This window comes from Protomyctophum parallelum (assembly GCF_964188405.1).
Source record: "Protomyctophum parallelum genome assembly, chromosome: 9".
NCBI classification, from domain to species: domain Eukaryota; kingdom Metazoa; phylum Chordata; class Actinopteri; order Myctophiformes; family Myctophidae; genus Protomyctophum; species Protomyctophum parallelum.
In genome coordinates, this window is record NC_139706.1 from 2,903,756 (window position 1) to 2,975,844 (window position 72,089).

At 41.8% G+C, this 72,089-nt stretch overlaps 1 protein-coding gene across 1 annotated transcript; it reads right to left on the reverse strand.

The window, feature by feature from the left end:
- Window positions 1-17,775: 17,775 nt before the first annotated feature.
- Window positions 17,776-51,632, reverse strand: LOC310863951 (NACHT and WD repeat domain-containing protein 2-like; the record flags this gene model as incomplete). The annotated part of the gene is made up of 15 exons (XM_083772486.1): window positions 51,506-51,632; window positions 50,747-50,835; window positions 50,454-50,561; window positions 28,520-28,705; window positions 27,312-27,414; window positions 26,508-26,713; window positions 26,060-26,392; window positions 25,513-25,614; window positions 25,074-25,295; window positions 24,544-24,727; window positions 23,045-23,251; window positions 22,128-22,333; window positions 21,684-22,024; window positions 18,810-21,148; window positions 17,776-18,713 (listed from the first exon to the last, which is right to left on the reverse strand). Exons 1-15 carry the CDS (start codon window positions 51,558-51,560, stop codon window positions 17,776-17,778), a joined length of 5,619 nt encoding a protein of 1,872 aa, XP_083628612.1. The 5' UTR covers window positions 51,561-51,632.
- Between the last annotated feature and the right edge of the window lie 20,457 nt (window positions 51,633-72,089).

The following is a 72,089-nucleotide window of genomic DNA, read 5'->3' on the forward strand; positions in this document are numbered from 1 at the left end:
CACATGCAAATTTGTTGGTCAATCCATTCAGCAATAGGGTTACACACCCCAACCCATTATCACCTGTCTGTTAACAATGGGACAGACATCCCCCAAAACATCCCACAACATTCACAACCAGGGTCGTCTAACGCTTTTAATATTTGTATTGGTTTAAATAGCCCATACCACCAGCCATAATGGAATAATTTGTATTATAACTGGTATTGTACAGTAGCACCATGCTTATTGTACAGGTAAGCCACACATCAACCATATCTACACACAACTGACTCAATAGTCCATCATACCAAGAGTAATTGTTCAATCTGAAAAGTCATGTTGCATGTAAAAAGTATAGAATTATAAATGTCATCAACAAATACAATACTCTGTTTAAAAGAGAGAATTTAACATTTACCTCACCTTTTAGTATCCTGATGGTTTTTTGTTTGTTTGTTTGGAAAAGAAAACAGTGTTGTATATTTAATGGATGGCGTGAGGGCATTCCACTAGGGCTGGGTGCAATAACCGCAATACCGCCGGTATGTGACGCATACCGCGGTATCGGGTTCATCATTTATGAAATGAAAAGTGTATCATAATAAACAGTGACGCTCAGTCAGTCTAATCATGCCAGCAACACAACAACACCAGAGGGAGTTCAAAAAACCATGTGCAACCCAGATTCGGCACAAACAAGGATTGATTGATTGATTGATTAAAATATTTATTAACAGTTTGCAGAATTACACTACATTTCAAGCACAACTCAATACAAAGACTGTTAACTGTGAGTGGACACTTGTTTACAAGAGGGTTCACCTAAATTCATTTCACTCCTATGCCACAAAAATGTGGAACGCCCTACCAACTGTCATTAAGATGTAAATCCCTTGACTCCACCCACCCCTTTCCCCCCTCACTGTATACGTTTTCCCCCTTTTTACCTCCTTTATGATGATTTCCTGTTTTTGGCTTTATAGAAGTGCATAGTGTACAAAATGATATGATGAATTGAAAATGGTGGACCCTCTTGTAAACAAGTGTAATGCTTTATGGCAGGGGTATTTAATTAGATTAGGCCTCCTATGTGACACAGACCGAGTAGAAAGAAACGTGCCATTTTATCATGACTATTAGTGAGGACCTATTATATGAAGATAGGTTCAAAAGTGGTCCTTTAATGATTACCGTCATTATGGTAATCTCAGAATTAATATCGCACACACCATACCTGTAACTTTTATTAGCCATACCGGTATGGGGGGCCGGCAATAACCGCGGTAATAAAAATCCCATACCGCCCAGCCCTACATTCCACATTCTTGTGTTCAGAGCATTGTCCCGTGTTTGTTCTAAATTCGGGTGGTATGAGCAGGGGTGGACTGGCCACAGGACGTACCAGGCATAGGCCCGGTGGTCTGGGCCAAATGTTTAATTAGTTGACTGTTGATTGTGTATCATTTATGTTGTACTGTAAACGTGGTGGTGTTTAAGGGCTTGTATTTCAAAGTATTTGTATGGACCTCGACCCAAAAAGTCAGTAGAGTGTTTGCGCGCTGGTTGTGGTGGGCCAGTCTGGGCCAAATTCCAAAAAAATATCGGAAGGAAGCCGAGTGGCGCCACCGAGAGGCGCGCTACGAGCTTGTAGGTCTGCTATTTTAGAAAAGTTGTGAAAATGTGGCCCAAATGTTTGAATATATTCTTTCACAGCGAACATTATAACTCAAATCCTTGCTTCTGAGGGGTTCCTGAAACAACATATTTTCAGATGGGGGTCGGTGGCCAATTACATATAATTTTTTGGGAGTCCTTGACATGAAATTGTTTGAGAAAACTCACTGTCAGGATTTAGAAGATTTGTAGACAGTACAAGATGTCCATACTGGAGGTGAAACACATGTGTAGTGATGAGCTTCTTGTAATGAACACACATAAAGGATCTGCTGTCAAACCTTTATTTGAAAAGGTTACGGACAGTGTTTTTTTACAGGTATGATATAGTAAATATGTTCCGTTACAATGCATTATATGAACACAACATGGTAAATAATACAGATAATCTAAACAAATGATCAAACTTAGTGATTCAAATACATTCAATACTATGATAATATGTTAGTCCAAACAACACACAGAGTTACAATTGCACCACTAGTGCATGAATATTGATGCATAGAAGGAATATGACATTTGACAAATGTGGTCCAACACTGATTATCAAGCAGGTCATTATATATTGTGTCTTCATGTGTGTTTTTAGATTATCAATCTGTCTAAAACCCCTTTCACAAACGTTACAATCAAATATTTTTTTCCCCTGCATGAGTCCTCATGTGTACTTTTAGATTACCATTATGACTACAACCCTTGCCACAAACTGTACATGTAAAGGGCTTTTCCCCTGTATGAGTCCTCATGTGTACGTTTAATTCTCCATTATGAGTGCAGCCCTTGCCACAAACTGTACACATAAAGGGTTTTTCCCCTGTGTGAGTCATCATGTGTAATTTTAGATTACCCTTTCGACTAAAGCCTGTGCCACACACTGTACACGTAAAGTGTTTTTCCCCTGTATGAGTCCTCATGTGTATTTTTAACTCCCCAGTGTGACGGCAGCCCTTGCTACAAACGGTACACGTAAAAGGCTTTTCCCCTGTGTGACTAATCATGTGTAATTTTAGATTATATTTTCGACTAAAGCCTGTGCCACACACTGTGCAAGCAAATGGCTTTTCCCCTGAATGAATTATTGCATGCTTATTCAGATTTCCCTTTAGGTTAAACATTTTGCCACAATCTGCACAGCTAAAACATTTCTTACTTGTGTGACTCCTCATGGAGTGACTTTCTTTTGATGATTTGAGGTCATGGAGCAACTTGTTGCTCAAAAACAAACTATTTCCTCCCATGTGTTGTGTATTGTGTGATTTCAGTGTGTTTAAACCAGACTGGTCATCCGTGGTCTCATCCCACTCATCACTGTCTTCAGTGATGTCAGATTCAGAACAGTGTGAAGAGAGGAGCTGATTATCAATAGTTGGTTGTGATGGTCCACAGTCCCCTAGATCAGCTTGTGTTTCCATGCTTTTAGATGAGGTGCTGGCTACAGGTTCTGTTAGCATGTTTTCATCACCATCTTCGTGTTTCACTGATAGTAATGTCTCTGTTGATCCACCATCCTGAAGTAGCTCATCATGTTCCTCTTTAATCTGTAGAGAAACCAGAGACTCTGGTTCCTCTTTGATCATACTGGAGGTTATCTCCTGCTGTTCATCTTTAATCTGTAGAGACTCTGGATCCTCTTTGATCAGACTGGAGGTTTGCTCCTCCTGTTCGTCTTTAATCTGTGGAGGCTCTGGATCCTCCTGGACCAGACTGGAGGTTCTCTCCTGCTGCTCAGTGAATACCTCCTCTTTACACACAAGGAGGTTTATGGAGTCTAGACAGAAGATAGAGAATAGAAACACATTATTATATTGTTTGAACATGACTTACATTCTGTTTTACGGTGTCTTTGTATTGGTCAAGATTAGATGTGTTCAACCGCTTATGTAGTTGTGGTTGGAGGAAACTTCCACTGTTCCACATCTGTTCTAATGCTGTTTTGATTCCAGTGTGAAGGGTCACACAAATGATTGTTTCTGACCTCAACAATTTCTAAAACAACTCCTTGTTTCTCAAGTATAATTTCTCATTAGCTACAACCTATTGCTTTCAGATAAATCCACAGATAATGTTTTTTAATTCAACCTTGCAAACCTTTGCAAAAACAGTTAACGTAGTAAAGGTTAACATAGTAAACATTTTACCAACCTGTATTGTGTAGTTTGAAGATTGGTTGTAAAACCATTTCCAGTAGTCTGCGTTGGCGGTCAGTTTCTTGCTTGATGTGGAAAGCTTCATCCTCGTACTCTGTTAGAATTCTTCCAACGACCCCAAATATCTCTTCAGCAGCAGCAGATAGTCTCTGGTTAACCAAGGACTTCAATGTTTGTAGTAAAGCCATAACTCAAAACTTGCCCAAATAAACACTTCAGCTAGTGCAGAAAGGAGAAGTTCAGCTCTTAACAACTAGCATAGTTAAAGTGACTCTTTATCTTTATCTGCTGAACAAACTCTTGTTAAATACTATCAGAGGGCCCTGATGCTCCAATCAGATTGAGGGGACACACACACACCAGCAATAGAACAAAACTGGCCAATCACTGCTTCTAACAACAAGGCAACTCAATGTCTTATATCAAACATTATACAATGACGATCAGATTCAGTAAAACATAATAAAGTTAAAGCTGCATTATGTTACGTTCCTATTCTACCCTGAATTTGAACCTTGTTGCCTTAATTGAAAATGTAAATAATAAAATCTCAATGAAAGAAAGAAGCAACAATGCATGTTTTAACTATACATATCTGTGTAAATAACAGTTGTTGCAGAGCTGCACTTTTCAGGGAGTTTGTTTCGGAACTCAATTCTACGTTTTTATTCTAGGGTCATAGTAGTTTCAATAATGTTTCATTAAGCAAATTCATTATAAAAGGACGATCAGATTCAGTAAAACATAATGAAGTTAAAGCTACATTATGTAACTTTCCTATTCTACGCTGAATTTCAACCTTGTTTCCTTAATTAACAATTTAAATCATCACTCAGTGTAATGAAAGGAGGGAGCAAAAATGCATGCATGTTTTTACAATGTGACATGCTGTGAGCGTATGGGTGGGGCTTATTTATTTATTTTTTCCTATGCTGACGGTTGATCCTCTCAAGGCCTATTTGTGTTGTAGATTAGGAAAATAGCCGATCTAGAAGCTGAGAACATATTGTAAATGTTCCAGTTCCACCTGTCATCAAAAACAGGAAGAAAGTGGCTGTCGATGTAGTTTTAACATGGTCTGTAGGCTACATGTAGTTTAACATGTCCTAGTTAAATATATTTCTCTACATGGCAGTACAGAGGAAAATAGGTGTGAGCAGAAAATCTATTCAACCCACGAGTTTAAACATGCATGTGTGAGATGTCTATTTGACCATGAGAGAATGACTTCATACAATGACTGCATATATCGCTGTGTGCAATTGATACCGTGATCTTAAGGATGCTTAATAGGGATGCACCGATCCGATACTCGTATCGAAGAGCGGCGCCGATCCAGGCTAAAATTCTAGATCGGGTATCGGATCGGTGGCCGATCCATTATCCGATCCGAAACGATCCGGTAATTATGTGTAATTACAGTATGAAAACAACTCTACCTCCTCTGTGACACAGCAGTGTAGTATTGACAGTATAACATGTGGAATGCAGCCAGGCTAGCCTGCTCACACATTAACCTGGTCTAATTGTTGCACAGTTATTTAATAAATAATTCAGTGCATTTATATCTGTGTTTGTTACATTTTGTTTTACAAAGTTGGGAAAGTAATGTTTAAGTCAAGCCTTGATGTTGCCTTACACAAAATAATGATTCCAGACTCCACACAGTGAGGCATACAGCTTAATAGGTTATTACGTTTCTTTGTGGGGGGTATCGGATCGGTACTCTGTATCGGCAGATACTGGACCCCCATGTATCGAAATCGGTATCGAATGCCAAAAAGCCGGATCGGTGCATCCCTAATGCTTAACCTTGTAAAGTCCAAATGTAGGGATGACCAGTAGCTCAAGTTGTTGTCACCTTTCAGAAGTTGTCGCAGGAGGCAAAGTATTTTACAGTCTAAATCATTTGAATGCAAATGATTCCCAATCCTATATACATGTTCCACTCCATCCATTCACACTATACTGTATGAGTAGGCTATATGCACTGTACTTATCATACTAAAAGGATCACATGCAAATTGGTTGGTCAATCCATTCAGCAATAGGGTTACACACACCAACCCATTATCACCTGTCTGTTAACAATGGGACAGACATCCCCCAAAACATCCCACAACATTCACAACCAGGGTCGTCTAACGCTTTTAATATTTGTATTGGTTTAAATAGCCTATACCACCAGCCATAATGGAATAATTTGTATTATAACTGGTATTGTACAGTAGCACCATGCTTATTGTACAGGTAAGCCACACATCAACCATATCTACACACAACTGACTCAATAGTCCATCATACCAAGAGTAATTGGTCAATCTGAAAAGTCATGTTGCATGTAAAAAGTATAGAATAATAAATGTCATCAACAAATACAATACTCTGTTTAAAAGAGAGAATTTAACATTTACCTCACCTTTTAGTATCCTGATGGTTTTTTGTTTGTTTGTTTGGAAAAGAAAACAGAAAGAAAACAGTGTTGTATATTTAATGGATGGCGTGAGGGCATTCCACATTCTTGTGTTCAGAGCATTGTCCCGTGTTTGTTCTAAATTCGGGTGGTATGAGCAGGGGTGGACTGGCCACAGGACGTACCAGGCATAGGCCCGGTGGTCTGGGCCAAATGTTTAATTAGTTGACTGTTGATTGTGTATCATTTATGTTGTACTGTAAACGTGGTGGTGTTTAAGGGCTTGTATTTCAAAGTATTTGTGTGGACCTCGACCCAAAAAGTCAGTAGAGTGTTTGCGCGCTGGTTGTGGTGGGCCAGTCTGGGCCAAATTCCAAAAGAATATCGGAAGGAAGCCGAGTGGCGCCACCGAGTGGCGCGCTACGAGCTTGTAGGTCTGCTATTTTAGAAAAGTTGTGAAAATGTGGCCTGAATATATTCTTTCACAGTGAACATTGTAACTCAAATCCTTGCTTCTGAGGGGTTCCTGAAACAACATATTTTAAGATGGGGGTCGGTGGCCAATTACATATAATTTTTTGGGAGTCCTTGACATGAAATTGTTTGAGAAAACTCACTGTCAGGATTTAGAAGATTTGTAGACATTTGTAATGACAGGGCGTGCACACTCTGTCACGGTCAGGCTTTGGAAGGAGGGAACCATACTAACTAGAACATACTAACTGTAAAATGAAGCCGTTCTTGTCACTGTATTGTTCACAGTACAAGATGTCCATACTGGAGGTGAAACACATGTGTAGTGATGAGCTTCTTGTAATGAACACACATAAAGGATCTGCTGTCAAACCTTTATTTGACAGTGTTTTTTTTACAGGTATGATATAGTAAATATGTTCCTTTACAATGCATTATATGAACACAACATGGTAAATAATACAGATAATCTAAACAAATGATCAAACTTAGTGATTCAAATACATTCAATACTATGATAATATGTTAGTCCAAACAACACACAGAGTTACAATTGCACCACTAGTGCATGAATATTGATGCATAGAAGGAATATGACATTTGACAAATGTGGTCCAACACTGATTATCAAGCAGGTCATTATATATTGTGTCTTCATGTGTGTTTTTAGATTATCAATCTGTCTAAAACCCCTTTCACAAACGTTACAATCAAATGTTTTTTTCCCCTGCATGAGTCCTCATGTGTACTTTTAGATTACCATTATGACTACAACCCTTGCCACAAACTGTACATGTAAAGGGCTTTTCCCCTGTATGAGTCCTCATGTGTACGTTTAATTCTCCATTATGAGTGCAGCCCTTGCCACAAACTGTACACATAAAGGGTTTTTCCCCTGTGTGAGTCATGTGTAATTTTAGATTACCCTTTCGACTGTTTTGGAAAGGCCCATTTTGTTTTATTCCTCCACAACCTGGTAAAGAGCATAAAGAAAGATGTTGTGTATGTCCTCCTTATTAGGATTATAAAGATTTGTTAAGTGGTAAATGATGTGACAATGCGACATGCGATTTTATGGAGTAACGCAAAAGTAATGTAACAAGTAATGTAACTAGTTACTTTCTCCAGGGAGTTATAAAGTAATGTAAGGCATTACTTTTTTCAAAAGTAATATGTAATATGTAGTGCCTTACTTTTATGAGTAACGGACCCCAACTCTGGACATGACATCACAGACACTTGATGAACACAAATGTCCCACATAAACCCCCCAGGAAAGATATGGTTGCAAAAGTGGCCCTTTAAAATGTCTATTTGACCATGAGAGAATGACTTCATACAATGACTATTGCTGTGTAATAGCTCAATAGCTCAAATTGCTTTTGTCACTATCAGATGTTGTCACAGGGATGCTAAGTATTTTCCAGTCTAAATGATTCCCAATCCATACATGTTCCACTCCGTTCACACAATACTGTAAGAGTCTACTTATCACACTAAAAGGATCACATGCAAATTGGTTGGTCGATCCATTCAGCAATAGGGTTACACACCCTAACCCATTATCACCTGTCCATTAACAATGGGACAGACATGCTCCTAAACATTCCACAACATTCACAACCGATTTCTTCTAACACATAGATAAAGGTGGAATTCCCGTATCCTACGACTAGATGCACTGGTATTGTACAGTAAAAATAAAATATAAAAAATGTTTCATTCATACCAATTGTCAGATAACATACCAACTCACATCCACAACTACTATTATTTTGTCATAGTTTTAACCATCAGCACAGTATGACTAAGAGATGTGTCACCACCCTTACACACACACATGTTATAACATGAAGAATTTCTTATTATACGCTAGATCTACATGTAGTCACAGGTTAAGTACAATGGACAGTATGCACTCTGTAACATTAGGACTTACTCCTGTCATGTTCAATGTAGAACGTTCAAGTAAAATATGTGTAGACTGTTTAATTTAATTAATACTCCTATCATGTTCCTTATAGTAATAGTTTGGTATGAAGGATATAAAATGAAGCTGTTCTTGTCACTGTATTGTTCACAGTACAAGGCGTCCATACTTAAGGGAGGTGACACACATGTGATGTGATTAGCTTGTAATGAACACAAGGATCTAAGAAATTACAGACAGTTTTCTTACAGGTATGACATAGTACATATTTTCTGTTACAATGCATGGTATCTATTCTAGATTACCAGTCTGAGTAAAGCCCTTTTTGCAAATTTTACACTCAAAGGGTTTTTCCCCTGTATGAGTCCTCATGTGTACTTTTAACTCCCCAGTGTGACGGCAGCCCTTGCCACAAACTGTACACGTAAAGGGTCTTTCCCCTGTGTGAGTCATCATGTGTAATTTTAATGCCCCATTATGAAAACAGTCCTTGCCACAAACTGTACAGGTAAAGGGCTTTTCCCCTGTATGAGTCCTCATGTGTATGTTTAAATCTCCATTATGAAAACAGCCCTTGCCACAAACTGTACACGTAAAGGGTCTTTCCCCTGTATGAGTCATGTGTACTTTTAATACCCCATTAGAACTACAGCCCTTGCCACAAACTGTACAGGTAAAGGGCCTTTCTCCTGTTTGACTCACCATGTGCAATTTTAGATTACCCTTTAGACTAAAGCCTGTGCCACAAACTGTGCATTTAAAGGGCTTTTCCCCTGTGTGGGTCCTCATGTGTCTTTTTAGATCAACCGTTCCAACAAAGCCTGTGCCACAAACTGTACATTTAAAGGGCTTTCCCCTGTATGAGTCCTCATGTGTATGTTTAAATCTCCATTATGAAAACAGCCCTTGCCACAAACTGTACACGTAAAGGGTCTTTCCCCTGTATGAGTCATCATGTGTACTTTTAATACGCCATTAGAACTACAGCCCTTGCCACAAATTGTACAGGTAAAGGGCCTTTCTCCTGTATGAGTCATCATATGTGATTTTAGATTACTCATTTGAATACAGCCCTTGCCACAAACTGTACACGTAAAGGGCCTTTCCCCTGTGTGACTCACCATGTGCAATTTTAGATTACCCTTTAGACTAAAGCATGTGCCACAAACTGTGCATTTAAAGGGCTTTTCCCCTGTGTGGGTCCTCATGTGTCTTTTTAGATCAGCCGTTCCAACAAAGCCTGTGCCACAAACTGTACATTTAAAGGGCTTTTCCCCTGTGTGAGTCATCATGTGTGATTTTAGATTACCCTTTCGACTACAGCCCTTGCCACAAACTGTACACACAAATGGCTTTTCCCCTGAATGAATCATTGTGTGCGTCTTCAGATGTACCTTCTGATTAAACATTTTGCCACAATCTGCACAGCTATAACATTTCTTATCTGTGTGACTCCTCATGGAGTGACTTTGTTTTGGTGAGTTGATGTCATGGAGCAGCATGTTGCTCAAAGACAAACTATTTCCTCCCATGTGTTGTGTATTGTGCGATTTCAGTGTGTTTAAACCAGACTGGTCACCCGTGGTCTCATCCCACTCATCACTGTCTTCAGTGATGTCAGATTCAGAACAGTGTGAAGAGAGGAGCTGATCATCATTAGTTGGTTGTGATGTTCCACAGTCCTCTACATCAGATTGTGTTTCCATGCTTTTAGATGAGGGGCTGGCTACAGGTTCTGTTAGCATGTTTTCATCATCTTCATGTTTCACTAATAGTAATGTCTCTGTTGATCCACCATCCTCCTCTGATCTTTGAAGTAGCTCATCATGTTCTTTAATCTGTGGATACTCAGGTTCGTCTTTGATCAGACTGGAGTTTATCTCCTCCTGTTCTTTTTTAATCTGTGGAGACACTGGTTCCTCCTGGACCAGACTGGAGGTTCTCTCCTGCTCAGGGAATACCTCAACTTTACACACAAGGAGGTGTATGGAGTCTAGACAGAAGATACAAATGAGAAATCCATGATTATATTGTTTCAACACAACCTACATTCTATCATGTGGTGTCTTTGTATTGGTCAATAGTTGCAGTGTTCAACTGTAGTTTGGAGGAAACGTCCACTGTTAGTTCCATATCTGTCCTAATGCCGTTTTGATTCCAGTGTGAAATGTCACACAAATTATTGTTTCTTACCTTAACAATGCTTTAATTCTAAAACAAGCCTCTCCTTGATTCTCAAATATAATGTATCATTACCTACAACCCATTGCTCTCAGATATATCCATAGATAATATTTTTGAATGGATCGACTGGTTCCTCTTCCAGCTGTATTCAAATATGTTCAAGCTGTTAATGGTTAGATTAAACATAGTAAAGGTTTTACCAACCTGCTCTGTGTAGTTTGACGATTGGTTGTAAAACCATATCCAGTAGTCTGCGTTGGCGGTCATTTTCTTGCTTGATGTGGAAAGCTTCATCCTCGTACTCTGTTAGAATTCTTCCAACGACCCCAAATATCTCTTCAACAGCAGCAGATAGTCTCTGGTTGACCACGGACTTCAATGTTTGTAGTAAAGCCATAACTCAAAACCTGCCCAAACAAACTGATACTAGATCTATTTTTAAAGAGCGAAAATCTAGTACTAAAGTTCAAAGTAGAACCAAAAGTAAAACGAAATGCTTCAGTTAGTGTAGAAAGGAGAAGTTCAGCTCTTAACAACTAGCGGAGATTAAAGTGACTCCAAGCTGAAGAAACTCTTGTTAAATACTAACAGAGAGCCCTGATGGTCCAATCAGAGTGAGGGGGCGGGACACTAAACTGGCCAATCACTGCTCCCAACAACAAGGCAATTCAATGAGTTTTATATCAAACATTAGGCAAATTAATTATATCAGATTCAGTAAAACAAATACAAATAAAGTAAAAGCTGCATTATGTAACTTTCCTATTCTACCCCGTATTTGAACCTTGTTGCCTTAATTGAAAACATATTCAGGACACAGAGCAAAATGGAACAAACTGAAATAAATTAAATGTCAGTGTAGAATAATAATGACACAATCTCAATGAAAGGCAGCAGCAAACAGGCATGCCTGTTTTTAACTGTGATAAAAATAACAGAGTTGTTGCAGAGCTGCAGGGAGTTTGTTCCAGATATGTTACACATTAATCTGAATACTATGTTTTGATTCTAGGGTCATAAAGCAAACCTTTACCAGGTGACCTTAGAGGTATGAACGGGTAATACACAGTAGGCAATACAACGAGTAGGATATATAGGAAAGCAGACTTACATTAATGCATCATTCAGTATACAGGCACATAGGAGTTGTGGTGCTGCAAGCACCTCTCAGTGAGAGACAAATGTTTGTATGCTGCCTAGTTAGGCCTATATATATCCCTCAGGTGTGCAGATTATCAGCCCTGCCCACACCACAAACAGGCAACCTGCTACTGCTCCGCCCGCTTGTAGCGCGGCACTATGAGCTTGTGGATCTGCTATTTTTCAATAGCTAAAGTATAATTGATGCTTAAAACACCAAAAGGGTCCAGAATGGGTTAAATGAGCATTTACTTTATTTAAACGCCTGTAGTCCTCTATTTCTTAGTGGGCGTGAGAGGGACAATTGAGTGACAAGATGTTGACAGACAAAGGCGCATTCTAGTGTAGGCTATATGGTGCTGCCTTGCTACTTGGTTATGGAGTCAGTCGACAGTCGACTGGTTAATGTACGTGCCTTTGGAACGGTCAACCCTGGTTCGCCTCCCAGCCGAGGAGTTTTAAAACTAGTTTTGTTTTCGCCGACGAATTGCGCAACGGCCAACTTACATCTGACGCTCTCCTCCGCGTCAGATGTAAGCTGCCGACAAGCTTGTGTCACCCGGCGGTGAGAAGGAGATTTTTGATTGATTGATTGATTTAAATATTTATTAACAGTTTGCAGAATTACAATACATTTCAAGCACAAACTCAATACAAAGACTGTTAACTGTGAGTGGACGACCCAATTAAGCATTACACTTGTTTACAACAGGGTCCACATTGTTCAATTCATCAAAACATTAAAGACGTACAAATAGACACTTCTATATAGTTAAAGAACAGAACAGGAATTCATCATAAAACAGTGTTCCCTAACCGAGAAACGAACCCGGGCCGCGGCGGTGAGAGCACCGCACCCTAACCACTAGACCACCACAGAGATGGATAATGATGATGAGAAGGGCAGCACATGGTGAAGAGAACGGGCTATTTTATAAAGTAAAGTTATTTTCAATGTCATGGATCAGGGTTACAGTAAATGACAATGTAATTCAGCCAGGGGTGCCATGGATGAAAAGATTACAGGGGTGATCTGAATCAAACATGAGAACCAATGCTTTACTTTATTTCTTCAGACGATTTTTCAATGTTTTGTTAATAATTTGGACAGAATGTTACTTCGAGCTGCCCACTGCCCAGATGTCTTCCTGTATCCCTTGACATGGCTTCACAATTCCCTCCCAGGGGGCGTTTGACAGCGTGAAAGAAGACAACTACAAGTATAACTCCTCCCAGTGGATGGGCTGCAGGCTGCATCTGTTCCATTGGCTAGTGCCTATCACTGCCGGGTGACGCGCTTCATTTTCACGCTTGTGCGCGGCTTCCATTTGAGTCTGTCCGTCGCGTCCATTTGAGTCTGTCCGTCGCGTCCGTCGGGCGCGGAGGTGGAGCTTATTTTCCATCCACCAGCTGTCTAAAAAACCCACGAAAAAGAAAACTTCAGCTTCAACTTCACGCCTCCTGACGCTTAGATGTGCTCACAGGGACTGAGAGAGAGCGATCGTGCTTCTGCGCATGCGCAAATGTTTCCCTATCGACATCGAATCCAAAATCACTTTTAGTAGGCAGCAAGCTCTTCCTAGCCTGCTTACGCTGTTTAGGTGGAGGACCTACAAATATAATAATCACAAATGTATTTTTAATTATTATATTAAAGTACATCTTACAATAAATGCATGTTCAGGAGAACTTGCTATGAATATATTGCTAATGGACTTAAAATATAATAATCACAAATGTATTTTTAATCATTATATTAAAATACATCTTACAATAAATGCATGTTCAGGAGAACTTGCTATGAATATATTGCTAATGGACTTAAAATATAATAATCACCAATATATTTCGAATTATTATAATTAAAGTACATCTTACAATAAATGCATGTTCAGGAGAACTTGTTGTGAATATATTGATAAAGTACTTCAAATATAATCATCACAAATGTATTTGTGATTATATGTATTTAAGTTAGACAAAAGTAAACATAAAATGAATGCACTCATGGAAAAGCATATTTTCATACTATTTGAAATATATTTCTCATTTAGTACACTTATCACAAATGTGCTAAATCACAAATTAATTTATGTTCACTTATATTATATTTAGCAAAAATGTACTAGTAATATGATTAGAGACACTACAAGTATACATTTAACATACTTTCTGTGCTAAAAGTGTACTTAAGTATGGAATAAATATATTTATTTTTCGCCTGGGGTAACACACGGATCATGAGAGAGAGAGAGAGAGAGAGAGAGAGAGAGAGACATTCCTATATGGCTTAAATGGACACAATGTCAGTTCCATGGACAGTGCAGCTATTCAATGGTGCTAATATGTGACCAGTGCCAGTGATTTAATATACAAGGGGGCCATTGTCATTTTTCTGTTCTTTACATATTATGAAACTGCACACTGTAACCTTTCATATGATTTATTGCTCATTGAAATTGGGGGGAAAATGAAGAAGATATGACCATTTGAAACTTGTTGAACTGTAAACACCAAAGTACCGAATTTGCCATTCTAAGATTTCAAAGTATTTAGCATCTCTGAGGCCTGGAATGGGTGTGACAATGGATACTTGTCTCCACCCCTAGATACTTGCATAAACACTCCCCCCCCATTCACTAACCACTCCCCCCACTAGGTTAGCTGTCAACTGCATAGAATCCAGGGTTCCCCAATAGGCGGCCCGCGGGCCATTTGCGGCCCACAGAGCGCCCCCTTGTGGCCCATGAAAGATTTTTTTTTTTTTTAAGGGTCCCAGATATAAATGGCATTAAATGGGGGTCAGTAGCCTATGCATGTCAAACTGGGCATCCTCATAGAATGACTTGAGTGGACACTTAGTAAAACCAAGTGGGCTTAAAATAAGAATAAATAGAGATGAGAATTATAATTAGTTTGTTTATTTTCACATACTTGAATTTGCATACTGTGACAATGACAAATAAGAGTGGCATAAGAATAAAATACAACAGTTTAACATTGCACTTTCCCTGTGACTAAATACATATATACAGTTTAAATTTGCACTTTCCCTGGGACTAAAAAGTATACAGAATATAAAGTTTAAAATCTCTTTGTCTGGGACTAAAGAAATGTATACAGTTTCAAATTGCACTTTGCCTGGTGTGGTCAACAATGTTAGCAAGACTCCCCTGGTACGTGGTTCTCTCTTAACTCGGGGAACATACAGTAGACTAACGCCTGTCATCTGCTGGAATTAACCTCCCCAACATACACACCACCACTGTCATGTCCGCTACCTCTTTGTGTGAAACCCCTGCAGAGCAAGGCCTCCACTAGCAGACAATTCATTCCTCGGGTCGCCTGGATTAATCTCCTAGCAGATGGATTTACCATTTAAATCCTGCTGTTTTGGGGTTCCTGAATCCCGCCGGCAATGCTGGACTCTGGAGCATCAGGACACGACGCAGCGCATCATGGCCCAGCTCAGTCTGGACTCCACCGCTCGGCTCCAATTAGGACCAGATAAGAAGAACATTGTGTGTAAAGCGGCCAGCGGTAGAAAAGAGAACGTTGCATCACTTTCAAACTCAACAGAGCCATTCTCTGCCTCAGAAATGGAGACTGGGTACAGATTAGAGGCAGACAGACAGACAGACAGACAGACAGACAGACAGACAGACAGACAGACAGACAGACAGACAGACAGACAGAAAATGAGAGGGAGCACCAACATGTCAATCAACAACAATCAACATTAATGTTCACTATACATCTTGAAGATTGTAAAAATGCAAATGTTAGACAAATTATATCAATAGTGTACATGGGGGAGGAGTTGTTGTGATGCAGTTTAGGCGTTTTCTTTTTTGTTTATTTGTGTTTTTATCCACTACAGATGATCAATCAATTCATCAATCATTGATCAATCAATTCATTCAAAGACAATCATACAACGGGCTATAGTTCAGGAGTTATGTTGATTTATTAAAAGATTTTTTTTTTTTCACAGCCGAAAATCCAGGACGGACACAACATATGGTTAAAAAAAACATATATGGGACAATAATTAGTTCGGGTAAATTCATAATTCATTGACACCTTAAGGAAATATAAAAGTAGGTTACAAAAATATATCTTTCAGGTGCATCCTCCAGACTAAATGCGCTAGACCCCTGCGTTCTTCAAAGTGGTATACCACTTTTAAAGGTGGTATACCACTTTTAAAGGTGGTATACCACTTTTAAAGGTGGTATACAATTTTTCCAAAACGGTATACCACTTATTCCATCACAATAAGTAATTGTGTAATAAGTGTAATAGTTAAAAAGGGATAACACAAGTTTAATGATGAATGCATTTATATAATCAGGGACACCAGGTACACATAGCACTGTTCAGGGGTCTACCATCACAATGGCCAGATCAGGGGAACTCCTACTAGGAGTCGGATTAACGTTAGCTTGCTTCAACATGTTTCGCATTTAGTTGCGAACGCAATGAGCACTAACTATGAGACCCTGCAGATCATGTCTGTCTGTGTGTGTGTGTGTGTGTGTGTGTGTGTGTGTGTGTGTGTGTGTGTGTGTGTCTGTCTGTGTGTCTGTCCCGCTGTGACACCACCCGCCCGCCACCAGAGGGCGCAGCTGGATCACACAAAACACACACATGCACGCACGCACACACTCACACACACACACACACACACACACACACACACACACACACACACACACACACACACACACACACACACACACACACCAGGGGGGCAGTCAGCCAGATATTTCGTGAAGCCTCATTTGAAATCGGTAGTTCATATAATGGCCTGTTGTGGCGCTGGACTGGACCCAAAAAGCCCCATAGCTCCATAGAGGCCCAACTTCACCTAGACTGTATTACCTTAATAAACATGGTCATGAATACTTTCTTCTTCCAGTCACTAGTTTAAAGTCTCATTTCTAATGTCATAATATTCTTTTTGGAAAATTATGGTCCCATTAATTAAAAAAATGACCATAAAGAAAAAAAACCATCGCGTATGTTCTGAGGGGCGTGGCTACCGTTACAGTCTATGATCGGGATTCCCCTCCCACTCGAGTCAAAATAAAAACCAACGGAGAAGAAGGGGGGAAGTCCCGCCTCGTTGTCTGGGCAGCCAATGGCCAGCTGGTCCAAAACGGAGCCAGCCAATGGCCAGCTGGTACCAAACGGATCTAGAAAGATGGCGACTTACAATGCAGGAATAACAGGCTTCATTTTACGTCCATGTTAGACCCGGCGAACGCTTTGTCCATATTTTTTACAGTCTATGACACACACACACGCACGCACACACACACACACACACACACACGCACACACACACACACACACACACACACACACACACACACACAACTTAACTTAAAAAAACTTAACTTAAACAAAAAACTTAACTTAAAATGAAAAATAAAAAACTTAACTTAAAAAAAAACTTTAAAAACACTTAACTTCAAAAAACTTAACTTAAAAATAAAATCTTAAAAAAACACAAAAAACTTAACTTAAAAAAAAACTTTAAAAACACTTAACTTCAAAAAACTTAACTTAAAAATAAACACAAAAAAGAGAACTTTAAAAAGAAAACCTTAAAAAAGTATGTAATTTATTCTAATTGTTATTGCCATTTACGAGCTGCGTTCGCTTCCCGCGTTTGCGCGTCTTACTTGTAATGATACTATTACACTAATAATGATAATGATAATGATAATCACAACAATAACTGGTGATCCATAATGCTGTCAAAAACAAGTCTACATCATAAATATAGCAGATCTACAAGCTCCCGTGAAGACCACTGCTCTACATCATAGCCGCCATGTGACGTTCGGGGTCACCAAGGGCAACCATCTGTCACACAAGGGTGGCGTCTTCTCCTGACCAATCACATCCCATCCCTCCTCTACAGGCCCCTCCTCCTCCTCCTCCCCATCCGAGACGAAGTACACGCCCACGGACCCGTCCCGGAAGCCCACAAACACACGCAGCAGCCGCCGTGCATGCGCGCACACACACACCACCTCCAGCGTGGACGCGGTCTTACCCAGACGCACGCTACCCAGCCTCTTCCCGTCCGCCAGTCGTACCGCCGCGAGGACGGGCGCGGCGTGCAGTGAGCAGGTGCAGCCCACGGAGGAGGCTGCGGGGCTGGACGCATAGACCACGTAGTGTCCGCTGTCGTCCAGTCGGGCGAGGGAGACGGGACCGTCAGCTCGGACGGAGCACAGCCTCCCGCGGGATAGGTCCAGCAGGGCGATGAGGTCATCATCATCGCCAGGGGACGGCGGCGCCGGCAGCAGCAGCGCGAAGCTTCCGTCGGGCGCCGCGCGGAGCGACGCGGCAGTGGCGTGGGGACGGGGCAGCCGGAAGTGAGCGCACACGCTCTCCTCGGACACCTTCCAGCTGTAGAGGGCGCCAGACGCCGTCAGCACAAGCACCACATCTGGGTGCTCCGCTAGGGTGCTGAACGCAACCACCACCGCCGCGACCCGCTCCGCGCTAGCTTCCCCCGCTCGCTCCGAGGTAGCTTCCGCCGCGCTAGCTTCCAGTGCGCACGAGAAGTGCTTGCTGACAGAGCCCGACCAAAGACCGACCGCAAGCAGGTCGCCTCCTCGCCGGCCAATCAGGTACGTGCTCTCGGGTGACACCTGGGCGTCGGCCAACTGCGGGTGGATGTGACAGACCAGGCCCCCATTTAGCAGCTTCCAGATGCAAGACAGACCCGTCTCACCCCCTCCACACAGACCTGTCTCACCCCCTCCACACAGACCTGTCTCAACCCCTCCACACAGACCTGTCTCCCCTCCTCCAGACAGACCTGTCTCACCTCCACCTGTCTCACCTCCACACAGACCTGTCTCCCCTCCTCCAGACAGACCTGTCTCACCTCCACCTGTCTCACCTCCACACAGACCTGTCTCCCCTCCTCCACACAGACCCGTCTCACCCCACAGACTCACCCCGAACAGGCCGTTGGGGGTGATCAGGACATCGGAAGCTCCGCCCCCTGCGATGCGGAGCACGTTGCTTCCCGTCTCCGTCTGCCAGACGTAGATATGCCGCCCGGCCCGACGCAGACCAGCCAGCGTGACCAGGCAGCAGCCGTCAGGAGAGAGGCGGAGCTTGGCCACCGGCCCGCCATGCAGGAAGTGAGCGTGCGGCACCGCCCTGTGGTGGCGCCACGCCCACACCGCCTCGGAGCCGTCCGTCATGTAGAACCTCCGGCCCCGCCTCTCCACCGCCACCTCCCGCACGGCCGCCGCCATCTTGGGGGCAGCGCCCGCCGCCTCCACGAGTCCACGGTCCCACATGGTGAGGCGACGGCAGCCCGCTCCGTCCTGACCAACCGACAGCACGTGAGAGTCCGTCCTGAGGAGCGCGAGAGGCGCTGCGTCTCCGCCCCCGGTGTCCAGGGAGAGAACGCACCGCCCGGATGCTGCGCTCCACACTAGGACCAGTTGGCAGGAGGTCAGTGAGGCCAGGAAGAGGAGGCCGTCCTGCGCCAGCAGCGCCTGGCAGAACCCCCTCCCCGCCGGAGGACAGAAGACATCCCGCAGCTCCCACTGGGAGCCAGCGGCGTCAGGCAGCCGGCATCTGTCCCACAGATGCACCCTGCGCTCTTCACACACCAACAGAGTGTCCGTTTCCTCCGAGAAATCCACGTTGAGAACCCTGCTGCTCGCCCCGCTGCTCGCCCCGCTGCTCGCACTTAAACATTGTTTAAGTGCTAGACTGGGCGACAGCACTAAACATTCTTTCACCAGACCAGGAGACGACGTCAAACATTCTTTCACCAGACCAGGAGACAACGTCAAACATTCTTTCACCAGTCCAGGAGACGACGTCAAACATTCTTTCACCAGACCAGGAGACGACGTCAAACATTCTTTCACCAGACCAGGAGACGACGTCAAACATTCTTTCACCAGACCAGGAGATTCTTTCACCAGACTGGGCAAGCGTGTCGTCACAACGTTCCACACCGTTATGTCACCTGTGACACTGACACACAACATTTCTCCTCCTCCTTCTTCTTGATGGAGGAAGAGCGAGGCGATGGCGGCCGTACAGATGGGGTTCGAGCAGCTGGCGACCAGCGTCCCGGTGTCGGTGTCGAACACGGACACGGTGCCGTTCTGCTGGCCGCAGTACGCCCGGCGGCCATCGGAGGAGCACGCCACGACGGTAACCCGGCTCTGACAGCGGACATGCGTCAGCGTGGGCTCGTCGGTGAGAACGTTGCACATGCTCGCGGCACGCCGCTCCCTCCACCAGACGCACAGCGTGTTCCCGCACACCACAAAGCCCTCCACGACCACGCCTGCAAACCCCTCGCCCGCACCCCGCGCCGCGTGTTGTCCGTCACGTGACTCTGACTTCGCCTCTGTTGTCAGAGAGCCTCTGTTGACTTCCAGAACGGTCTGCAGGCCTCCCGTCACGTCCCACAGGAACAGCTTACCGCCATCAGCCGACAGCAGAACGAACCGCCCGCTGCTCCTAGCGCTCGTAAACGTCAGCTCCTCCTCCTGGCGTGTCAGAGACATCTCCGCCCCTTCCTGATGTGTCAGAGTCAGCCCCGTCCCTTCCTGACGTGTCAGAGTCAGGCCCGTTACCTCGCCACACAGCCCGCTCCACAGCCAGGCAGAACCGTCACTCCTAATGCCAAGGACACTCCCTCGTTCTGTAGGACCGCTCCTCCCAACCCCCACCACACTCCCCCCTGTGTGTTCTGTACCAACCGCTGCTTTGAGCGAACCGTCCCTCCCGACTCCGTTGTGGACCAACCGCTGGACAGAAGGGACGGTGGAAGGGGCGGGACACATGGCCATGCCCATCCCCCCATGGCCACTCCTTCTCCTCACCACCTGTGTGACGTAGGCTTCCAGCGCAGGGCAGACAGACGGGCCACGGCAGACAGACAGGCAGGGCAGCAGACAGGTCTCCATTACGGCGCAGAGCTCCAGAGGGTTTCTCTGCAGGACGCAGGCGGACGCTCGGAGCACGGCCGCCAGCAGTGCTCTCTCTCTGGGCAAAAGCCCCTCCCTTTCCTCCCCTACAAGCCCCTCCCCTTGCCCCACCCCTTCCTCCAGCATGGCGAGCAGGTCGCCGAGAAGCCCCGCCCCCAGCATGGCCTCGTGGAACTCCAGTGACATCATCAGGCCACTCGTTAGCGCCTCCCACCTGCAGAGACAGATCCACCAGGTGTTCAGTGTGAGTTGAAAAAAACTTACATTTGGTGCTTGACAGTGCTTCTACGATCGACGAGAACCAATACGTGAAAAAGAGGAAATAGAGAAACAGAGGAGAGTTTCCTTAAAGGTGAGGGTAAGTGATATTATTGGATATTTTCCCCAATGTGTGAATGAATGGACCATTGTAAGCTCTTTGAGTAGGCACAAAGTGCATAGATATATGCAATTCATAAAGACGCAATTCATAAAAATGCAATTTTGCATTTGCAAAAGTGCAAAAATGTAAAATCCCATAGTTGGCTGCCATATGACATCATGTTCAAAAGCCATGCATTGGAGGGGCTAGCACAGTGTTCGCTTAGTACCTGCACTTTAATCATGTCTACAAAATGCTAAAAGCCAACACGTTTCAACCCTCAGCAAGTATGATGATGAAGACCAATTCTTGGCGTTAAAAAGGTTGCAGACATGAGTAAAGCACTCTCCTCCAATAAGATCCTTCCTCTTATTCAAGCTCCTCCCACCTGTTGCTCTCTCGCAGATGATAGGGCAGTTCCAGGAGCGTCCTCAGGTCGACGGGAGACGACGTCGACGGAGGATCTACGAACGACCGCCGCCTCTCGTCCGGGGCCTGGCTGGCCTGCTGGGGGGCGCCAGAGAGCAGCGGCTTCCATCGGCCACTGAAGTAGTCAGCCATGATGGAGTGGGTGTGTCTTCTGGCCTCGGGGACAGAGCAGTACCTCCTCCTCACCACCAGGGGGAAGTGAGAGCTCACCCAGAAGAACACTCTCACCCCCAACGCTGTCCTCTTGAGGAGAAACCCCTGCAGGTCCTGAAGGAGAAGCTCCACGGCCACCTCTGGCACCTAAAATATAATATAATATATATATATTAGACCTGTCAAAGTTACCGCCATAATAACGTGTTAAGGCAAATTCCTTTTATAAGGACTAATTTAATTGACGCACGATTAACGCGGCGGGTTCCCTGGGGGGTCCAGAGGGAGGGAGGTAGGACATCAGGTCAGAGAGGTCAGCCTGGGTCAGTCCCGTCCTGCTCAGGGTGACGTAGGACAGACACAGAGACACCAGCCTGGAGCCGTGTCTCTGCTCCAGACAGTCCAAAAGCACCGACACGGAACCATGGACTGTCTCTGGTAGAGTCACCTCTACCGCTGTGGAGAGAGAGAGAGAGTAGAACAGTAATGAATCACTCCTGTCTCCTTGACATAAATGTGACCAGATTTGACTGATTTGGCCATCGCGCACATTCCAGCTTTTCACCAGAGGAGAAAAACATTATTTTTTCATTTCTTTTTTCAAAATGAGTTAATAGCACAGGCAGACTCTTCACATACTAGAGCATGTCTGAAATAAGTGTCAAAGCTGAAATTGACAAGTAAATATGACAAAAATGCTTAAACATGTAGCTATTGTAATGTTAGAGACCACAGAAGTGAACCTTTCAAGCCTGTTTTCTCAACTCGCTGTTTTCTGCAAGACATAACTCTATAAGCCATATCTCTAAAACTGGTGGGTTAAACTGAACAACCAATATGTCAATTTGAAGCTATGATTCCCTGCTTTGTCTCCCAGTCAAATTTGGTCACAAATGTCTTAACAGTAAAATAAAATCACAGCCGTGATAAGTGAGGGGCGCTCTTATCATCATACATCATCATGCATCTTCTCATTCTGGCCGATCACAATTTGCGTCCTCACTTTTTTTCTGACCTCACTTTTATCTTCAATATGTACCTGCTCGGCCAATCAACTCATCGCTATGGGGTGATCAGCCTCATATCGCAGTGCAATAATGCTGAATCGATTGTCTTTGACGTCACCAAAATAAATAATTAATTTTGTTAATGAAATAATGTGTGTACCTGAGCTCCAGAGTTTGGAGTGCGCGTGCAGGAGGCGGGCGTAAAGCGGGACGGGACATGACCTCAGGGCCTGGTTGATGAGCGCCTGCTGTCCACTGGTCACCGTCCTTCCTGAGCGCAGCAGCATGGCCGCCAGCATCCTCACTTCCTGCTTTCTGTCCAAACAACTCATCTCCATGGAGACCAAACCCCTGCTCTGCTCACAGCCTGAAACACACACGGACGCATGCACGTTGCCTTGCGTCTTTTTTTATATATTTCATTTTTTATCCCACGATTTTGTAACCCATTTTTTCACCCGGTGCCATTCCCTAAACTGCAATCCAGGGCGCTAGTTATTCTTTAATTTACTTCATTACTGTACTGCACTTCTGGCTAGACACCACTCTTCATTTCATTGTCAAAGTATTTGTGTACTATGTGCAGTGACAATACATTTAATCTAATCTTTTTTTTTATATATATTTTTATCCCACGATTTTGTAACCCATTTTTCACCCATGTGTCAATCATCTAATGTGATCCTGGGCTCTACACACCCTCCACCAACCTAGTCCCCATATATGGGGGACAAGGGGAGAGCAACGGACTTTAACTCATGCTTCCTTCATGCCTGAGTGTCCAAGTTGCTCCTTTACACCTGACAGGGGGGAGTTTCCCTGGTTGGACGTAGCGTGTGGAAGTAACACGTTATTCCAACCAGTTCCTTTCCCCTCCATCAGGCGCCCCGGCTGGCCAGGGGGAGGCAGTTTAGTGACCAGGATTACTGCATGTTTTTTGTGAGGGTATACCTACCCTAGGGGACACGGGGAGAACATGCAAGCTCCACACAGATAGGCCCTTTCGCCAACCCTTCGGGTATGGGCACTGATGACGCGGAGGAGGAAACACGCCGCCAGCACCCACAGCGTCCCGAGCGGGAATCGAACCCAGGACCTTCTAGCTGTGAGGCGACAGCAGTACCAACTGTGCCACCGTGACACCGAATTTAATCTAATCTTATCTAATCTAATCTATACATCCCTCTGCCAACCTGGGGAGAGCCCCGAACCTTCAATGCATGGAGTGAGCAGGGCGCTTCTTATATCACCTGACACGGGGAGTTTCCCCGGTTGGACGTAGCGCGTTATTCCAACCAGTTTCTTTCCCTTCCATCAGGCGCCCCAGCTGGCCAGGGGGAGGCAGTATAGAGACCAAGGGTTCCTACCCTATGGGTGCATGTTCTCCCCACGGGGAGAACATGCATTGACAAAAGAAGCTGTCTGCCGGTGTCTCTTCCGGGTTTTTAGACAGCTGGTGGATGGAAATGAAGCTCCACCCACACAGCAGATTGCCGCGTCGGCCAGATTCCCGGTTTAGCTTGCCCCAGCGGCATTCTGCCGCATGGGTAGAGCTTCATTTCCATCCACCAGCTGTCTAAAAACCCGGAAGAGACGCCGGCAGACAGCTTCTTTTGGCCGCGCATGGAAGTTCAGGTGTGCCCAGGCTGTTAGACGTACCAGAGGAGGTGCTGCTGGTGCATTGTGGGTAGTGTAGTTGTATGGCGTGTAGAAGATGTGTCCGCCGGGAGCTGACGGCCAGGATGAGTTTGACGTTGGGGGGGAGGGGCGAGGGCAGGCAGGGCACCATGTGGAGCCCAGAGTCTCTGATCTGATCCATGCCATCTAGGATCAATACTGTGGGCTGATGACAGAGATGATAGAGTGTTTGTAATATACAATATAGAGCTATTTAACGCATTGCGTGACAATGACAAGATTCTCTTCATGATGTGATTGTAGTGGTTTATGATAGAAGACGCTCTACTGCAGCCTGTGAATGATCCCAGGATTAACAAAGAAGTGTACACCCACAAATCACGCGATCACAACATTTTCCAGTTGGTTTCAGGATAATGCTAAAAGATTTATAAAAACCCACTTTTCAGTGCTTTCTGGTGTTTTCTGGCGAAAACCAGGCAGAAAATGCTCTGAAACGCCGGCAAGTCAATGAGTGCCCTTCAACAAGACAAATACAAAACGACCCTAACCCTGGCGGAAGACGGGAGGAGTCTGAGGAGGAGGAGCAGATGCTCTGTGAGATCTGACACACTGAGGCGTGGCAGGTCAGAGGTCAGCGGGGGGGCGTAGGCCCGAGTGATGTGGTGACACAGATCGCACAGCAGGTGTTTCCGCGACGACGGCTTGATTGACATGTTGAGAAAACACAGAATCACCACAGGATCCATGTCGCCACCGAGCCACGCCCTGACCTGAGAGAGAGAGAGAGAGAGAGAGAGAGATATCAACTTGATTACACTTTATTACAACAGCAACTTGATCTCCTGCGCACTTTCTCCAAGACATGGGTCCTGACCATAAACTTAAAGAAAACTAAAGTTATGATATTCCAAAAAAAGATCGGTTGAAGATGGATGGATGGATGGATGGATGCCATTAACTCAACCATTAATATACATTATAATGTACCTGCAGAGCACAGTGTGAGAGCAGCACAGTTTTCCCACTGCACGGTCCTCCTGTCACCACTAGAGGGCACTGTGGCTCTTTCTGTTGCACATAGGCTCTGATCTGAGACCAGTGAAGGAAAGGGAAGGAAAGGAAAGGGAAGGGAAGGGAAGGGAAGGAAGAAAGAAAGAAGGCATAAATTAGGCTAGTGATTATCTTCTTACATTATGATCAATTGTATTGATGTTTGAGGAGTGCTAGCCCCTTATATGCCCAGCTTTGTCTGCTTGTGTTAACACAAACACGATGATTTGATTGGCTGATCACCCCGTAGCATATATGGATGATTTGATTGGCTGAGCATAGTACATATTGAGGATAAAAGTGAGGGCAGAAAAGCAAAGAAGCCAAAAGTGATTGGACGGAATGACATTTGTGATGATTTGATTGGCTTGGCACGGAATGGGTTGTATGATGATGTATGAGCACCCCTCACTTCACACTAGTGTGATTTATTGTATTAACCGTTGCAACCTATTAACAGCCAATGAGAAGCCAGCGATCTGACCTGCTGCTCCTCTGGTCTGGTGATGTCATAAAGACGCGACAGCACATGGCACAACTCCTCCTGTTCGCCCCTCTCGGCGGCGATGACATCATCCAGACGAGACACGCGATGATGACGAGCGGTGGGCGGCGCAGTGCCGTCGACCATTCGCAGCAGGTCGCAGTAGACCTGCTGACACAGCGCCTGGCCGTAGCCCCGCCTCCACGCCGCCATGTAACCGTGGCGACCGCCGCACGCTGTGGCAGTGGTGTAGACCAGCACCCGCCCACAGGAAGTAACCACGCCCGGCAGGAAGTGGTCACACAGCTGAGACATGAGGTCATCGTCGCCAGGCTGTGAGGTCAACAGGCGGGTCACGAGTTGAAATGTAGAACAAAGTATTTGTATAAAGAGCACTGATCATACAGATCTGTAATTGGTTAAAGTATTCAATCAATTAATCGTGAACCTGTTCCGTTGCTTTCCCCGCTATCCTCTCCCTCTTCCGATTGGATGGTTTAAGGCCCTCTCCCTCTGGCTGGCTTTTCTCATTGGTGATCTTGTGGACGTAGACCAGGCAGCGTGTGGTGAGGTCACCTTGGGAGTGGGGCTCCGGGGTGATGATGTCACCGGCGGGGTGGTCCTCCAAGGCGAAGCGCAGATCAACATCTAGAGCTGGAGAGAGGCATACAACAACTTCAGAAACTTTATACATCCACATATGATAACAGCATCCTAAGGTTAGCAAGGAATATCACCTCTAATACTAAGCATGTGTTGTATGGAGAGTATAGGTTGCTGCCTTCAGGAAGGAGATATGGTGTACCAGGCCAGCATACAATAAGGTCAGACTAAAGAGGTCCTTTGTCTACCAGTCGACCTTGAGGCTTAATCAGGAGATGTAGTAGCCACAGGATAATCTAAGCGGTGGATATTGCTCATGTCTTTATGTATGTAAATTGTCTTGTTATTTGTGTTTTGTATATGTGTTCTGCATACTTGGCTGCTGTGTCGCAAGACAAATTTCAGTGTGAACTGACAATAAAGTACTATATTATATCATATCATATCATAAAAACGAATGTGCTGCAGTCAAGAAATGAAATGAACTCAGTCATCACACGCACAAAAGCATGCATGCAGAAGTGTGCACAAACACACGCACAAGTCACAAATGGGCACATACAGGCACAAATGCACACACCAAAAATAAGTACACAAACGCATGCAGGGAGAGACGCACACGAACACATGAGCACACACATGCACGCACCTGATCTGTAGAACCTCTGGGCTCCCTCTGATGTCATCAAACCTTTGTGGACACACTGATTGACAGCTGTCAGAAACACGTCAATCACTTGCTCCTCCTCCTCCTCCCAGAATGACAGAAGAAGAAGACATTTAAAGCAGTTGTAAAGCCTGGAAGCCCCTCAAGGACCCCTGGAGTTCCACTTTAACCTGACTGTTTAGATCTACAAGATCACAACCCGTCCCCCACAAACACGACCCCCCATACAACATGCGTTGTATGGGGGGTTGTCCCTGGCACAACATATTTGTTCAGATAGGGGACTGTGGACAATTTCAGTGGTTTTCAACCTTTTCATATCAAGGTCCATTTGAGCCACGGACCACCATTTGATGACATTTAGCATCTCAGACGCAAAGCGTGTTTTGTTGCGGGACCCATAACATCCCATTATTCAGACCGCATGGCTTTGCGTGCGGTTAAGGTTAGAGCACAGGCAGATCAGAGCACTTGTTTTATTCAGAAAACCCCAGAGCACAGAATATCCACGGAATGTTAAAAGTTCAGGTTTATTGGGTGCAACTGAGGACAGAAAACAAACCCGTAAAAGACAACTATACACAATTACACTAAGTATTCTTTTTTTATGTCACCATACCTTTAAGATCTATACGGGTCCATGTGGTTATCAACTCTCCATAATTTATTATACCCATTAAAAACGTATTTTTTGGGGGGTTTTTTGGGTACCGACAACTCCGCCTGTGAGTCTTATTCGTGCATATTGTTCTTATTGCGTATTGTTTTCTTTCTTGGTCCCGCCTTATTGCTGCTTGCAGCTATATTGGGTGATTGTGATTATAATGTGATGTATGGATTGTATTATATGTGGTATATGGAATGCATTGAAGTTATGTTGTTCATGTAATGAATATTGCTCTGCTCTGGGGGTTGTTGTTGATATCAGAGCTGTGTCTCGGTGCACAGGTAATCTGAGATATCACATGAGCAGAGCCATACCTCAATATAATATTAAAAATTTGTCATACATTGCTTTTTCTTAGTTTCCCAGGCTAATTACCAAGCGGCCCAAATTAGCTGACATCACCCTACTAAATGAATCCAGAGTCTTAATGAAATGTCAGTTACCTGGGCTGTGATTGGCTCCTGCACTCAGTAGATAGTTACCTGGGCTGTGATTGGCTGCTGCAGTCAGTAGGATTAGTTACCTGTGTTCCGATTGACTGCTGCAGGCAGTAGGAAGGTGGGACCGCGTTCTCATCTCTCTCGTATCTCCTCTCCAGCTCCTGGGTCCTAAAACCAGCCTCCTGCAGCATCTCCAGGAACATGTGGAACTGTGGCACGTCCAGAGAGACTGGAAGGCTGGGGGTGCCGTACCGAGGACCTACCAGAGCCTACAGAAAAGTAACCTTTTCTTAAAGATGCATTTCCTATACAGTAGTTTCACATTCTTAAAGACTATAGAGCGTCCCGCCCCCGATGAGCGGCCCGGAAGAGAATTTCCCATAATTTTTTCCATGAACGTTTCAGAAAGTATTTATTTAAAGACCTTTAAGCCTCGGACAAAGCCAACTCGGCTCTTGACAACTCATGACAATAAACATTTTTTTTGGGGCCAAACAAATAATTAACACTTTTGTTGTTTTTCTTCTTTCTAATTCAGCTCGGGAATTTCTCTTCCGGGCCGCTCGTCGTCCTGAAATGGGGTCGGGACTGCGACATAGTTTACCAGTAAAGGGTCCAGAACTGTCACTATAGTTTACAGTAGAACGGTACTGTTGTTAGACTATAGTTTACCAGTAGGAAGGTAGTATAAGACTATTGTTTACCAGTAGGAAGGTACTGTTATAAGACTATTGTTTACCAGTAGGAAGGTACTGTTATAAGACTATTGTTTACCAGTAGGAAGGTACTGTTATAAGACTATTGTTTACCAGTAGGAAGGTACTGTTATAAGACTATAGTTTACCAGTAGGAAGGTACTGTTATAAGACTATTGTTTACCAGTAGGAAGGTACTGTTATAAGACTATTGTTTACCAGTAGGAAGGTACTGTTATAAGACTATTGTTTACCAGTAGGAAGGTACTGTTATAAGACTATTGTTTACCAGTAGGAAGGTACTGTTATAAGACTATTGTTTACCAGTAGGAAGGTACTGTTATAAGACTATTGTTTACCAGTAGGAAGGTAATATAAGACTATTGTTTACCAGTAGGAAGGTAGTATAAGACTATTGTTTACTAGTAGGAAGGTAATATAAGACTATTGTTTACCAGTAGGAAGGTACTGTTATAAGACTATTGTTTACCAGTAGGAAGGTACTGTTATAAGACTATTGTTTACCAGTAGGAAGGTACTGTTATAAGACTATTGTTTACCAGTAGGAAGGTACTGTTATAAGACTATTGTTTACCAGTAGGAAGGTACTGTTATAAGACTATTGTTTACCAGTAGGAAGGTACTGTTATAAGACTATTGTTTACCAGTAGGAAGGTACTGTTATAAGACTATTGTTTACCAGTAGGAAGGTAATATAAGACTATTGTTTACCAGTAGGAAGCGCGGATAGAGAGCCGGCGTGACATTCGCTCCTCTCGGGGTTGTCTCAGTCAAACACTCGTTTGTAAGTAATCTGATTAAACAGGATAACCGGCCAACACTGTTACAGGCGTATCGCTGACGGAGCATTAGCTTACGCGCCTGTGGTGTAGCCTGTCCGTCAACCTGAGTGCAGGGACACGGACAGGACAAGTGGCTCGTAATCCTTCATAAAGGCAGCGGAATAAAGCACTATATACGGGTGTATTATTGGCGCGAGGCGTCAATTCACGCATCCGTGGGGCATATTCCGTGGGCTGGAGTGGACCTGCGACGGCGCAGAGAAACGACAGCCTTGCCAGGCTATAGCATTAGACACAGAACACAACACAGGCGTATTGTCGCTGGGGCGACTTCCGCGTCTGTGGGTGGCTGTGTCTTTGCTCGCCTCGTGAGAACTCGCTCGCTTGAGTGTATTGCGGCTAAGCCGTTCACGCATTCCGGCGTAGACTGCGTGGTGGAACCCGTGCGGACGGTGGAAGCCACGGAGCAAGCGTATCCTCCGAAACTCCAAAAAAAACAACAACTCCACAAACAGTGTGGATAGATAGCAGTGACACGCAGGGAATCCCGTGTGACGTCACGAAGCCTAGAGCCCGTTCCTACTGCACTGAAGAGGGAAGCCCCTCCCAACCGGTGGAAAACACAGCTACGTTGTGTGTAGATAAAGATATATAGATATATATATATATATACAATACATATATATATATATACATATACTACATATATATATAGATATATATATATATAGTGTTGTGTGCCATAATAGGCATATAGCATATATATATACTTATACTATACTATAAGATATACAATTAATTCATATTGATTAATATATTAATATATATATATACACCGATATAAAAAGGGGGGGCTGACAATGGAACCAGCAGGCTCCTGTGTCAAATGTGGGGTGCGTATGCCCCCAGAGGACGGCCATGAGGAGTGTGTGTCCTGCCTAGGCCCTGCTCATGCTATGGCAGCACAGGGGGACCCTACCTCCTGTATGAACTGCTTCATTCTGCCAGCCAGAGCCAGAGAGGCTAGGTACCTCATGTTCAAGAGACAGAGAGGAAAAAGCGCAGCAGTGTCCCTACCTGCCCAACAGGTTAAGCGTCCCAGAGAGGAGCCAAGCTCCGCCCCTTTAAAAGTCACCATTCAGCCAGACTGCTTTGAAGGTGAAGACGAAGATGACTGTGACTATGACGATGAGGAAGTCGACGTCGAGGCATTCGAGGAGGAGGAGCCCCTGGCCTCCGCTCAGCTACAGACCGAGCCAGCGGAGGAAGAGGGCAGTGAGCGCACGGCCTTGAGCCTCATCATTGCGGGGCTGGTAGAAAGGGCATCAAATGCCCTGGGGGTCGTTGCCAAACCGGACGGGACAGCCCCTGTCCCCTCCCTCTTTGATGACGAGGGGGAGACTACAAGGGCCCCCTTCTCAGTACCTATCCTCGAGGATTTTGAGAAGTTGGTTCGGGGACAGTGGAAGGATCCCAACATGCCCCTCCGCCTCACCAGGGAGGGCAGAATGCTCTCTGCCACCAGGTGCCCGGAGGACATCGGCTGTGGCGAGCTGCTGCCCAATGTGGACGGGGCCTTGGCCGCTTTAATCCTGCCCTCCAACTCTGTGCTGGGCGTGGCAGGTACCCCCAGCGGAAACTGCAAAGTGATGGACAGTTTACTGACTAGGATGCATAGGGCCATGGCTGCCCAGGCAAAACTATCCAACACAGGGGCCATTTTGTCACTATATCAGCGTAAGCTCATACAGGGCATGGGCAACCATATTAGCCCAGACCTTCTGGAGGAGCTTAAGCATCTCGCCACCATACTCCCCAAGCTGTTCAGAGAACAGGCGGTGGCAGCAGGCAAAGCCATGGCAGTGTTCTGGCAAGTAAGACGCCATCTACTGCTATCCCAGTCTAGGAAACTGCCGAAGGAGGACCGAGAGTGTCTGAGGAAGCTGCCCATCGAGCCACTGTCCCTGTTTGGCCAAACGGCCAGCGACCGGCTGCAGCAAGCCCAGGAAGCACGTAAATGCGCACAGGAGGCATCTCGTGGCTACGGCCTCCGCAGGGGTAAATATAGGGCACCAGCAGCCGCTAGCACAGCACAGGCTATGGGCTATCAGCGGCCCACTGAGGACCTGAGAACCTTCCTGGACGCCGCCAGGCGGACCAATAGAAAGCGCGGCGGTCGGCGCGGTGGCGGAGGTCGGGGCCGAGCCCCCCGACGGCCACCGCCTTCTTCCTGACGCCAGCCGGGACCCGGCTCACCACCTGGTCCCTGCAGCCCGCCACAGAGCCTGGGCAGCTCTTGCTGCGGACCCCTGGGTGTTCTCCACCATGACCCGGGGCTACCGGCTTCAGTTTGCCCGGACTCCACCCCTAACAAGATCGGAGGTGGTCACATCTGGGTTCGACCCCCATCACATGGCGGTGCTACGGGCGGAGGTCTCTACCCTCCTGGACAAGAGAGCGATCAGGGAGGTAGAGCCAGAGGATCAGCGGGCTGGCTTCTACTCCCGCTATTTTCTAATTCCCAAGAAGGATGGGAACCTCAGACCGATACTGGACCTCAGGGGCCTGAACCAGTTTCTGCGACCTCTGAAATTCAAGATGCTGACAATTCCCAGAGTGAAGCAGGCGATCCGGGCAGGCGACTGGTTCGCCACTATAGACCTCAAGGACGCCCATTTCCAAATCCCCATATGGCACGGGCACTGGCGCTTCCTGAGATTCAGCTTCGAAGGCAAGACTTACGAGTTCTGCGTCCTCCCCTTCGGGATCTCGCTAGCCCCGCGCACCTTTACGAGGTGTATGGATGCAGTCCTGGGGCCTCTCCGGCGAGAAGGACTCAGAATCCTGAATTATCTGGACGATTGGCTTGTTTGCGCCAAGTCACAGGAAACATGTCACCGCCACGTAACCCGACTCCTGGGGCACATTCAGGGTCTAGGGCTACGTCCCAATCTCGAGAAGAGCAGGTTAGAGCCATGCCAGGTTGTGCAGTTCCTCGGCATGGTTGTGGACTCCAGACTCGCCACTGTGTCCCTGACGGAGGGGCGACAGCAGGATCTCATGGCCTGTCTCTCCCTCTTCTCCACGGGAGCCAGAGTCACCTGGAGAATGTGCCTGCGACTCTTGGGACTGATGGCAGCGGCAGTCCAAATAGTTCCTTTGGCCCTCCTCTATATGCGCCCGGCACAGAGGTGCCTCCTCGGCCTGGGGCTGCATCCACAGCGACAGCTGCAGGCCAAGGTACAAGTCACCTACAGGCTGCAGTTAGCACTTCGCTGGTGGAAATGCCCAGGCAATCTAGCCAGAGGGAGCAGGCTCGGCGCAGTGACGCGGCGCCTGCTAGTGTCAGCAGACGCATCCCTGGGCGGCTGGGGGGCGGTGCACGAAGGCGCAGGAATCGGGGGCCGCTGGAGTGGTCAGTGGGCTTCCCAGCACATCAACATGCTGGAGCTGAAAGCAGCCCAACTCGCTCTACAGGGGTTCCTGCATCACCTACAAGGTCACCACGTGCTGCTGAGGACGGACAGCGTGGTAGCAGCAGCTTATATCAACAGGCAGGGAGGCCTCGGCTCCCCTCGCCTCTGCAGGCTTGCACACAACCTATGGGAGTGGGCATCTCCTCGCCTGCTGTCCCTCAGAGCAATACAGGTGCCTGGACTGGACAATCAGGCAGCGGATTGCCTGTCCAGAGACGGCCCGAGCCCAGGGGAGTGGAGACTCCACCCAGAGGTGGTGGCAGAGATCGGATGCCGCTTTGGGGCACCAGTAGCAGACCTGTTCGCGTCCAGAGAGTCGACTCACTGCACCCTGTTCTCCTCCATAGGAAGGGACAGTCCTCCCCTCGGCACGGACGCCTTGGCCCAGAGATGGCCCCAAGGCCTACTATATGCTTTCCCCCCCTTCGGCCTCCTCCCTCCCCTCCTACAGAGAGTGCGGGAGGAGGAAGTTCAGATGGTTCTGATAGCCCCACACTGGCCTCACATGATCTGGTTCTCAGACATCCTGTCGCTAGTCTGCGGGGAACCATGGGAGCTCCCAACCCGGAGGGATCTGCTCTCACAGGCTCAGGGGACTCTGTTCCACCCCTTCCCCCAAGGACTTCGGCTTTGGGCCTGGCCCCTGAGAGGGCCGGCTTCCTAGCACTGGGCTTGCCGCACACAGTGGTGCAGACCCTGCAGGGAGCAAGGGCACCATCAACCAGGACCGCATACTCGTACAGGTGGAGGATGTTCGAGTTGTGGTGTGAGGAGAACGAGGCAGACCCACTACACTGTGGGCATCAGACGATCCTGCCTTTTCTACAGGACCGACTAGATGAGGGGAAGGCTTTCTCGACCCTTAGGGGTATGGTGGCTGCCATCAAGGCCGCCCGTGTTGGGGAGTGCAGGCTGTCGGCAGAATGCTGCAGCCTGATCTCACTCTTCCTAAAGGGCGCCAGGAGGCTCAGAGCGCGAATTAGGACCCCAACTGTTCCACCTTGGGACCTGGGCTTGGTCCTGGAGGCCCTGAAACAAGCCCCCTTCGAGCCTCTGGAGTCAACAGGCTTGAAATGGCTGTCCCTCAAGACAGCATTCCTGTTAGCAGTCACTTCTGCGAGAAGAATTGGGGAGCTGCAAGCCCTATCGGTCCATGCAGAGCTTTGCAGGTTCAGGCCGGACGAGGGGGGAGTAGTGTTACATCCCAACCCGGCCTTTCTCCCCAAAATACTGTCAGAGGCACATCTCAATCAGAGGATTGAGCTCTGTCCCCTCTTTGAGTCACGGACGGACGGAGCACAGAGTCGGTCCCCACTCTGCCCGGTTAGGGCGCTAGAGGCATACATCAGGGCCACACGTGCCCTGAGAGAGACTGACCAGCTCTTTGTATGCTTCAAACAAGAGTGTCTGGGAAGACCACTATCCAAGGCTAGGCTGTCCCATTGGATCACAGAAGTGATCCGGCAAGCGCACGAGCAGGCAGGAGTGCCGGTGCCGCCTGGAGTGCGGGCGCACTCCACCCGTGGGATAGCGACCTCTTGGGCGCTGTGGAATGGCGCGTCTCTGTCAGACGTCTGCGCAGCGGCCACATGGTCAACTCCGTCCACATTCACCCGGTTCTACCGGCTGAACGTGGCGGGACTTGCTTCCTTTGGGGAGTCGGTCTTGCACACGGCTCGGCGGTAGGTGTCACATTCACCAGTCAAGTCAGCCTTGCGACGGGCGGGCTGGCTTGAGCGGCCCTTCACCCCTGCGTTCCATGGCCTTAGCGCTAAGCTTGCGGGGCCAGGCTCTGGGCAGCGTCTGGCGCCCGAGCATTTGGCGGCGGATGGCGTCTGGCCGTCCGGCTGCTCCAGGGGTTGTAAATATTTTAAATTGAACACAATTGTAAATATTTTAAAGTGAACATAACTGTAAATATTTTAAATTGAACATAACTGTAAATATTTTAAAATTGAACATACTTGTAAATATTTTAAAATTCAGTATGTGCTGGGTCGGAGCCACTGGTGTTGGCGCGGGGGCTCTGGTACTGTATCGCTTCCTCACGAGGTGTCTTACAGAGTTCCCCATACATATGAAATATGTTGGGTGGAGAGATAGTCTCTGATACGATAGAGAACGTGTGGTTACGTTGTAACCTATGTTCTCTGAGTGAAGAGACTATCTCTCCACCTCGATGTCGCTCAGAAGCGGTGTCGATCAAGTAAACCAGTGTAATCACGCACACCTGGGCCTTAAATACCCGTGCGTGCCAGTAAATACTGGTGTGTCTTAAAGAGATATCCACGTCACAAGTGAGGTGGGGACATTCCCCATACATATGAAATATGTTGGGTGGAGAGATAGTCTCTTCACTCAGAGAACATAGGTTACAACGTAACCACACGTTTACCAGTAGGAAGGTAGTATAAGACTATTGTTTACCAGTAGGAAGGTAATATAAGACTATTGTTTACCAGTAGGAAGGTAATATAAGACTATTGTTTACCAGTAGGAAGGTAATATAAGACTAGTGTTTACCAGTAGGAAGGTACTGTTATAAGACTATTGTTTACCAGTAGGAAGGTACTATAAGACTATTGTTTACCAGTAGGAAGGTACTGTTATAAGACTATTGTTTACCAGTAGGAAGGTACTATAAGACTATTGTTTACCAGTAGGAAGGTACTGTTATAAGACTATTGTTTACCAGTAGGAAGGTACTGTTATAAGACTATTGTTTACCAGTAGGAAGGTACTATAATACTATTGTTTACCAGTAGGAAGGTACTGTTATAAGACTATTGTTTACCAGTAGGAAGGTACTGTTATAAGACTATTGTTTACCAGTAGGAAGGTACTGTTATAAGACTATTGTTTACCAGTAGGAAGGTACTATAAGACTATTGTTTACCAGTAGGAAGGTACTGTTATAAGACTATTGTTTACCAGTAGGAAGGTACTATAAGACTATTGTTTACCAGTAGGAAGGTACTATAAGACTATTGTTTACCAGTAGGAAGGTAATATAAGACTATTGTTTACCAGTAGGAAGGTACTATAAGACTATTGTTTACCAGTAGGAAGGTACTGTTATAAGACTATTGTTTACCAGTAGGAAGGTACTATAAGACTATTGTTTACCAGTAGGAAGGTAATATAAGACTATTGTTTACCAGTAGGAAGGTAATATAAGACTATTGTTTACCAGTAGGAAGGTACTGTTATAAGACTATTGTTTACCAGTAGGAAGGTACTATAAGACTATAGTTTACCAGTAGGAAGGTACTGTTATAAGACTATTGTTTACCAGTAGGAAGGTACTGTTATAAGACTATTGTTTACCAGTAGGAAGGTACTGTTATAAGACTATTGTTTACCAGTAGGAAGGTAGTATAAGACTATTGTTTACCAGTAGGAAGGTACTATAATACTATTGTTTACCAGTAGGAAGGTACTATAAGACTATTGTTTACCAGTAGGAAGGTACTATAAGACTATTGTTTACCAGTAGGAAGGTACTGTTATAAGACTATTGTTTACCAGTAGGAAGGTACTGTTATAAGACTATTGTTTACCAGTAGGAAGGTACTGTTATAAGACTATTGTTTACCAGTAGGAAGGTACTGTTATAAGACTATTGTTTACCAGTAGGAAGGTACTGTTATAAGACTATTGTTTACCAGTAGGAAGGTACTATAAGACTATTGTTTACCAGTAGGAAGGTACTGTTATAAGACTATTGTTTACCAGTAGGAAGGTACTATAAGACTATTGTTTACCAGTAGGAAGGTACTGTTATAAGACTATTGTTTACCAGTAGGAAGGTACTATAAGACTATTGTTTACCAGTAGGAAGGTACTGTTATAAGACTATTGTTTACCAGTAGGAAGGTACTATAAGACTATTGTTTACCAGTAGGAAGGTACTATAAGACTATTGTTTACCAGTAGGAAGGTACTGTTATAAGACTATTGTTTACCAGTAGGAAGGTACTGTTATAAGACTATTGTTTACCAGTAGGAAGGTACTATAAGACTATTGTTTACCAGTAGGAAGGTACTGTTATAAGACTATTGTTTACCAGTAGGAAGGTACTGTTATAAGACTATTGTTTACCAGTAGGAAGGTACTGTTATAAGACTATTGTTTACCAGTAGGAAGGTACTGTTATAAGACTATTGTTTACCAGTAGGAAGGTACTGTTATAAGACTATTGTTTACCAGTAGGAAGGTACTGTTATAAGACTATTGTTTACCAGTAGGAAGGTAGTATAAGACTATTGTTTACCAGTAGGAAGGTACTATAAGACTATTGTTTACCAGTAGGAAGGTACTATAAGACTATTGTTTACCAGTAGGAAGGTACTGTTATAAGACTATTGTTTACCAGTAGGAAGGTACTATAAGACTATTGTTTACCAGTAGGAAGGTACTGTTATAAGACTATTGTTTACCAGTAGGAAGGTACTGTTATAAGACTATTGTTTACCAGTAGGAAGGTACTATAAGACTATTGTTTACCAGTAGGAAGGTACTATAAGACTATTGTTTACCAGTAGGAAGGTACTATAAGACTATTGTTTACCAGTAGGAAGGTACTATAAGACTATTGTTTACCAGTAGGAAGGTAATATAAGACTATTGTTTACCAGTAGGAAGGTAATATAAGACTATTGTTTACCAGTAGGAAGGTAATATAAGACTATTGTTTACCAGTAGGAAGGTACTATAAGACTATTGTTTACCAGTAGGAAGGTACTATAAGACTATTGTTTACCAGTAGGAAGGTACTATAAGACTATTGTTTACCAGTAGGAAGGTAATATAAGACTATTGTTTACCAGTAGGAAGGTACTATAAGACTATTGTTTACCAGTAGGAAGGTACTGTTATAAGACTATTGTTTACCAGTAGGAAGGTACTGTTATAAGACTATTGTTTACCAGTAGGAAGGTACTATAAGACTATTGTTTACCAGTAGGAAGGTAATATAAGACTATTGTTTACCAGTAGGAAGGTACTATAAGACTATTGTTTACCAGTAGGAAGGTACTGTTATAAGACTATTGTTTACCAGTAGGAAGGTACTATAAGACTATTGTTTACCAGTAGGAAGGTACTATAAGACTATTGTTTACCAGTAGGAAGGTAATATAAGACTATTGTTTACCAGTAGGAAGGTACTATAAGACTATTGTTTACCAGTAGGAAGGTACTGTTATAAGACTATTGTTTACCAGTAGGAAGGTACTGTTATAAGACTATTGTTTACCAGTAGGAAGGTACTGTTATAAGACTATTGTTTACCAGTAGGAAGGTACTGTTATAAGACTATTGTTTACCAGTAGAAAGGTACTATAAGACTATTGTTTACCAGTAGGAAGGTACTATAAGACTATTGTTTACCAGTAGGAAGGTACTATAAGACTATTGTTTACCAGTAGGAAGGTACTATAAGACTATTGTTTACCAGTAGGAAGGTACTATAAGACTATTGTTTACCAGTAGGAAGGTACTATAAGACTATTGTTTACCAGTAGGAAGGTAATATAAGACTATTGTTTACCAGTAGGAAGGTAGTAGGCCTATAAGACTATTGTTTACCAGTAGGAAGGTACTATAAGACTATTGTTTACCAGTAGGAAGGTACTATATGACTATTGTTTACCAGTAGGAAGGTACTATAAGACTATTGTTTACCAGTAGGAAGGTAATATAAGACTATTGTTTACCAGTAGGAAGGTAATATAAGACTATTGTTTACCAGTAGGAAGGTACTATAAGACTATTGTTTACCAGTAGGAAGGTAATATAAGACTATTGTTTACCAGTAGGAAGGTACTATTATAAGACTATTGTTTACCAGTAGGAAGGTAATATAAGACTATTGTTTACCAGTAGGAAGGTACTGTTATAAGACTATTGTTTACCAGTAGGAAGGTAATATAAGACTATTGTTTACCAGTAGGAAGGTAATATAAGACTATTGTTTACCAGTAGGAAGGTACTATTATAAGACTATTGTTTACCAGTAGGAAGGTAATATAAGACTATTGTTTACCAGTAGGAAGGTACTATAAGACTATTGTTTACCAGTAGGAAGGTACTATAAGACTATAGTTTACCAGTAGGAAGGTACTATAAGACTATTGTTTACCAGTAGGAAGGTACTGTTATAAGACTATTGTTTACCAGTAGGAAGGTACTGTTATAAGACTATTGTTTACCAGTAGGAAGGTACTGTTATAAGACTATTGTTTACCAGTAGGAAGGTACTATAAGACTATTGTTTACCAGTAGGAAGGTAATATAAGACTATTGTTTACCAGTAGGAAGGTACTATAAGACTATTGTTTACCAGTAGGAAGGTACTGTTATAAGACTATTGTTTACCAGTAGGAAGGTACTGTTATAAGACTATTGTTTACCAGTAGGAAGGTACTATAAGACTAGTGTTTACCAGTAGGAAGGTACTATAAGACTATTGTTTACCAGTAGGAAGGTACTATTATAAGACTATTGTTTACCAGTAGGAAGGTACTATAAGACTAGTGTTTACCAGTAGGAAGGTACTATAAGACTATTGTTTACCAGTAGGAAGGTACTATAAGACTATTGTTTACCAGTAGGAAGGTACTATAAGACTATTGTTTACCAGTAGGAAGGTACTATAAGACTATTGTTTACCAGTAGGAAGGTACTATTATAAGACTATTGTTTACCAGTAGGAAGGTACTATAAGACTAGTGTTTACCAGTAGGAAGGTACTATAAGACTAGTGTTTACCAGTAGGAAGGTACTATAAGACTATTGTTTACCAGTAGGAAGGTACTATTATAAGACTATTGTTTACCAGTAGGAAGGTACTATAAGACTAGTGTTTACCAGTAGGAAGGTACTATAAGACTAGTGTTTACCAGTAGGAAGGTACTATTATAAGACTAGTGTTTACCAGTAGGAAGGTACTATAAGACTATTGTTTACCAGTAGGAAGGTACTATAAGACTATTGTTTACCAGTAGGAAGGTACTATAAGACTAGTGTTTACCAGTAGGAAGGTACTATTATAAGACTATTGTTTACCAGTAGGAAGGTACTATTATAAGACTAGTGTTTACCAGTAGGAAGGTACTATAAGACTATTGTTTACCAGTAGGAAGGTACTATAAGACTATTGTTTACCAGTAGGAAGGTACTATATGACTATTGTTTACCAGTAGGAAGGTACTATAAGACTATTGTTTACCAGTAGGAAGGTAATATAAGACTATTGTTTACCAGTAGGAAGGTAATATAAGACTATTGTTTACCAGTAGGAAGGTACTATAAGACTATTGTTTACCAGTAGGAAGGTAATATAAGACTATTGTTTACCAGTAGGAAGGTACTATTATAAGACTATTGTTTACCAGTAGGAAGGTAATATAAGACTATTGTTTACCAGTAGGAAGGTACTGTTATAAGACTATTGTTTACCAGTAGGAAGGTAATATAAGACTATTGTTTACCAGTAGGAAGGTACTGTTATAAGACTATTGTTTACCAGTAGGAAGGTACTGTTATAAGACTATTGTTTACCAGTAGGAAGGTACTGTTATAAGACTATTGTTTACCAGTAGGAAGGTACTGTTATAAGACTATTGTTTACCAGTAGGAAGGTACTGTTATAAGACTATTGTTTACCAGTAGGAAGGTAGTATAAGACTATTGTTTACCAGTAGGAAGGTACTATAAGACTATTGTTTACCAGTAGGAAGGTACTATAAGACTATTGTTTACCAGTAGGAAGGTACTGTTATAAGACTATTGTTTACCAGTAGGAAGGTACTATAAGACTATTGTTTACCAGTAGGAAGGTACTGTTATAAGACTATTGTTTACCAGTAGGAAGGTACTGTTATAAGACTATTGTTTACCAGTAGGAAGGTACTATAAGACTATTGTTTACCAGTAGGAAGGTACTATAAGACTATTGTTTACCAGTAGGAAGGTACTATAAGACTATTGTTTACCAGTAGGAAGGTACTATAAGACTATTGTTTACCAGTAGGAAGGTAATATAAGACTATTGTTTACCAGTAGGAAGGTAATATAAGACTATTGTTTACCAGTAGGAAGGTAATATAAGACTATTGTTTACCAGTAGGAAGGTACTATAAGACTATTGTTTACCAGTAGGAAGGTACTATAAGACTATTGTTTACCAGTAGGAAGGTACTATAAGACTATTGTTTACCAGTAGGAAGGTAATATAAGACTATTGTTTACCAGTAGGAAGGTACTATAAGACTATTGTTTACCAGTAGGAAGGTACTGTTATAAGACTATTGTTTACCAGTAGGAAGGTACTGTTATAAGACTATTGTTTACCAGTAGGAAGGTACTATAAGACTATTGTTTACCAGTAGGAAGGTACTATAAGACTATTGTTTACCAGTAGGAAGGTACTGTTATAAGACTATTGTTTACCAGTAGGAAGGTACTATAAGACTATTGTTTACCAGTAGGAAGGTACTATAAGACTATTGTTTACCAGTAGGAAGGTAATATAAGACTATTGTTTACCAGTAGGAAGGTACTATAAGACTATTGTTTACCAGTAGGAAGGTACTGTTATAAGACTATTGTTTACCAGTAGGAAGGTACTGTTATAAGACTATTGTTTACCAGTAGGAAGGTACTGTTATAAGACTATTGTTTACCAGTAGGAAGGTACTGTTATAAGACTATTGTTTACCAGTAGAAAGGTACTATAAGACTATTGTTTACCAGTAGGAAGGTACTATAAGACTATTGTTTACCAGTAGGAAGGTACTATAAGACTATTGTTTACCAGTAGGAAGGTACTATAAGACTATTGTTTACCAGTAGGAAGGTACTATAAGACTATTGTTTACCAGTAGGAAGGTACTATAAGACTATTGTTTACCAGTAGGAAGGTAATATAAGACTATTGTTTACCAGTAGGAAGGTAGTAGGCCTATAAGACTATTGTTTACCAGTAGGAAGGTACTATAAGACTATTGTTTACCAGTAGGAAGGTACTATATGACTATTGTTTACCAGTAGGAAGGTACTATAAGACTATTGTTTACCAGTAGGAAGGTAATATAAGACTATTGTTTACCAGTAGGAAGGTAATATAAGACTATTGTTTACCAGTAGGAAGGTACTATAAGACTATTGTTTACCAGTAGGAAGGTAATATAAGACTATTGTTTACCAGTAGGAAGGTACTATTATAAGACTATTGTTTACCAGTAGGAATGTAATATAAGACTATTGTTTACCAGTAGGAAGGTACTGTTATAAGACTATTGTTTACCAGTAGGAAGGTAATATAAGACTATTGTTTACCAGTAGGAAGGTAATATAAGACTATTGTTTACCAGTAGGAAGGTACTATTATAGGACTATTGTTTACCAGTAGGAAGGTAATATAAGACTATTGTTTACCAGTAGGAAGGTACTATAAGACTATTGTTTACCAGTAGGAAGGTACTATAAGACTATAGTTTACCAGTAGGAAGGTACTATAAGACTATTGTTTACCAGTAGGAAGGTACTGTTATAAGACTATTGTTTACCAGTAGGAAGGTACTGTTATAAGACTATTGTTTACCAGTAGGAAGGTACTGTTATAAGACTATTGTTTACCAGTAGGAAGGTACTATAAGACTATTGTTTACCAGTAGGAAGGTAATATAAGACTATTGTTTACCAGTAGGAAGGTACTATAAGACTATTGTTTACCAGTAGGAAGGTACTGTTATAAGACTATTGTTTACCAGTAGGAAGGTACTGTTATAAGACTATTGTTTACCAGTAGGAAGGTACTATAAGACTAGTGTTTACCAGTAGGAAGGTACTATAAGACTATTGTTTACCAGTAGGAAGGTACTATTATAAGACTATTGTTTACCAGTAGGAAGGTACTATAAGACTAGTGTTTACCAGTAGGAAGGTACTATAAGACTATTGTTTACCAGTAGGAAGGTACTATAAGACTATTGTTTACCAGTAGGAAGGTACTATAAGACTATTGTTTACCAGTAGGAAGGTACTATAAGACTATTGTTTACCAGTAGGAAGGTACTATTATAAGACTATTGTTTACCAGTAGGAAGGTACTATAAGACTAGTGTTTACCAGTAGGAAGGTACTATAAGACTAGTGTTTACCAGTAGGAAGGTACTATAAGACTATTGTTTACCAGTAGGAAGGTACTATTATAAGACTATTGTTTACCAGTAGGAAGGTACTATAAGACTAGTGTTTACCAGTAGGAAGGTACTATAAGACTAGTGTTTACCAGTAGGAAGGTACTATTATAAGACTAGTGTTTACCAGTAGGAAGGTACTATAAGACTATTGTTTACCAGTAGGAAGGTACTATAAGACTATTGTTTACCAGTAGGAAGGTACTATAAGACTAGTGTTTACCAGTAGGAAGGTACTATTATAAGACTATTGTTTACCAGTAGGAAGGTACTATTATAAGACTAGTGTTTACCAGTAGGAAGGTACTATAAGACTAGTGTTTACCAGTAGGAAGGTACTATAAGACTATTGTTTACCAGTAGGAAGGTACTATAAGACTATTGTTTACCAGTAGGAAGGTACTATAAGACTAGTGTTTACCAGTAGGAAGGTAATATAAGACTATTGTTTACCAGTAGGAAGGTAGTAGGCCTATAAGACTATTGTTTACCAGTAGGAAGGTACTATAAGACTATTGTTTACCAGTAGGAAGGTACTATATGACTATTGTTTACCAGTAGGAAGGTACTATAAGACTATTGTTTACCAGTAGGAAGGTAATATAAGACTATTGTTTACCAGTAGGAAGGTAATATAAGACTATTGTTTACCAGTAGGAAGGTACTATAAGACTATTGTTTACCAGTAGGAAGGTAATATAAGACTATTGTTTACCAGTAGGAAGGTACTATTATAAGACTATTGTTTACCAGTAGGAAGGTAATATAAGACTATTGTTTACCAGTAGGAAGGTACTGTTATAAGACTATTGTTTACCAGTAGGAAGGTAATATAAGACTATTGTTTACCAGTAGGAAGGTAATATAAGACTATTGTTTACCAGTAGGAAGGTACTATTATAGGACTATTGTTTACCAGTAGGAAGGTAATATAAGACTATTGTTTACCAGTAGGAAGGTACTATAAGACTATTGTTTACCAGTAGGAAGGTACTATAAGACTATAGTTTACCAGTAGGAAGGTACTATAAGACTATTGTTTACCAGTAGGAAGGTACTGTTATAAGACTATTGTTTACCAGTAGGAAGGTACTGTTATAAGACTATTGTTTACCAGTAGGAAGGTACTGTTATAAGACTATTGTTTACCAGTAGGAAGGTACTATAAGACTATTGTTTACCAGTAGGAAGGTAATATAAGACTATTGTTTACCAGTAGGAAGGTACTATAAGACTATTGTTTACCAGTAGGAAGGTACTGTTATAAGACTATTGTTTACCAGTAGGAAGGTACTGTTATAAGACTATTGTTTACCAGTAGGAAGGTACTATAAGACTAGTGTTTACCAGTAGGAAGGTACTATAAGACTATTGTTTACCAGTAGGAAGGTACTATTATAAGACTATTGTTTACCAGTAGGAAGGTACTATAAGACTAGTGTTTACCAGTAGGAAGGTACTATAAGACTATTGTTTACCAGTAGGAAGGTACTATAAGACTATTGTTTACCAGTAGGAAGGTACTATAAGACTATTGTTTACCAGTAGGAAGGTACTATAAGACTATTGTTTACCAGTAGGAAGGTACTATTATAAGACTATTGTTTACCAGTAGGAAGGTACTATAAGACTAGTGTTTACCAGTAGGAAGGTACTATAAGACTAGTGTTTACCAGTAGGAAGGTACTATAAGACTATTGTTTACCAGTAGGAAGGTACTATTATAAGACTATTGTTTACCAGTAGGAAGGTACTATAAGACTAGTGTTTACCAGTAGGAAGGTACTATAAGACTAGTGTTTACCAGTAGGAAGGTACTATTATAAGACTAGTGTTTACCAGTAGGAAGGTACTATAAGACTATTGTTTACCAGTAGGAAGGTACTATAAGACTATTGTTTACCAGTAGGAAGGTACTATAAGACTAGTGTTTACCAGTAGGAAGGTACTATTATAAGACTATTGTTTACCAGTAGGAAGGTACTATTATAAGACTAGTGTTTACCAGTAGGAAGGTACTATAAGACTAGTGTTTACCAGTAGGAAGGTACTATAAGACTATTGTTTACCAGTAGGAAGGTACTATAAGACTATTGTTTACCAGTAGGAAGGTACTATAAGACTAGTGTTTACCAGTAGGAAGGTACTATTATAAGACTATTGTTTACCAGTAGGAAGGTACTATTATAAGACTAGTGTTTACCAGTAGGAAGGTACTATAAGACTAGTGTTTACCAGTAGGAAGGTACTATAAGACTAGTGTTTACCAGTAGGAAGGTACTATAAGACTATTGTTTACCAGTAGGAAGGTACTATAAGACTATTGTTTACCAGTAGGAAGGTACTGTTATAAGACTATAGTTTACCAGTAGGAAGGTACTGTTATAAGACTATTGTTTACCAGTAGGAAGGTACTATAAGACTAGTGTTTACCAGTAGGAAGGTACTATAAGACTAGTGTTTACCAGTAGGAAGGTACTATAAGACTATTGTTTACCAGTAGGAAGGTACTGTTATAAGACTATTGTTTACCAGTAGGAAGGTAATATAAGACTATTGTTTACCAGTAGGAAGGTACTATTATAGGACTATTGTTTACCAGTAGGAAGGTAATATAAGACTATTGTTTACCAGTAGGAAGGTACTATAAGACTATTGTTTACCAGTAGGAAGGTACTATAAGACTATAGTTTACCAGTAGGAAGGTACTATAAGACTATTGTTTACCAGTAGGAAGGTACTGTTATAAGACTATTGTTTACCAGTAGGAAGGTACTGTTATAAGACTATTGTTTACCAGTAGGAAGGTACTGTTATAAGACTATTGTTTACCAGTAGGAAGGTACTATAAGACTATTGTTTACCAGTAGGAAGGTAATATAAGACTATTGTTTACCAGTAGGAAGGTACTATAAGACTATTGTTTACCAGTAGGAAGGTACTGTTATAAGACTATTGTTTACCAGTAGGAAGGTACTGTTATAAGACTATTGTTTACCAGTAGGAAGGTACTATAAGACTAGTGTTTACCAGTAGGAAGGTACTATAAGACTATTGTTTACCAGTAGGAAGGTACTATTATAAGACTATTGTTTACCAGTAGGAAGGTACTATAAGACTAGTGTTTACCAGTAGGAAGGTACTATAAGACTATTGTTTACCAGTAGGAAGGTACTATAAGACTATTGTTTACCAGTAGGAAGGTACTATAAGACTATTGTTTACCAGTAGGAAGGTACTATAAGACTATTGTTTACCAGTAGGAAGGTACTATTATAAGACTATTGTTTACCAGTAGGAAGGTACTATAAGACTAGTGTTTACCAGTAGGAAGGTACTATAAGACTAGTGTTTACCAGTAGGAAGGTACTATAAGACTATTGTTTACCAGTAGGAAGGTACTATTATAAGACTATTGTTTACCAGTAGGAAGGTACTATAAGACTAGTGTTTACCAGTAGGAAGGTACTATAAGACTAGTGTTTACCAGTAGGAAGGTACTATTATAAGACTAGTGTTTACCAGTAGGAAGGTACTATAAGACTATTGTTTACCAGTAGGAAGGTACTATAAGACTATTGTTTACCAGTAGGAAGGTACTATAAGACTAGTGTTTACCAGTAGGAAGGTACTATTATAAGACTATTGTTTACCAGTAGGAAGGTACTATTATAAGACTAGTGTTTACCAGTAGGAAGGTACTATAAGACTAGTGTTTACCAGTAGGAAGGTACTATAAGACTATTGTTTACCAGTAGGAAGGTACTATAAGACTATTGTTTACCAGTAGGAAGGTACTATAAGACTAGTGTTTACCAGTAGGAAGGTACTATTATAAGACTATTGTTTACCAGTAGGAAGGTACTATTATAAGACTAGTGTTTACCAGTAGGAAGGTACTATAAGACTAGTGTTTACCAGTAGGAAGGTACTATAAGACTAGTGTTTACCAGTAGGAAGGTACTATAAGACTATTGTTTACCAGTAGGAAGGTACTATAAGACTATTGTTTACCAGTAGGAAGGTACTGTTATAAGACTATAGTTTACCAGTAGGAAGGTACTGTTATAAGACTATTGTTTACCAGTAGGAAGGTACTATAAGACTAGTGTTTACCAGTAGGAAGGTACTATAAGACTAGTGTTTACCAGTAGGAAGGTACTATAAGACTATTGTTTACCAGTAGGAAGGTACTGTTATAAGACTATTGTTTACCAGTAGGAAGGTACTGTTATAAGACTATTGTTTACCAGTAGGAAGGTACTGTTATAAGACTATTGTTTACCAGTAGGAAGGTACTATAAGACTAGTGTTTACCAGTAGGAAGGTACTATAAGACTAGTGTTTACCAGTAGGAAGGTACTATAAGACTATTGTTTACCAGTAGGAAGGTAGCCTACTATAAGACTAGTGTTTACCAGTAGGAAGGTACTATAAGACTATTGTTTACCAGTAGGAAGGTACTATAAGACTATTGTTTACCAGTAGGAAGGTACTATAAGACTAGTGTTTACCAGTAGGAAGGTACTGTTATAAGACTATTGTTTACCAGTAGGAAGGTACTATAAGACTAGTGTTTACCAGTAGGAAGGTACTGTTATAAGACTATTGTTTACCAGTAGGAAGGTAATATAAGACTAGTGTTTACCAGTAGGAAGGTACTGTTATAAGACTATTGTTTACCAGTAGGAAGGTACTATAAGACTATAGTTTACCAGTAGGAAGGTACTATAAGACTATTGTTTACCAGTAGGAAGGTACTGTTATAAGACTATTGTTTACCAGTAGGAAGGTACTGTTATAAGACTATTGTTTACCAGTAGGAAGGTACTGTTATAAGACTATTGTTTACCAGTAGGAAGGTACTATAAGACTATTGTTTACCAGTAGGAAGGTAATATAAGACTATTGTTTACCAGTAGGAAGGTACTATAAGACTATTGTTTACCAGTAGGAAGGTACTGTTATAAGACTATTGTTTACCAGTAGGAAGGTACTGTTATAAGACTATTGTTTACCAGTAGGAAGGTACTATAAGACTAGTGTTTACCAGTAGGAAGGTACTATAAGACTATTGTTTACCAGTAGGAAGGTACTATTATAAGACTATTGTTTACCAGTAGGAAGGTACTATAAGACTAGTGTTTACCAGTAGGAAGGTACTATAAGACTATTGTTTACCAGTAGGAAGGTACTATAAGACTATTGTTTACCAGTAGGAAGGTACTATAAGACTAGTGTTTACCAGTAGGAAGGTACTATAAGACTATTGTTTACCAGTAGGAAGGTACTATAAGACTAGTGTTTACCAGTAGGAAGGTACTATAAGACTATTGTTTACCAGTAGGAAGGTACTATTATAAGACTATTGTTTACCAGTAGGAAGGTACTATAAGACTAGTGTTTACCAGTAGGAAGGTACTATAAGACTAGTGTTTACCAGTAGGAAGGTACTATTATAAGACTAGTGTTTACCAGTAGGAAGGTACTATAAGACTATTGTTTACCAGTAGGAAGGTACTATAAGACTAGTGTTTACCAGTAGGAAGGTACTATTATAAGACTATTGTTTACCAGTAGGAAGGTACTATTATAAGACTAGTGTTTACCAGTAGGAAGGTACTATTATAAGACTAGTGTTTACCAGTAGGAAGGTACTATAAGACTAGTGTTTACCAGTAGGAAGGTACTATAAGACTAGTGTTTACCAGTAGGAAGGTACTATAAGACTATTGTTTACCAGTAGGAAGGTACTATAAGACTATTGTTTACCAGTAGGAAGGTACTGTTATAAGACTATAGTTTACCAGTAGGAAGGTACTGTTATAAGACTATTGTTTACCAGTAGGAAGGTACTATAAGACTAGTGTTTACCAGTAGGAAGGTACTATAAGACTAGTGTTTACCAGTAGGAAGGTACTATAAGACTATTGTTTACCAGTAGGAAGGTACTGTTATAAGACTATTGTTTACCAGTAGGAAGGTACTGTTATAAGACTATTGTTTACCAGTAGGAAGGTACTGTTATAAGACTATTGTTTACCAGTAGGAAGGTACTATAAGACTAGTGTTTACCAGTAGGAAGGTACTATAAGACTAGTGTTTACCAGTAGGAAGGTACTATAAGACTATTGTTTACCAGTAGGAAGGTAGCCTACTATAAGACTAGTGTTTACCAGTAGGAAGGTACTATAAGACTATTGTTTACCAGTAGGAAGGTACTATAAGACTATTGTTTACCAGTAGGAAGGTACTATAAGACTAGTGTTTACCAGTAGGAAGGTAATATAAGACTATTGTTTACCAGTAGGAAGGTACTATAAGACTAGTGTTTACCAGTAGGAAGGTACTATAAGACTAGTGTTTACCAGTAGGAAGGTACTATAAGACTATTGTTTACCAGTAGGAAGGTACTGTTATAAGACTATTGTTTACCAGTAGGAAGGTACTATAAGACTATTGTATACCAGTAGGAAGGTACTGTTATAAGACTATTGTTTACCAGTAGGAAGGTACTGTTATAAGACTATTGTTTACCAGTAGGAAGGTACTGTTATAAGACTATTGTTTACCAGTAGGAAGGTACTATAAGACTATTGTTTACCAGTAGGAAGGTACTATAAGACTATTGTTTACCAGTAGGAAGGTACTATAAGACTATTGTATACCAGTAGGAAGGTACTGTTATAAGACTATTGTATACCAGTAGGAAGGTACTGTTATAAGACTATTGTTTACCAGTAGGAAGGTACTGTTATAAGACTATTGTTTACCAGTAGGAAGGTACTATAAGACTATTGTTTACCAGTAGGAAGGTACTATAAGACTATTGTTTACCAGTAGGAAGGGTCCAGAACTGCTGTCTCTACATTGTTGGATCAACTGCAGTCTGGTGTTCTGATCAGGCCAACGACTGCGATCACTGGATTCATATGGATCAATGACCTGTGTGCAAGCACGCATGCACGCACATACACACGCACACACACACACACGGAGCACGACACCAGCGTTCTCAACCAAGTGTAAATTAGGCATGACTCTATCTCTAATCTTTAAACTGTGTGCACGCGTGCACGTATGCACATGCACAAACACACACTCACACACGCGCGTGCACACACAAACACCTTGATATATGGTCTCAGAGTGCGTCTGCAGTGTTCTCTGAGTCTGGGAAACACTTCCTGTCTGAGAGATGAGCGTTCCTCCTCAGAACCTATAATTTAAATACAACACATGCACGCATGCACGCGTACACAAACGCACGCACGCACGCACGCACGCACGCACGCACGCACGCACGCACGCACGCCCGCACACGCACACGCACACACACACACAATTTACAATTTAGGCATTTAGCAGACGCTCTTGATCCAGAGCGCCTTACATTTAAGCCAAAACAAAAGCATGTCATACATCACATATATAAAAAGTACTTATCATGAATCATGTATAAACTAAGAACGTAACAGTGGAGTATCTATGTCAACTATACATACTATACTATATTATATATTATACAATTTAAAGTGCTATGACTACATAAAATGCAATTCTAGTGCTGTCTACGTAACGAGCTATAATACTATCTACGTAAGTCGACATAAAATGCTATCTAAGGGGCTAGGCTAGGGCAACTGGGCAAGTGCAAGTGTGCACACACACACACACACACACACACACACACACACACACAAATTGTGAACTTGCAGATCTGCTATTTTCAAAATATTTCTTATGCATTTTACTTTTGGTACTTTAAATTGTTTCGGGGGTCCTTGACATGAAAAGGTTTGAGAAGCAATTCATGGATATAATGTTTAATCTCTAGATTTAACACAATGTAATTTAATAGACAGATTTTAATGTAATAACATTCTTACCTTCAGGGTTGGAGAGCAGGTATATTTTAATACAGTCTGACTGCCATGGTTCCATTTCAGAAAAATAATTAAAATAAAATCTAAAGTTTGTAAAGTATCTATTTTGTATTTCTATTCATTGTCTGACGTTATAATCCCTATTTTGATGCTGGGAAAATGCTAACTTTAGTCCAACTACACAGATGGAAGCATCAAAATGTTAAAATGAATGTTAGATTAATGTTAAATGAATGTTAGATTAATATTAGAGTAATGTTAAATGAATGAACAATGACATTTAAGTATCAGAATGTTAAATTAATGAATAATGAAGACATTAATTAATGCATTAATAATGATCCAATGTTGTTCCATTAACTCTGTCTGTTGAAGTGCTTCTGAGACAGAGTTAATGCCACAGCCACAATAGCAGAGGAAGCGAGAACAACGATCTGGTACCACCCACTTTCAAAACAAACATGGGTCAATTCTACAGCACTGCCACCAACGTTTAGAATGCCCTGACCCCCTCCCTAAAAAAATACAAATCCCTGTCTTCCTATAAAACAGGCCTGAAAATCCACCTTTCAGCAAGGCCAAGGAGGGAGAGGAAATGATCACTCTCTTAATAATTGAATACCCAGGACCTGAATGGAAACAAGACCGCAAGGACTTTTTTCTCTGTGATATCCTTTTAGACAAATTGTTTGACTGTACTTTTTACATTCCTGCCTAATAAAGTATTCAATCAATGAATCAAAGGTCTAGACAGGAAGTCCTGCCAACAATGTGTTCTCTACTGCCTAAGTGTGACACACACGCACACACACACACACACACACACACACACACACACACACACACACACACACACACACACACACACACACACACACACACACACACACACACACACACACACACACACACACACACACGCTTACCAGCCGTGCTGAAAGCTGTTCTCTCTAACAGTGGGAAGGATACAGACTCTCCCTGTAGCAATCAACCCAGACATAACACACAGAGAGATGAAGCAGGGACCGCCACGTATTGTTAACGTTGCGTTGCAGATTTTGTTTTTCTTTCTTTCTTTTTAGAGAGATTTCATAGATAGATTCATAGATTTGTTTGACAACACTATCATCAGTGTTTATTTCAGACTTTTAAACCACTTAAAACTTCAATAGGCCTACTTGGAGTCTGTTACAATCCTCTACTCTAGTAGGGGAAGGAAAGACATGCTTTTTCAACACTGCATTTTATGTTTAAGACCCAACTACGCTAACCTAATCTGTTCAAATAAAAGCTGGCACCCATACACCATCAAGCTCATCATCAAGATCACCTGGTTGCAATCTTAGCAATGACCCATCACGCTAAACCTTCAGAAATACTGAATAATGAATAGGGTTCAACTGAACACAAGTCAGGTTGGCGAAAAATGTATAAACAGAAAAAAGCAGCATGGCAAGTGAGCAGGGGACAGCTACGTATACAACCAGTGTTGGGAAAGTTCACTTTCTTCGTCGTACGACGAAGAATAAATCAGGTTTCACTGGGAGATGTGTTATGTTGGCCGAGGCGATGTAGTGATTGTATTTTGGTTTACTAAACTGGGTAGTTTAGTTAGGTTTAAGATTATTTAGTTTTATTTCATACTCAATCTCCCCTACCCTGAAGACGATAATAAAACCTGTTGCTACATTTCTGCAGCAGGTGGTTCATTGGGAGGTTTTAAAGGAGAATTCAGTGATTTGGGAAAAAATACCCGGTCCGCCCCGGTTTCAAGATGTTCACATGCACGCTCTACAGTTGGGGGACATGCAACAAGCCAACAGCACGTGCACCAAGGCCCGCCCCCGCTCGATCATGACTGGAGGAAGGCCCCTCTCTATCCTGATTGGATGACAAGACTTAAGGTATTTTGACCCCAGGGGTTAACTGGGGACAGGGTCCTTTTTATATGGTCCCCACACTCTATAGTAGGGAGACAAATCACAAAAAAAGGGATATTTGAATTAAGTGCAATCACTGAATATACCTTTAAGAGGGGGTCCAACATGGTCATGCTGTGCCCCAGTTTTGTTCTAATACCTGCATGGCTGAATTTTAGCTGACCCTTCAAGGATTAAGAAAAACAAAACCCACCCTATGCGAGGACTAAGAGGACTAGAGGAGGACAGTAGAAGGATTGTACAAAGAGGGAAGAATGCTGCCCCCTGCAGTCAGAAGTTAACACATTCCGATTTCTAACGTCTGCGACTCCAGTGCAGTCCAACGCCAGCGGTAGAATCTTCAGCACAGTCTGTATATAAAATAATACATTAGCATTTACCCATTGCATCCACTTGGTGTCACCATAGCCCAGGAGGAAGGATTTACCCAAGACACCAAGGCCTCCAGGCATGCAGGGTAGGTTTTGAATAAGGTTTATTTTCTTATTTTCTTAACTTTATGATAATGTCCAACACATTTAAGCAGACTGGTGAGGCTGCACATATAAATATATAAATATGTGATAATTGTGTTTTCTAGCATTTCTAGCATTGACAGAAAAGTTGTCCATCGGCAGAAGGTCAGCTTGAACGTTTGTAAACAAACGAGAATTATTGACGTTTTCATAAAGTGTCCAGAACATTAGCTACTGTATGTGTAGTTTGCCTACCTGTGGATATAGCACAATATAACCTAATATTCCTATTAAATAGTCAATAACAATATCATGTCATGACTGTTTGCCACGCTACATGAATTGGTTGTGGCGATGTCATGAATAATGATTCTAGTCAATACAATTCTGTTTTTGAGGGGCGCTGGCTAGCCCTTCCAATGCATGGCTTTCAGAAATTGCGTCATGCTTTAGCCAAGTCTATGGACTTTAAATGTTTGTTTAGAGCACTTGTGTGAACTGAGGGGCGCTCTTATCATCATTCATACGTCATCATCACATTCCGTGTTCACCCAATCAAATCATCACAAATATCATTACGGCCAATCACTTTTGGCGTCTTCACATTTGGGTCCTCACTATTATCTTCAATATCCGAGGGGAATAGTAATAGAGTGGCCATGTTTATGGACTTTAATGTTTTTTGTTTAGGGCAGTTATGATGTAATTTGTGTGTGTGTGTGTGGGTCCGCGTCCGTCTGTTACCAGCTAATCTCCAGTACTGTTAAAGCCCAACACACACCGTCTGCGAACGCCGCGCGTCAAAATAGCCGCCTCCGTTATTTTGGATGAACCTATCCCACACCGGCGGCGTCCGACGCGCGCTGGCACACACTGTGTTGGGCTTAACCCAGTTGATGACTAATTTTGCACACACACTCCTAGATGCCAACGATGAACCTCTGCCCCAAATTTTCCAGATTCTGTCCAAAATATCCCTATAGTCATGTGTTCAAGATGGTTCTGTCCGATATTTCATATTCTATTCTAATTGGCTAACATTGGCTTTCAAAGTTTGCAGGATTAGCAGGTTTGGAACAAAAAGCCTCAAATCATGAAGGCAGCGTGCAATTTACGTGAAATCTTTTTATAGCATCACAATAAAAACACTATCTGGCAAGATACAATACTTTACTCCAAGTACATTTTGATGCCAATAGTTTTGTACTGTTACTTGGGTACATTTTGAATACGGGACGTTTACTTGGAACGGAGTACATCTACATTGCAGTATTTATACATTCATTTAAGTGAAACATTTGAGTACTTTTTCCACCACTGCCTGCCACCCGAGTGTTAAGACTGAGCCCAACGTGCACTGACCATGAGACAGAAAACACAGTGTGAAACAGACCAGAGCATGTTTGGAGCCCATACTATGGCTTGATTTCTCGGGGATCGGGTGCTATTTTGATATGTGTGTATGAGGCCTAGCTGTGCACATTTCTACTACTAACTACTATCTACCAACTGCTTGAAAGAAGCATGGGTCTCTGAATTGTGAATGGAGATCAGTGATGAGATCTGGAAGGATTTATCCAGAATACATTCTTGTTCCATTAATGCCAATATAAAGGTATGCACAGAATGCACTATTCCAAGACAAAACTCCACAGGATAACTTGTCTGATGTGTGACAGATACAAAACAGCAGAGGGCAGCCTAACACATCTATTGGCTCAGTCCACAGTTACATATGTGGTCAAAGATTTTTGAATGGTTATCTAAAGTGTACAAAAATATATAATAATCAACCCTCAATTGGCTTTATTTGGATGTTTGAAGAATACTTTAAGATATACAGATGAAGAACAAAAGGCTTTGATGCTTGGAATGGTTGCAGCGAAGAAAATAATTATGCTGGATTGGAAATCATCCTCTCCTCCTTGCTTCATGAAATGGCTTAATGAGTTGAAATCATACAAATGGAGAGAATCAGATCCCACAAGACATAATATGGACTCCCTTCACAGACTACCTAAAAGGATAGGTGAAAACAAAAAACAAAGGTCAAACATACAAGTGTATAAGATGAAAGATGTGGCAGTGTGTGATGTATGGCAGTTCTCTGTTTTTATTTTTTTATTTTTTTATGAATGTTATATTGTGTTGATTTTGTTCATTATTGTCATCATTATTATTATTATTATTATGTGTACGTACTGAGGGATTGTTTTATGATACAAAAATATTTCTGAAGAATATTCTTTTTAACTAATTAATTTCATAAATTTTTAATAAAAAGATTCAGTAATTTCATGACGAAATCAAAGAAAATAATTCTAATACTTTTCATTAACCCATTTAGCAGTAGCATTTATTGAAAAATTAGGATCTAATTCACGCCAGCATTTCTTTAATTTGAGCTCTTATTTTAAAAGAAAAAAACTTCCGGTAGGGAGCTTATCCCAGGAAGTTTAACATGTCCCGTTCAACTGTTGTTTACTATATGGATCCATGCCAGTGCACTTGGGGGCTCCTCATTGCCGGCTCTGTGCCGTCAAAGAAACGCTGTTTTGACCAAAATGCCATCTGGGACAAGGAATAGAGATACAGGCGATTGAAAGAAATGGATAAAATGGATTATTATGGCGACGACGATCTAAGATGGGCGATCCAGTGCTGTGCTAACAACACAGCTAGCTAACCGGCTAACGTAAGTAGCATTATGGCTCGATCCATCGAATGCACTATAACAGCGCAATTGACAAAGGTCTTCGGCAATGGTGTTAAGAGTTAGTATCAAAATTAGGCTTCAATTGACAAAGGACTTCGGCGATGGCGGTATAAGTGTTAAGTACAGCCATTGAATTGACTGGATTAAAATGTTTCTTATCAACTAGTACCAACAAAGTCGACTAGTGGATTTACTAGTCGACTATAGTTGCTTAAAGCCCTTCATCTAATAGTGAAATGTCACCTGTTAAAAATAGTCTATTTGTGGTGCATGCGTGCATGCATGTGTGTGCATGCGTGTGTGTGTGTGTGTGTGTGTGTGTGTGTGTGTGTGTGTGTGTGTGTGTGTGTGTGTGTGTCTGTGTGCGCGCGCGCCTTTATCCATAAGTGTTCATATAGGGAAGAAAGGGCCTGTCTAAAATCCAAAGATTTTTTAATCTCCTTTGAAATCTTTGGCTCTTGAAGGTCATATTTGACCTCATCTTATTGGACATACCAATTATTTTGAAATATGGTGAAGTGAAGCCCACTGTTTAGCTACACATAACACATCATGTTATTTGATAAGCTCTTCTGTTGTTTGCTGCATAATTATGCTTAATTTTAAAGCATTAAAAAAAAACTGTTATTTATTAGTTAGTAATAGTATTAACATTTTAAATGTATGCAGTGTATGATTAATATGATGAGTTGATAAGAAGAATGTTAGAAGAGCTCATGTGATATTGATTCCATGTAATGGACAGTCAGTAGGATGCTCTTATTAGTTTAGAACTTGACAGAATGTCCATTTTCATCAAAAACATCTAGCAAGTAGCCCAATGGCATTTCTACCAAGCTGGTTTGTATGCCATTAATTGTCTTAAGATCCCTTTTATGCAGCAATGCTTGGGGTGTAATTTATATGTTGTCACACAGCCCTGCGTCTACTGTGAGCCTGTTACTTGGACAGTATAAATTAGTATACTTGAGACCAAAGGGCGCAGTTAACTATGGAGTCGCGCATTTCCCCTCAGTGTGTCACACTCACACCCAGGTGAGAGTGCATGTGACATCATGTGACATCATGTGACATCATACCTGTCCATTTAAGCTCTAGACGGGCCAATTATTAGTGCAGCCACCAGCCGCACCCGGCAGCTGGTGAAAAGTAGAGTTCTTAACTGGCCCAAAAATTAAGATCTTACCACCCATGCCAAAGCGTCAGCGCTCTCCCAGCAGTATGCTGTCACCCAGGTGGATGCGTGGCCCTCAGGCGGCTTATTGGTACAGTCAGTACAGTAGATACATTTTCATATATCGTAGCCTTACTAGTCCTATTATACCAGTAAGGTGAGAAACGAGGTTGTGCTGAAACAACAGAGAATCTTAATACGGCCCTTTATCATACAGTACAACAACAGCTGTGGGTGTGGCTTCAGTTCAGATGGATCACCACCCATCACCACCCACCAGGCAAACCAGGCATACTTAATGAACTAGTGGGCGTGTCCACATAAAAACTACATTTTAACAAATACTGTACACTTTTTTGAAATAAATATTCCTCCTTATATAATAATAATACCTGATGATCATGTTTTATGGTGGGGAAAATCCTGGCACCCCATCTTTTATAAATTAATACATTGACCCAAAAGTATTTCCTTGCTCATGGTAATTATTTTAAAATTGCGCTAGCCATAAAAACAAGGAAGTGAGTTGATCAAATAGAGTTTTCCGAATTTTCCGGTTGCCTATTTCTCGCTTCAAATGTTTTCAAAAACATTATTGGTATTTGGGAGCAATGTTTAGTTGTAAATGACATTGTGTGTTTGTTTATAATAGCCTAGTTGTCATCTTGGATACAACATAAAATCCAAGCAGCGCAGCAGTTATAGAGTGGTCATTATCAAGAAATAACACACTGCTGAATTATGCGATTGATTAATCACAATCAATCATCCAACCAAGCTGTGTAATAAAACATTATACTAGAAATAGATAACAACACATTATATCAGGTTAATTGTTTTTATTGTGGTGAAGTGAAAAGAAGAAATAATAGTACAACCTATCAATTATCCTCGAGAATATATAGGCCAGGGTGGCTGACAACTAAACCTAGTTTGCACGTACAGTATATTAAACTAAACCTAACTCATACAGGGTTAGGGATTGTCCCCTGTGTGAGTCATTAGGTGTGCTTTTAGATTACATGGTTTAATAAAACCTTTGCCACAAACTGTACAAGTAAAGGGCCTTTCCCCTGTATGAGTCATCATGTGTGTTTTATGATTACCAATTGTTGTACTGCCTTTGCCACAAACTGTACAAGTAAATGGCCTTTCACCTGTATGAGTCCTCATGTGTGTTTTTAGATTACATGATGTAATGAAACCTTTTTCACAAACTGTACAAGTATGGGGCTTTTCACCGGTATGAATCTTCAGACTGCTCTTACGATTAAACATTTTGCCACAGTAATTACAATTCAAGTCTTTCTTCTCTGTGTGACCAGTCATTTGTTTTGTTGGTGTCAGGTTATTGCTCAAAGACAATCTTTGCCCTTCCTTGTGTCGTGTTGTGTATGATTTCAGTGTATTTAAACCTGGCTGATATTCTTTGGTCTCGTCCCACTCATCACTGTCTTCAGTGTCAGATTCAGAACAGTGTGATGAGTGGAGCTGGTCACTAGTTGGTTGTGGAGTTTCACAGTCCTTTACATCAGCTTGTCTTTTTGAGTGTTCAGCTGGTTACAGCCTCTGTCTTTCTGTTTTCACCATCATATTCATTTTTCACTGCTAGTAATGTCAATCCCTCCTCTGGTCTTATAAGTAGCTCCTCTTGTTCGACTTTAATACGGGGAGGCTGTTCCTCCTGGACCAGACTGGAGTTCATATGCTGTTCAGGGACCCTCTCTTTACACAAAGGGAGGTGAATACAAAATGAGAAAAGCACATTAAATGATTGAAATATTTTGTCCATGCAATGTTACTGTCTTTGTCTCGATGAAGGTTTCTAGTGTGAGCTCACATAGCCTACCAATGCTATTCCAGGTTAAAATATCAAGATGCATAAATGTTACATTTTAAAATCCAAACACTATATCCTTGGTTATGGATACTTTGGCAAAAAAAAAAAGGCATACACAACATGGCACTTGTTCTGAGTGGCTACTGACAGACCGTTTGTGTGGTGAAGTAAACATAGAAAACTATTATGGGTTGTTGTGCCCAGCTAGACCACAAGGGAGGAAACATGAACTAACTGAACTAATCCAAACAAAGAACTCCATTATGAATATTGAAACCACAATGGAATCACCATTGAATGCACTTAAACCTAGTCAAATATATGTTTGACTCTGAAACAAATGTTCTGACAATATGAATGAAGGTGTGTTTTAAAGTAATTTTACCAACCTGCTCTGACGTACAGTTTTATAACCATATCCAGTAGTCTGCTTTGGCAGTCAATGTCTTGCTTCAAACGGCAAGCTTCGTCCTCATATGCTGCTACAATTTGTCCAACCGTCCCAAATATCTCTTCAGCAGCTGCAGATAGCCGCTCATTGACCAAGGACCTCAGTGTTTGTAGTAAAGTCATTTCTCAAATCTATGTCTCTGAAGTTCTTTGACAAATACACCAACTAAGAGAAGCAGGTTTAGCCCTCAACAACTTGCAGAGACTAAAGTGTCACCAAACAGAACCAGAGCCCTGCTAAATACTCACAAGAGAGTCTGATGGCCCAATCTGATGAGGGGGTGGGGCAGGCCCAACCTCTTTGCCCCCTTAGATCAAATAGTTACAGACAAAACAATGGTACATTTCCAGGCATTGAAAGGAAAGAAGCCAACGAAATCGTGCGCCTCCGCCCTCTATAGATATGCAAATGTGGCGCATTGTCTTCATGTCCAATACCTGCCCCTGATTGCCACCTCTGTCATTTCATCCTGGCGCCGGGCCTGGGATGGGGCAACAACAGACGGAAACTATCTGAGGAGGGGGGTGGAGCAACGACAGACAGAAACTATCTGAGGAGGGGGGTGGAGCAACGACAGACAGAAACTTTCTGAGCAACGACAGATGAATTGGTTGTGGCGATGTCATGAATAATGATTCTAGTCAATACAATTCTGTTTTTGAGGGGCGCTGGCTAGCCCTTCCAATGCATGGCTTTCAGAAATTGCGTCATGCTTTAGCCAAGTCTATGGACTTTAAATGTTTGTTTAGAGCACTTGTGTGAACTGAGGGGCGCTCTTATCATCATTCATACGTCATCATCACATTCCGTGTTCACCCAATCAAATCATCACAAATATCATTACGGCAAATCACTTTTGGCGTCTTCGCATTTGCGTCCTCACTATTATCTTCAATATCCGAGGGGAATAGTAATAGAGTGGCCATGTTTATGGACTTTAATGTTTTTTGTTTAGGGCAGTTATGATGTAATTTGTGTGTGTGTGTGTGTGTGTGTGTGTGTGTGTGTGTGTGTGTGTGTGTGTGTGTGTGTGTGTGGGTCCGCGTCCGTCTGTTACCAGCTAATCTCCAGTACCGTTAAAGCCCAACACACACCGTCTGCGAACGCCGCGCGTCAAAATAGCCGCCTCCGTTATTTTGGATGAACCTATCCCACACCGGCGGCGTCCGACGCGCGCTGGCACACACTGTGTTGGGCTTAACCCAGTTGATGACTAATTTTGCACACACACTCCTAGATGCCAACGAGGAACCTCTGCCCCAAATTTTCCAGATTCTGTCCAAAATATCCCGCAAATCCTTAAACAGTATCTCTATAGTCATGTGTTCAAGACGGTTCGGTCCGATATTTCATATTCCATTCTAATTGGCTAACATTGGCTTTCAAAGTTTGCAGGATTAGCAGGTTTGGAACAAAAAGCCTCAAATCATGAAGGCAGCGTGCAATTTACGTGAAATCTTTTTATAGCATCACAATAAAAACACTATCTGGCAAGATACAATACTTTACTCCAAGTACATTTTGATGCCAATAATTTTGTACTGTTACTTGGGTACATTTTGAATACGGGACGTTTACTTGGAACGGAGTACATCTACATTGCAGTATTTATACATTTATTTAATTTAAACATTTGAGTACTTTTTCCACCACTGCCTGCCACCCGAGTGTTAAGACTGAGCCCAACGTGCACTGACCATGAGACAGAAAACACAGTATGAAACAGACCAGAGCATGTTTGGAGCCCATACTATGGCTTGGTTTCTCTGGGATCGGGTGCTATTTTGATATGTGTGTATGAGGCCTAGCTGTGCACATTTTTACTACTATCTACTATCTACCAACTGCTTGAAAGAAGCATGGGTCTCTGAATTGTGAATGGAGATCAGTGATGAAATCTGGAAGGATTTATCCAGAATACATTCTTGTTCCATTAATGCCAATATAAAGGCATGCACAGAATGCACTATTCCAAGACAAAACTCCACAGGATAACTTGTCTGATGTGTGACAGATACAAAACAGCAGAGGGCAGCCTAACACATCTATTGGCTCAGTCCACAGTTACATTATGTGGTCAAAGACTTTTGAATGGTTATCTAAAGTGTACAAAAATATATAATAATCAACCCTCAATTGGCTTTATTTGGATGTTTGAAGAATACTTTAAGATATACAGATGGCAAAAGGCTTTGATGCTTGGAATGGTTGCAGCGAAGAAAATAATTATGCTGGATTGGAAATCATCCTCTCCTCCTTGCTTCATGAAATGGCTTAATGAGTTGAAATCATACAAATGGAGAGAATCAGATCCCACAAGACATATGGACTCCCTTCACAGACTACCTAAAAGGATAGGTGAAAACAAAAAACAAAGGTCAAACATACAAGTGTATAAGATGAAAGATGTGGCAGTGTGTGATGTATGGCAGTTCTCTGTTTTTATGAATGTTATATTGTGTTGATTTTGTTCATTATTGTCATCATTATTATTATTATTATTTTGTGTACGTACTGAGGGATTGTTTTATGATACAAACATATTTCTGAAGAATATTCTTTTTAACTAATTAATTTCATAAAATTTTAATAAAAAGATTCAGTAATTTCATGACGAAATCAAAGAAAAAAATTCTAATACTTTTCATTAACCCATTTAGCAGTAGCATTTATTGAAAAATTAGGATCTAATTCACGCCAGCATTTCTTTAATTTGAGCTCTTATTTTAAAAGAAAAAAACTTCCGGTAGGGAGCTTATCCCAGGAAGTTTAACATGTCGCGTTCAACTGTTGTTTACTATATGGATCCATGCCAGTGCACTTGGGGGCTCCTCATCGCCGGCTCTGTGCCGTCAAAGAAACGCTGTTTTGACCAAAATGCCATCTGGGACAAGGAATAGGAGATACAGGCGATTGAAAGAAATGGATAAAATGGATTATTATGGCGACGACGATCTAAGATGGGCGATCCAGTGCTGTGCTAACAACACAGCTAGCTAACCGGCTAAGGTAAGTAGCATTATGGCTCGATCCATCGAATGCACTATAACAGCGCAATTGACAAAGGTCTTCGGCAATGGTGTTAAGCGTTAGTATCAAAATTAGGCTTCAATTGACAAAGGACTTCGGCGATGGCGGTATAAGTGTTAAGTACAGCCTTTGAATTGACTGGATTAAAATCAACTAGTACCAACAAAGTCGACTAGTGGATTTACTAGTCGACTATAGTTGCTTAAAGCCCCTCATCTAATAGTGAAATGTCACCTGTTAAAAATAGTCTATTTGTGGTGCATGCGTGCATGCATGTGTGTGCATGCGTGTGCGTGTGTGCGTGTGTGTGTGTGTGTGTGTGCGCGCGCGCCTTTATCCATAAGTGTTCATATAGGGAAGAAAGGGCCTGTCTAAAATCCAAAGATTTTTTAATCTCCTTTGAAATCTTTGGCTCTTGAAGGTCATATTTGACCTCATCTTATTGGACATACCAATTATTTTGAAATATGGTGAAGTGAAGCCCACTGTTTAGCTACACATAACACATCATGTTATTTGATAAGCTCTTCTGTTGTTTGCTGCATAATTATGCTTAATTGTAAAGCATTAAAAAAACAGTTATTTATTAGTTAGTAATAGTATTAACATTTTAAATGTATGCAGTGTATGATTAATATGATGAGTTGATAAGAAGAATGTTAGCAGAGCTCATGTGATATTGATTCCATGTAATGGACATGTCAGTCAGTAGGATGCTCTTATTAGTTTAGAACTTGACAGAATGTCCATTTTCATCAAAAACATCTAGCGAGTAGCCCAATGGCATTTCTACCAAGCTGGTTTGTATATGCCATTAATTGTCTTAAGATCCCTTTTATGCAGCAATTCTTGGGGTGTAATTTATATGTTGTCACACAGCCCTGCGTCCACTGTGAGCCTGTTACTTGGACAGTATAAATTAGTATACTTGAGACCAAAGGGCGCAGTTAACTATGGAGTCGCGCATTTCCCCTCAGTGTTTCACACTCACACCCAGGTGAGAGTGCATGTGACATCATGTGACATCATGTGACATCATACCTGTCCATTTAAGCTCTAGACGGGCCAATTATTAGTGCATTCCTCCTTATTTAATAATAATACCTGATGATCATGTTTTAGGGTGGGGAAAATCCTGGCACCCCATCTTTTATAAATTAATACATTGACCCAAAAGTATTTCCTTGCTTATGGTAATTATTTTAAAATTGCGCTAGCCATAAAAACAAGGAAGTGAGTTGATCAAATAGAGTTTTCCGAATTTTCCGGTTGCCTATTTCTCGCGAGTCGCTTCAAATGTTTTCAAAAACATTATTGGTATTTGGGAGCAATGTTTAGTTGTAAATGACATTGTGTGTTTGTTTATAATAGCCTATAGTTGTCATGTTGGATACAACATAAAATCCAAGCAGCGCAGCAGTTATAGAGTGGTCATTATCAAGAAATAACACACTGCTGAATTATGCGATTGATTAATCACAATCAATCATCCAACCAAGCTGTGTAATAAAACATTATACTAGAAATAGATAACAACACATTATATCAGGTTAATTGTTTTTATTGTGGTGAAGTGAAAAGAAGAAATAATAGTACAACCTATCAATTATCCTCGAGAATATATAGGCCAGGGTGGCTGACAACTAAACCTAGTTTGCACGTACAGTGTATTAAACTAAACCTAACTCATACAGGGTTAGGGATTGTCCCCTGTGTGAGTCATTAGGTGTGCTTTTAGATTACATGGTTTAATAAAACCTTTGCCACAAACTGTACAAGTAAAGGGCCTTTCCCCTGTATGAGTCATCATGTGTGTTTTATGATTACCAATTGTTGTACTGCCTTTGCCACAAACTGTACAAGTAAATGGCCTTTCACCTGTATGAGTCCTCATGTGTGTTTTTAGATTACATGATGTAATGAAAACCTTTTTCACAAACTGTACAAGTATGGGGCTTTTCACCGGTATGAATCATTGTATGAATCTTCAGACTGCTCTTACGATTAAACATTTTGCCACAGTAATTACAATTCAAGTCTTTCTTCTCTGTGTGACCAGTCATTTGTTTTGTTGGTGTCAGGTTATTGCTCAAAGACAATCTTTGCCCTTCCTTGTGTCGTGTTGTGTATGATTTCAGTGTATTTAAACCTGGCTGATATTCTTTGGTCTCGTCCCACTCATCACTGTCTTCAGTGTCAGATTCAGAACAGTGTGATGAGTGGAGCTGGTCACTAGTTGGTTGTGGAGTTTCACAGTCCTTTACATCAGCTTGTCTTTTTGAGTGTTCAGCTGAGGTGATGGTTACAGCCTCTGTCTTTCTGTTTTCACCATCATATTCATTTTTCACTGCTAGTAATGTCAATCCCTCCTCTGGTCTTATAAGTAGCTCCTCTTGTTCGACTTTAATACGGGGAGGCTGTTCCTCCTGGACCAGACTGGAGTTCATATGCTGTTCAGGGACCCTCTCTTTACACAAAGGGAGGTGAATACAAAATGAGAAAAGCACATTAAATAATTGAAATATTTTGTCCATGCAATGTTACTGTCTTTGTCTCGATGAAGGTTTCTAGTGTGAGCTCACATAGCCTACCAATGCTATTCCAGTTTAAAATATCAAGATGCATAAATGTTACATTTTAAAATCCAAACACTATATCCTTGGTTATGGATACTTTGGCAAAAAAAAAAAAGGCATACACAACATGGCACTTGTTCTGAGTGGCTACTGACAGACCGTTTGTGTGGTGAAGTAAACATAGAAAACTATTATGGGTTGTTGTGCCCAGCTAGACCACAAGGGAGGAAACATGAACTAACTGAACTAATCCAAACAAAGAACTCCATTATGAATATTGAAACCACAATGGAATCACCATTGAATGCACTTAAACCTAGTCAAATATATGTTTGACTCTGAAACAAATGTTCTGACAATATGAATGAAGGTGTGTTTTAAAGTAATTTTACCAACCTGCTCTGACGTACAGTTTTATAACCATATCCAGTAGTCTGCTTTGGCAGTCAATGTCTTGCTTCAAACGGCAAGCTTCGTCCTCATATGCTGCTACAATTTGTCCAACCGTCCCAAATATCTCTTCAGCAGCTGCAGATAGCCGCTCATTGACCAAGGACCTCAGTGTTTGTAGTAAAGTCATTTCTCAAATCTATGTCTCTGAAGTTCTTTGACAAATACACCAACTAAGAGAAGCAGGTTTAGCCCTCAACAACTTGCAGAGACTAAAGTGTCACCAAACAGAACCAGAGCCCTGCTAAATACTCACAAGAGTCTGATGGCCCAATCTGATGAGGGGGTGGGGCAGGCCCAACCTCTTTGCCCCCTTAGATCAAATAGTTACAGACAAAACAATGGTACATTTCCAGGCATTGAAAGGAAAGAAGCCAACGAAATCGTGCGCCTCCGCCCTCTATAGATATGCAAATGTGGCGCATTGTCTTCATGTCCAATACCTGCCCCTGATTGCCCCCTCTGTCATTTCATCCTGGCGCCGGGCCTGGGATGGGGCAACAACAGACGGAAACTATCTGAGGAGGGGGGTGGAGCAACGACAGACAGAAACTATCTGAGGAGGGGGGTGGAGCAACGACAGACAGAAACTTTCTGAGCAACGACAGATGAATTGGTTGTGGCGATGTCATGAATAATGATTCTAGTCAATACAATTCTGTTTTTGAGGGGCGCTGGCTAGCCCTTCCAATGCATGGCTTTCAGAAATTGCGTCATGCTTTAGCCAAGTCTATGGACTTTAAATGTTTGTTTAGAGCACTTGTGTGAACTGAGGGGCGCTCTTATCATCATTCATACGTCATCATCACATTCCGTGTTCACCCAATCAAATCATCACAAATATCATTACGGCCAATCACTTTTGGCGTCTTCGCATTTGGGTCCTCACTATTATCTTCAATATCCGAGGGGAATAGTAATAGAGTGGCCATGTTTATGGACTTTAATGTTTTTTGTTTAGGGCAGTTATGATGTAATTTGTGTGTGTGTGTGTGTGTGTGTGTGTGTGTGTGTGTGTGTGTGTGTGTGTGTGTGTGTGTGTGTGTGTGTGTGTGTGTGGGTCCGCGTCCGTCTGTTACCAGCTAATCTCCAGTACCGTTAAAGCCCAACACACACCGTCTGCGAACGCCGCGCGTCAAAATAGCCGCCTCCGTTATTTTGGATGAACCTATCCCACACCGGCGGCGTCCGACGCGCGCTGGCACACACTGTGTTGGGCTTAACCCAGTTGATGACTAATTTTGCACACACACTCCTAGATGCCAACGAGGAACCTCTGCCCCAAATTTTCCAGATTCTGTCCAAAATATCCCGCAAATCCTTAAACAGTATCTCTATAGTCATGTGTTCAAGACGGTTCGGTCCGATATTTCATATTCCATTCTAATTGGCTAACATTGGCTTTCAAAGTTTGCAGGATTAGCAGGTTTGGAACAAAAAGCCTCAAATCATGAAGGCAGCGTGCAATTTACGTGAAATCTTTTTATAGCATCACAATAAAAACACTATCTGGCAAGATACAATACTTTACTCCAAGTACATTTTGATGCCAATAATTTTGTACTGTTACTTGGGTACATTTTGAATACGGGACGTTTACTTGGAACGGAGTACATCTACATTGCAGTATTTATACATTTATTTAAGTTAAACATTTGAGTACTTTTTCCACCACTGCCTGCCACCCGAGTGTTAAGACTGAGCCCAACGTGCACTGACCATGAGACAGAAAACACAGTATGAAACAGACCAGAGCATGTTTGGAGCCCATACTATGGCTTGGTTTCTCTGGGATCGGGTGCTATTTTGATATGTGTGTATGAGGCCTAGCTGTGCACATTTTTACTACTATCTACTATCTACCAACTGCTTGAAAGAAGCATGGGTCTCTGAATTGTGAATGGAGATCAGTGATGAAATCTGGAAGGATTTATCCAGAATACATTCTTGTTCCATTAATGCCAATATAAAGGCATGCACAGAATGCACTATTCCAAGACAAAACTCCACAGGATAACTTGTCTGATGTGTGACAGATACAAAACAGCAGAGGGCAGCCTAACACATCTATTGGCTCAGTCCACAGTTACATTATGTGGTCAAAGACTTTTGAATGGTTATCTAAAGTGTACAAAAATATATAATAATCAACCCTCAATTGGCTTTATTTGGATGTTTGAAGAATACTTTAAGATATACAGATGGCAAAAGGCTTTGATGCTTGGAATGGTTGCAGCGAAGAAAATAATTATGCTGGATTGGAAATCATCCTCTCCTCCTTGCTTCATGAAATGGCTTAATGAGTTGAAATCATACAAATGGAGAGAATCAGATCCCACAAGACATATGGACTCCCTTCACAGACTACCTAAAAGGATAGGTGAAAACAAAAAACAAAGGTCAAACATACAAGTGTATAAGATGAAAGATGTGGCAGTGTGTGATGTATGGCAGTTCTCTGTTTTTATGAATGTTATATTGTGTTGATTTTGTTCATTATTGTCATCATTATTATTATTATTATTTTGTGTACGTACTGAGGGATTGTTTTATGATACAAAAATATTTCTGAAGAATATTCTTTTTAACTAATTAATTTCATAAAATTTTAATAAAAAGATTCAGTAATTTCATGACGAAATCAAAGAAAAAAATTCTAATACTTTTCATTAACCCATTTAGCAGTAGCATTTATTGAAAAATTAGGATCTAATTCACGCCAGCATTTCTTTAATTTGAGCTCTTATTTTAAAAGAAAAAAACTTCCGGTAGGGAGCTTATCCCAGGAAGTTTAACATGTCGCGTTCAACTGTTGTTTACTATATGGATCCATGCCAGTGCACTTGGGGGCTCCTCATCGCCGGCTCTGTGCCGTCAAAGAAACGCTGTTTTGACCAAAATGCCATCTGGGACAAGGAATAGGAGATACAGGCGATTGAAAGAAATGGATAAAATGGATTATTATGGCGACGACGATCTAAGATGGGCGATCCAGTGCTGTGCTAACAACACAGCTAGCTAACCGGCTAACGTAAGTAGCATTATGGCTCGATCCATCGAATGCACTATAACAGCGCAATTGACAAAGGTCTTCGGCAATGGTGTTAAGCGTTAGTATCAAAATTAGGCTTCAATTGACAAAGGACTTCGGCGATGGCGGTATAAGTGTTAAGTACAGCCTTTGAATTGACTGGATTAAAATCAACTAGTACCAATAAAGTCGACTAGTGGATTTACTAGTCGACTATAGTTGCTTAAAGCCCCTCATCTAATAGTGAAATGTCACCTGTTAAAAATAGTCTATTTGTGGTGCATGCGTGCATGCATGTGTGTGCATGCGTGTGCGTGTGTGCGTGTGTGTGTGTGTGTGTGTGTGTGCGCGCGCGCGCGCCTTTATCCATAAGTGTTCATATAGGGAAGAAAGGGCCTGTCTAAAATCCAAAGATTTTTTAATCTCCTTTGAAATCTTTGGCTCTTGAAGGTCATATTTGACCTCATCTTATTGGACATACCAATTATTTTGAAATATGGTGAAGTGAAGCCCACTGTTTAGCTACACATAACACATCATGTTATTTGATAAGCTCTTCTGTTGTTTGCTGCATAATTATGCTTAATTGTAAAGCATTAAAAAAACAGTTATTTATTAGTTAGTAATAGTATTAACATTTTAAATGTATGCAGTGTATGATTAATATGATGAGTTGATAAGAAGAATGTTAGCAGAGCTCATGTGATATTGATTCCATGTAATGGACATGTCAGTCAGTAGGATGCTCTTATTAGTTTAGAACTTGACAGAATGTCCATTTTCATCAAAAACATCTAGCGAGTAGCCCAATGGCATTTCTACCAAGCTGGTTTGTATATGCCATTAATTGTCTTAAGATCCCTTTTATGCAGCAATTCTTGGGGTGTAATTTATATGTTGTCACACAGCCCTGCGTCCACTGTGAGCCTGTTACTTGGACAGTATAAATTAGTATACTTGAGACCAAAGGGCGCAGTTAACTATGGAGTCGCGCATTTCCCCTCAGTGTTTCACACTCACACCCAGGTGAGAGTGCATGTGACATCATGTGACATCATGTGACATCATACCTGTCCATTTAAGCTCTAGACGGGCCAATTATTAGTGCAGCCACCAGCCGCACCCGGCAGCTGGTGAACAGTAGAGTTCTTAACTGGCCCAAAAATTAAGATCTTACCACCCATGCCAAAGCGTCAGCGCTCTCCCAGCAGTATGCTGTCACCCAGGTGGATGCGTGGCCCTCAGGCGGCTTATTGGTACAGTACAGTAGATACATTTTCATATATCGTAGCCTTACTAGTCCTATTATACCAGTAAGGTGAGAAACAAGGTTGTGCTGAAACAACAGAGAATCTTAATACGGCCCTTTATCATACAACAACAGCTGTGGGTGTGGCTTCAGTTCAGGTGGATCACCACCCATCATCACCCACCAGGCAAACCAGGCATACTTAATGAACTGGTGGGCGTGTCCACATAAAAACTACATTTTAACAAATACTGTACACTTTTTTGAAATAAATATTCCTCCTTATATAATAATAATACCTGATGATCATGTTTTAGGGTGGGGAAAATCCTGGCACCCCATCTTTTATAAATTAATACATTGACCCAAAAGTATTTCCTTGCTTATGGTAATTATTTTAAAATTGCGCTAGCCATAAAAACAAGGAAGTGAGTTGATCAAATAGAGTTTTCCGAATTTTCCGGTTGCCTATTTCTCGCGAGTCGCTTCAAATGTTTTCAAAAACATTATTGGTATTTGGGAGCAATGTTTAGTTGTAAATGACATTGTGTGTTTGTTTATAATAGCCTATAGTTGTCATGTTGGATACAACATAAAATCCAAGCAGCGCAGCAGTTATAGAGTGGTCATTATCAAGAAATAACACACAAATAACCAAGCTGTGTAATAAAACATTATACTAGAAATAGATAACAACACATTATATCAGGTTAATTGTTTTTATTGTGGTGAAGTGAATAGAAGAAATAATAGTACAACCTATCAATTATCCTCAAGAATATATAGGCCAGGGTGGCTGACAACTAAACCTAGTTTGCACATACAGTATATTAAACTAAACCTAAGTCATACAGGGTTAGGGATTGTCCCCTGTGTGAGTCATTAGGTGTGCTTTTAGATTACATGGTTTAATAAAACCTTTGCCACAAACTGTACAAGTAAAGGGCCTTTCCCCTGTATGAGTCATCACGTGTGTTTTATGATTACCAATTGTTGTACTGCCTTTGCCACAAACTGTACAAGTAAATGGCCTTTCACCTGTATGAGTCCTCATGTGTGTTTTTAGATTACATGATGTAATGAAACCTTTTTCACAAACTGTGCAAGTATGGGGCTTTTCACCGGTATGAATCATTGTATGAATCTTCAGACTGCTCTTACGATTAAACATTTTGCCACAGTAATTACAATTCAAGTCTTTCTTCTCTGTGTGACCAGTCATTTGTTTTGTTGGTGTCAGGTTATTGCTCAAAGACAGTCTTTGCCCTTCCTTGTGTCGTGTTGTGTATGATTTCAGTGTATTTAAACCTGGCTGATATTCTTTGGTCTCCTCCGACTCATCACTGTCTTCAGTGTCAGATTCAGAACAGTGTGATGAGTGGAGCTGGTCACTAGTTGGTTGTGGAGTTTCACAGTCCTTTACATCAGCTTGTCTTTTTGAGTGTTCAGCTGAGGTGGAGGTTACAGCCTCTGTCTTTCTGTTTTCACCATCATATTCATTTTTCACTGCTAGTAATGTCAATCCCTCCTCTGGTCTTATAAGTAGCTCCTCTTGTTCGACTTTAATACGGGGAGGCTGTTCCTCCTGGACCAGACTGGAGTTCATATGCTGTTCAGGGTAAACCCTCTCTTTACACAAAGGGAGGTGAATACAAAATGAGAAAAGCACATTAAA